Source organism: Nelumbo lutea, chromosome 3 (assembly GCF_056320005.1).
Source record: "Nelumbo lutea isolate HS-2025 chromosome 3, American lotus-T2T, whole genome shotgun sequence".
Taxonomy (NCBI): domain Eukaryota; kingdom Viridiplantae; phylum Streptophyta; class Magnoliopsida; order Proteales; family Nelumbonaceae; genus Nelumbo; species Nelumbo lutea.
In genome coordinates this window covers 110,391,379-110,463,467 of record NC_142686.1, presented here as the reverse complement: position 1 = coordinate 110,463,467, position 72,089 = coordinate 110,391,379, and the positions used below count along the sequence as shown (strand labels likewise).

Below are 72,089 nucleotides of genomic sequence, written 5' to 3'. Positions count from 1 at the left end.
AAAAATATTTTAAAAATATTTAACATTTATATTGGCCTCTATCTTCAATCGGGTATCCAAATTGAATCATGTTTTAAAAATGGCCTATAAAATGAACACTATAGGTTTGGATTAGAGACGAACTTGTCAAATCATTTGACAATTTGATTTAATGGTACTTCTAATAACTTAGCTTCTTTACTATTACTACTTAACTATTATTATTATTATTGTTCTTGTTGTTGTTGTTATTATTATTATTTGCTTCATGGGGCTACCTCCATCCGCAAAACCCATAACCCCCAACACTAGTAGCAATGGTAGTTGGTCCTAGATCTCCACTACTAGAAAAATTATCAACTAAGCCACATAATTGATTCTAGAAGCTTCTTAGCGGACTCCAAACTACCCAGAATCACGTCGTGTAACCGTAGGCCTCATCTTCTCCCCGCCCAAATTAGAGGGAAACAATAAACCTCATTAATTGATGCTTTACTCTCCTACCAAAGAAAAACGGATCCCAACATCATGGCCGAAGGTTTCGGGAACGTTTCAAGAGACCTACGACATCCCAGTTATATAAGGACATCAATCCTCAAGACTCAGGTACGCATGATTATTTGCTCACTACCTTACTAGCAGATAAACTATTAGCTCGGACAACCCAATACTAACTTAAGCATTGGAGTGACCTCGCTGGGCTAGCTACCCCAGGTTCTCTGATCCTCTGTCTTGCAGCTTGGTCCAGCTCGCTACACGACTAAGGTCAAGGTAATCTTCCAGTTAAGAGCTTACAAATCGTGCACAATCAATTGGTATCGTCTATGGGAAACGATCAAAAGGTCAATACTACATTTCATCAACAACCGCATTCTTTCTTAATGGCATCTTCCAGCGACACCGGTAAGGGCAATGACATGAACATCACTAGGGGCAAGATCACCAAGCGTCACTCCCTCAAGGCCTCTTAGTGACTATCAGGCAGTTCACTATCCCCTTGACTGCTTCGAGGATCCCCTCTCCGTCAGTGCCACATACAACTCAGCAGATAAATGTCTCATTGCCCCAAGAGAACACCATCTTTTCAAAGCCTTCAGTGATCCCTCCTGGGGTTGGGCATTCTCAGTTCGATGATCCCGTTCAAAGTGTTAGGACCATGCAGATCCAGATGCAACAGATTCATCAACTCCAACAATTCCAACAATACTATTTCTACCAGCAGCAGTTTCCACCACTGTAGCCAACCTAGTAGCAATTTGCACCGCAGCGAACAGGTTAGTATCAAGCACAAAACTAGAACCAAAATCAGCATAGGGCCGACCAAAATGTCCGTCGATCTCCCCATCACAGTGAGGGAACCTCATAGGTACCAGTTTCTCCCAAGGGTCTGACCCCACCTTGGGGCAAGATAGACAGGCAGCACACTCACCGAGTTTCTCAAAGGGGGAACTTGAAGGATAGGCCCGAAGTCAGCCAGCCCGAGAGTAACAGTCAACAACAACTTTCGCAGCTCGAGAACAATGGATCTTGATGCGATGATCGCAATCGTGGTGCCCGAGGTGCGGGCTCAAGACAAGAAGAAGCAACAAGAAGAAGCAGCTAGTGCTGGTCTCAAGACTAAGAAGAAGCAGTAGGAAGGAACCCTGATGCACCTCGCGATAGTGTTCGGGAGCGAGAACGGACCAGAATTGAAGTACCTGACCATACAGAACTCAGCAGCACAAACGTCGAACTAGTAAATAAGCAGTAGTGGTGGCGTCACAAGACTCATCGTTCCTCAGCCAGGAACAGCCCGCTAGTGAATAACAGTCAGCCATTGGAGTGGAACAAAGAAAAAGAAAAGGTAAGCTCGGTGGCTACGAGAGCGGCCCCAGCTCTGCTGAGCCAGCCATCCCCTATCACCTGAGCTACTGTGGTCCCAATGCCTAAGGGTATCAAGGTACCTCCATTGGATAAGTACGATGGATCTTACTAACTCAGCGATCATGTAGACGCGTTCCAGTCTCAAATGCATCTCGCTAGGACAGACGAAGTGTGTATGTGCGTGGCTTTCACCACCACTTTTAAAGGATTAGCCTAGACTTGGTACAAGAACCTCGCACCAAGCTCCATTAGAAGTTGGGCACTGTTCATGGATATGTTCACAGCCCACTTCATCACTAGTAAGAAGTGCCCGAAGTCATAAGAGAGCCTTCTAAGTGTGGTGTAGAGGGAAGGTGAATCGATCCGAAGTTACATAAAGTGTTTCAATGTAACGTGCTTATAGATACCGAAGCTCGACCCAGCAGTTTGCCTCACCGTAGCTCGGAAAGGAGTTACACACAAGGAGTTCAGGTGGCATGGCGGAGTGAATCGGCCGAAGACTATTACAAAGTTTCTCGCGTTAGCTGAGAGATTCATAAGCATCGAAGAAAGCTCAGCCAGAAATCGGAAGGCCAACAAGGCGAAAAGAGGAAGAGAGAACAAGAAAGTGCGAGCAGCGGCAAACACAAAAGGAAGAAGAGCAAGTCACTAAGGAGAAGAAGTAAGTCACCTCGCTCAAGGAGTAAGTCCCCCTCCCGAGGCTACAGGTCGGGTCGGCGATCCAAGACCCCTCCTATAGAAAGAACCAACAATACTCCCCTCAACGCAAAGCGAGGAGAGATCCTTATGGCAATTAAAGACTCCTCCTTCGTCAAAAGGCCACCCAAGCTATGGGGAGACCCAACAACCAGGAACCCAAATGTCAACTATCACTTTCATCGAGACCATGGTCACAGCACAGAGAACTACCGAAACCTCCGCGATGAAATCAAAGACCTCATTCACCGTGGGTATCTGAAGAACTACATCTTCCATGAAGAGAAAGAACAAGGAGACCGGTAGGGGGACCGGCAGTACTCTCTTGATGGAGCATAAAACCTACCAAAATGACCTTAGATAGAAGAGCCTATCTATTTCGTTAAGGATGACGCACATGGGATATAGTACCCTCATGACGACGCTCTTGTAGTGAAGCTCGCCATTAATGACTTTGAAGTGAAGCGGATTCTGGTGGACTCAGGCAGTTTGGCCAACATCCTATTTAAAGGGACTTTCGACAGGCTACAGCTGAAGCAAAGCGACTCGGAGCTAGCAGACACACCCTTGGTGGGATTCAGCAGTGAAGAAGTCAGACCCCTTTGATCGGATCATGGTACCAATAGAGGCAGGAACGTGGCTGAACATAGTGCAGTTGGAGCATACCTTTCTGGTGGGTCAGCCCATCTAGCATGTCTTGCGAGCAATAGTATCAACATACTACTTGGCGATGAAGTTTCCAATGGATTAGAGAGTAGGGGTTGTACAAGGCTATCAGCTCGAGTCCCGCAAGTGCTACATGGCTACACTAAAAGGAAAGGCAAAACTGGCGAAAGATGTCGAGCTAGAACAACCAATGGACTACACCGAGGAGGGAGCAGCCCTAATAGAGGAGACAGTTCACATACCGCTTTCCAAGACTAAGCCGACTAAGACTCTCTAGATCGGTGCCCTGATAAGAGAATCGCTCCGAACACAATAGTAAGTTTCTTACTTAATAATTTAGATGTTTTTGCCTGGTCGGCATCGACCCTATTGTGATTACTCACAAGTTAAATGTGGACCCTTTAGTCAGGCCAGTTAGACAAGGAAAACACAACCTCACCCCATTGTGGTGGAGGGTAGTCGATGAGGAGGTCGGGAAGCTCCTCGCCATAGACTTTGTCAGGGAGGTCCATTACCCGAGCTGGGTGGCCAACCTCGTGCTAGTGAAGAAAGCCAACGGAAAGTGGTGCATGTGCGTTGACTACACCGACCTGAACAGAGCCTGCCCAAAGGACTACTTCCCCCTTCCCAGAATAGACTGACTGGTAGACGCAACCCCGAGACACGAGTTGTTGAGCTTCATAGACGCCTACTCCGGCTACAACCAAATTAGGATGGACTTAGCCGATCAGGACAAGACTGCCTTAGTAACTGAGATAGGGTTGTACTATTATAAAGTCATGCCCTTCAGTTGATTGGCAATAAGACTCAGAGTTATGTTGATGACATGGTCGTAAAGACCCAATTCTCAAGCTCATTAATTGATGATTAAATTTGGTTTTTCAAATTCTAAAGTATTTAACATGAAACTTAATCCGAACAAGTGTCTTCAAGGTCACGTCGGTCAAATTCCATGATTACATAGTGAACGAATGTGGCATCGAAACTAACCCTGATAAGATTAAGGCCATTTTAGATATGAGACCGCCCCAAAAAATAAAGGAGGTCCAAAGACACATAGGCGGGGTAGCTGGCCTTAACGAAGACTTTGCATGGACCAAAGAGTGTCAGCTCGTGTTTGATGAGCTAAAAAGATATCTAACTACCACCCCGGTTTTGACCCGACCTGAGGAAGGAGACGAACTAAAGTTATACCTCTCTACGAGTGACGAGGTGGTCAGCTCGGTACTAATCAGAGAAGTAGACCGGGTCCAACAACCAGTCTACTATGTTAAGCAAAGTTTTGTAGGAAGCAAAAACAAGATATCCCGACATCAAGAAGCTAGCTTATGCGCTAGTAGTAGTAGTAGCAAGAAACTACGTCCATACTTCCAAGTCCACACCATTGTCGTCCTCACCAACAGACCTCTCAAGCACATTTTACTTAAGCCCGAGGTGTCACGGAGTCTAGCGAAGTGGTCCATCGAGCTAAGCGAATACAACATCCGCTTCGAGCCACATCCAGTGATCAAAGCCCAAGTTTTGGCGGATTTTGTAGCAGAATATACATTCAGCATGCCAGCCCCTAAACTAATTGAGCCTACTAACGCATCGGTGGTGTCGACTAGCGCGACACCGGTCCCGGCTAGGGAAGGACCGACCTAGGACGAGGAGCCCTGGATCATCCACATAGATGGCTCATCTAACCAGCAAGGAAATAGTTCTGGACTGATACTGTACAGACCGAGTGAGTGAAGCTAGAGTATGCTCTCTAATTCGGATTCGAGGCGTCAAACAATGAGATGGAGTACGAGGCACTAATTTCCAGGTTAAACCTAGCGAAGGAGATGGGTGTAAAACACCTCATCGTGTGCAACAACTCTCAACTAGTAGTAAACCAAGTAAACGATGACTATGAAGCTCGCAATTCAACTATGGCAGCCTACCTGGCCAAGGTTAGAGAAATCCTACCAGGCTTTCATTCTTGCTTCATCAGGCAGATACCGAGGTCCGAGAATGCTGAGGCTGAAGCCTTGTCACGATTGGCAAGTACCAGCGACAACACAATGCGAGCTATATATATGGAAGACCTTCCTCGGCCTAGCATTCTCGAGGAGCAGAAGAGGTCGCTCTCGTATTGTAAGCAGAACCAAGCTGGGTTGACCCACTCGTTGATTATCTCCTCCATTGGACTCTACCAACAGAACGTAATGCAGCTCAGAGGGTAGAGCATCAATCAACTCGGTATGTTCATGTTGACGGACGGTTGTACAAGAGGTCCTTCACACTCCCCTACCTACGTTGCTTGCAACCTTCAAAAGCCGAACTAGTACTTGGGGGGTAGAGCGCTTGCCTAAAAAGCACTAAGGCAAGGCTACTACTGGCCTACCATGAAGGCAGACGCGCTCGAGCTCATCAAGAAATGCGACACATGTTAGAGGCACGCCAACATCCTCCATCAACCTGCTGCCGATCTGAAGTACTTGACTAGACCATGGCCCTTCCCGTAATGAGGGATTGACATCCTCGATCCATTTCCACCAGCAACAGGGCAAAAATGGCCGTAGCAATGGACTACTTTACAAATGAGTGGAGGTTGAGCCATTGCTAAGCATTACAGCTCGAACGTGTAGAACTTCTTCTGGAAGAAAATTGTGTGCCATTTCGGATTACCCAAGGTGCTGATCTCAGACAACAAGAAACAGTTCAAAGACATCAAGTTCCAGAATCGGTGTGCCAAGATGGGGATTCAGCAAAACTTCACTTCGGTGGCACACCCACAAGCGAACGGACAGGCCAAAGTGACGAACATGGCTATTCTCCATAGACTGAAAGCTCGCTTAGCACGAGCTAAAGGGTTGTGGGTGGACGAGTTGCCTATTGTCCTTTGGGCCTATAGGACGACCATCAAGATTGCAGTCGGTTAAACGCCCTTCAACCTCACGTATGGAACGGAGGCTGTGATTCCAGCGAAGATCGAAGTACCAACTTTGCGGCTCGAGGCATACAACTAAGAGACGAACGACGACGAGCTCCAGACTAACTTGGATCTAATCAAAGAAGTACGCGACCTAACCTATATCTGGACTGCAGCTTACCAACAACAAGTAGCTTGGTACTACAATGCCCGGGTCAGGAAACTACAGTTTCGAGTTGGTGACTTGGTGCTCCGCAAGGTAATGGTACCTGAGCCCGACATGGGTAAGCTCAGACTGAATTGGGAGGGTTCATACCGAGTGAGACGAGTGTTCGGAAAAGGCACATATGAGCTCAAGAACATGGAAGGGAAACAAGTACCTTGAGCATGGACGTTGACAACTTGAGGAGATACTATATATGAGCTTGCGACTCCAATACGACTAAAAAATTTTTCTAAGTTCACAAGACCATCAAGCTGGTCAAAAGGACATCAAAATGGAGAGGGGACTATAAATCACTCCCAGAGCCTAAGGGCTATGGTGCGGAGCTGGAAAAAGACCTCAGTACGATATAAGTCCCAATCGCCTCCTCGGCATAGGCAGATAAGTCTTAGTCGCCTCCTCGGCATAGACGTGTTAAGACACGGCCGCCTCTTCAGCGTGGGCAACATAAGACCTAGTCGCTAAGGCATAGGCAACCGAGAACCTAGTCGCTTCGACATGGACAAATAAGTAGCTCGTGCGCTGATCTATGGCGATGTCCAAAAATTTAACAACCTCGATTATGAAAGGGTGAAGTGGGAATCGCAACCCAGCTATATGTTGCTCCTCGAACACCACAATCTCATCATGACCATGATCCCAAGGAAAACTACCTAAGGGAATGTTGTATACGAGATTATCAGGTAGCTTCTACCGAGCTATTAGGGACAGAAGCCTGTCAGCCGTCATCGTAGAAAGACCGAAGCTGTCCGGTCCCCGAGCCCAACACGAAGTGGAGGCCCCCTTGCTGGAGGTGAGTCTGCTTCGGGCGGGTTGGAGTCTGCATCCACACTGAGGTATCCACCTCGATAGGGTGAGACTTTGTGGCCTGCGCCGAGGTGCCCACCTCGGCCTCAACGGACTCTCCACTCTCATCAAAAAGGCTATCCAAACTAACACTAGACATACTAAACTAAAGGAAGAGGACAACATGAAACGGAAATAAGAAGAGATGAACTCACCAAGAAGACCGAAGGAAGCGAAAAGACCTCAGATGCAAAGGCAACTGACACCGACCTGGAAGATTGAAGCGCGACCTCAACAAACTCGAGCATGCAGTTTACGGCAAGAAAAAAGGGCCCCTTCGGCCTCTATTTATAGCCACCGCGACCGGGGTTCAATGGTCGAGATTTGCTCGATCCAATAGTTCTCATGAAAATCGGATGCACGCCACCCGAGGTCGAAACCAATTGAGTGCATGTTCACGCATACCTGATACACAATCTATGTCATTTCTTGATCGAACCAAAAGGCGGTACAGGTCCAACCAAAGAGCCACCCTCCATACCATCTGAAAATCGTGACAGGAATAGTATGAAACAACAAAAATTGGAATATAATATTATAAAGCAAAATTTGGAATATTGAGAAGCACTCCAGCATCTTGATACATTTTGGCCGGCCCCATATGCACATTCATACTAAAAATATAATGTAACATAATCACAAGGTTTACTCTTTTCCTTCACTTCACCACTAATAAGAAACTTTTGCCTCTATTAGCAGACTCTTAGTTATCTATTTAGATTTAAATCTTTGCATGCATTAAGCTACTTTTTAATTAATAATGTTAGAATCTTCTTTATGTAGAAGTCCGTATGGTTTGAAGTATTTTTTTTTTTCTTTTTTATATCCCTCACTTCTCACTTCAGTACTCATGTTATGAATACAGTCAATTAATTGAGGAATACTGATCTCCAACCGGCCCCATCCTTCTAAGAAGGCCTTACTGATAAGCTCAAGCTTAAGATTTCAGTTTGCATGTAAATTATGGACTTCCAAGATGCCAAAAAGCGATATATGTGTCATTGTGTACAGAAAGTGATTCGGATGCTAAGCATAAAATAATGAAAAGCTTACCGGTGTGAAACTTCTTTCGGTTAAGCACAGGATTACAAGTTTGGCATTACTTAACTACAACACTATGAATCATGGGCATGCATGGATTAAAAGGGATTCCTTTTGTCCTTTTATTCTCTTTTTTCCCGCAACGGGCTTCTAAGATTGGATCAAGTCACATGGAGAGAAAAATGCATACTTCATGATTTGTCGTCATTACGCTTTCATCATCAGGAATTAATAGTGAAGGGTGACTTGGGATTTCTAATACCCTAAAACATAAAACAAAGGATAAAGAAAAAGAAACTGTCATCGTCATCATCCCTATCTCCTAAGGCTCCTTCCTGCTGATAAAATCGATGTAAAAATTCCATCTGATTACCATAACTTAAACTTTCATTTTATGCATAATTTAAATTATTTTTTTCTTTTTTTGCACATAGTAACTGTACAAATTTTGTGTCTCAAAAACTAAGTGCAACTTTATTCTTCCTTGTATCTTTGATTCTTTTGTCAATTTACGCTATGCACCCAAACAAACAACTTTCTTAGCTTGTACATTTATTTTAATTTCTCTCATACAAATCGAGTATCATCTTTTCATTCGACCTATTTGCACTCCCATATGTTTACACAAATACCCAAAAAATAAATAAATAAATATTACTCCACAAATAAACAGAGCATAAAGAAAAACTGAAACAACAAGTAAAAAGAGAAATCAGCTTCAGTCAGTGCAAGGCCTGTTCGAACAAACTTTGCAGCCTTGCATCAGGAACATCTCCATACTTCTGTATTCTACATGGGAGATATTCCCAATGCAAGGCTATAATGGCTGTTGGAACGGGTTCTGCACTGACTGAATCCGGTTTCATAAAAGGAATAATCTGTCTCAAAAGTTGAAAGGAATTATTCTCTGCATAACCAGGTTAGTCGAATCAATGCACAGAATATTTTGGAGACCAAAATCTGCCCCCCACAACGTCACACAGCACATCCCCACCCTGTATGGAAAGGGGCTGAATTGAACTCGATATTTTGTTTTATTCTATAAGACATTTTTACGACAAAAAGCTTCTTTATACAGGGACTCTGCATCAGCTGGTCAAGGATTTGGTTGCATTTTTAAGTTCGTTACGAGATCAGGGATCAATAAGGCGCACATGGCTGCAAGTTTAACTGGAATCAAATGGTGATTCTTGGGCAGTAGTCGAAGTCCAGACAATTCATTAATTTCTTGAGTTGCTGATTATTATGTATTATTTTTTGGTTTTTTCTGCTATCATCTACTTTTTAATTAGCTGTTTTTTGTAGCATTTTATCTATCTGTTTAACTAGCAATTCCATACAATGCGCCGGGGTGGAATAAAAATTTGGCTAAGTTTGAGTGTACAGATTTGGGTTTCGACATTGTTTTGGATTCAAGCCGAGGCTTATGTTCAGGATTCGCCCTTAACTTTGACCCAATCTATCTAATTTACACCTTTACTTGATCACCAAAGAGGTTTAAAAGGTGTTCATCAAGGAGATTTAAGAGAAAATGAAAGATTATGATTGGTTTTGTTTTTGAAAATAAAAACAAATGCCACATCAGCAAAATTATGTTGTTTTTGTTAACATAGCACTTGTTTTTATTTTGAAAACAAAACCAATCATGTTGTCCAATATCCTTAATGTAACGAATTCTAGTCACGTATCATTTTTCATTTGGCTAAGTACCTCGTCATCTCGTCTGCTCCCAAGTGACCAATGACTCGGGGGCTGAAGTGGAGCTCCCTATTGTAGTGCAACCCGGCTGCTCCCTGCAAGAGGTGATATGGCTACCAGCAACGACGGGAACTAAACTGGCTACTTCCTGATGGAGATGATTTGTTCATCTTTGTAGACAGCGGGAACTGAGGGACCTGAATGAATTGAATCAGAGAACTCGGAGGTGTTTACCCGGCGAAGTCACTCCGATGGTTAAGTCAGCACTCAATAGTGAGCTGAGAATGATATTAGAGAATTAGAGAGCTAGAGAGCATGTGCTACCATCTCCTTCTCGCCTCTGAGGGGTGAGGCCTTTATATACTAGAGTCCTCATGGGTTTGGTGGAGCAGTTCCTGGATTCCTGCTGTGATGGGACCTGCTTTCGTGTTAGGTAGGGGTAAAGCCACCAACCGGTAAGGTGGCCCATTTCTGCCTAAATCGATGAGTGGATGAGCTAATATAGCCGTTACAAATAGTGAGCTGAGAATGATATTAAAGAATGAGAGAGCTAGAGAGAAGGGGCTATCATCTCCTCCTCGCCCCTAAGGGGTGAGGCCTTTATATACTAGAGTCATCGTGGGTTTGGTGGAACAGTTCCTGGATTCCCATTGTGATGGGACCTGCTTTCGTGTTAGGTAGGGATAAAGCCACCAACCGGTAAGGTTGCCCATTTCCGCCTATATCGGGGAGTGGGTGAGCTAATATAGCCGTTACAAATCACAATCTCGTAAAAAGCGGGGTACAGTGGTGAGCTCCTAGGAATTATCACACGGTGGTCGAGTTGCCTGTGAGGTGTTGCACAATGGTGAGCTGTCTGTAAGTGCTGCATGGTGGTGAACTGCCTATGAAGTGTTGCATGATGGCAAACTGCCTGCTGCATTGGTGGCAAACTACCTATAAGTGGCGAATTGCCTGTAAGTGACGAACTGCCTAGTTGTCATGAGGTTACACCTAGTTGTCACGAGGTACCAGGTGTCACAGTTTCACTGGAGGGCCAAATCCGCCCTCATCAATCCTCTTAATAGAATAGAGTAGGAGAGAGAGATTTAAAAATACTTTATAAAGTGAATTAAGTCCGATCATATCTACTATTGAGCTTTGGTTGTGGAAACAAAATTGAACAAAAACAGTATTGAGAGTTTGACTTTAAGTTGCGTTTAAAGCATTACAATCTAAAGACCAAAAAAAAAGGTAAAAATAAAAAAAAATAAAAATAAATAAAAACTTTCATGCCCCAAAGCACAAAGCCTAAGTTTGGGCGGCCATGCCCATGAATTAATCAAATCACGGCCTTTCTTTTTATCTTTTAAAGCATCTAACTTTTCGCCAACGATTAGAGGTGTTGTAGGGCTGCAAATTGATCCTACTAAATCAGATATACCTAGATCCAATTTTAACGCATTGTTTTGTTTTGTAGACCAAATTGTTCCGAACCTAGGACTGGCAAGGGTCCGGGTCTGGGTCAGGGTAGGGCAAATCCGTTCCAAACTGATTGTTAAAATCGTTAGTATTGCAAGTGAATGAGACCCAGTCGGTTCTATTATTTAGTAATTGGGACAATCGGGGTCTAACCCAATTGGACCCGATTAAACAAAAAACCCTATTAATTGTTAAGACCTATAATTTTTTATAAAAATAAGATATTTTATTGAATAACCTATTCTCAATAAATGTTACTAACTGGAAAATGGAAAGTTTTTTAGGTTTTAAACCTGCCTAAAATTACAATGTTAGATATGAAAAATATTGATATTTCATGTAAAATATGATAAATTTGGGACAGCTAAAACTGGTCCTGAACTGATAATAATTAGGACAGAAAAAATAAAATCGGAACCAATCCATCCGAATAATTCATAGAATCAGAATCATTATAATTAAACAGTTTGAACGGTTCGGGTCCACCCGGTAGACCTGACCCATTGGAAGACCTATCTGATCCACTCTTGCAAGCCAAGACATCTATCATGTCAGTTAAAGTCCCTCTAACTCATAAGTTAAATGTATATTGGATAAATTTCTTAAACTATTCTTATGGTTTAGCTAATTGATTAAATATACAATTTTAACAATTAATTAATACTTACTTTACCATTAATGTTTTATTATAAACCATTCAAATATGTATTACTGACTATTTTAATTTTCAAAAATACCCAATTTACCCTTATTATAACTTCTAACACCGGCTCCAATGCATTATCCCCTCTGACAATGGCTCTGACGCATCAGAACTGGCATCACCGGCTCCAAAGCTAGATATGGACGTTTAGGCAACGAATTGTCGTAATTTCTATACTCTCAGCTATTATTTTCTCTCAATGAAAAATCAGAATGCCCTGAGAGTTCTGCCTCCGAGCAATAAATGGCATCGACAACATTCTCTCAATGGCCACCACCGGCGTAGCTGTTCTGTTCATCTTTCAAGAATTAAAGCTCTCTAAGAGCTCAAGGAAAATCCCAGAGAAAGAGAAAGAGTCAAAGAGAGCTTGCTAGAACTGGGAAAGCTAGCACAAGCACCGACTTGACGACTGAGAACCTTCAGAAGATGATGGCTGGAAGATTGGTTTCGTCAACATATACAGGGCCACAAGGTGTCAACAGTGAGAGATGAACTGTGGATCGGCTACACAGATTTCTTTTGATCTATGAATTTTACACTTCTGTTTTTCTATTTTTTATTTTTCTTGTTGAACTTTGTTGTTCTTTTTCCCTGTTTTTTATTTGCAATAACCTGTTCATCTATTGCACTGTGGTGTCAACAATGAGAGAACTGTGGATCCCACTACACAGATTTCTCTTGCTCATCCATTGCATTGTTAGTCAACATATACAGGGATCCCGCTACACAGATTTCTGTATAAAGTTCAACAAGATATTGGCGAGAAATCTGTGTTCTCCTGTATAGACAGATTTCTGTATACAGGGGACCCCACACTGTTCATCAGAACTCTCTCCTTCTCTGTATAGAGCGAAACAATTGTTGTCCATAAGGAATCCCGATTGATAAATTCAGTAACTACACCAGAAAATTAAAAAGAGGAAAAGATATTAGCAACAAACAACTAGAATTATTCAGTCTGTTTTCCACAGAATTATTGCTGTGTTGATCTTAAGAAATATACTCAAATTGATGGATTCCTTTTTCCCATTTTTATTTTCATTTTGAGCTATTGAGTTGTAGGTCGAAAGGAGCACCGACTTGGTTTATGGGGGAGGCAGCATTAGTTTAATGGGTCTTGTCTCTCAAGTTGTTTATAATGGCGGAAGATAACTAATTTAATGGAGCGCTTCTGGGTTTGAAAGGTTAGGGTTTTGATGAGCCAGTGTCTCTAAAGGGTAAAATAGTTTTTTTTCGTCTTTCTATTAATTGACACTATCCATGGGGAAAGTATTAGCCAATTGTCAAATACAATAAAAATAGTGTTAGTAAATTTTCAAACAATAATGATACACTTAATCAATTAGCTAAACCACGTAATTTAAGAAATTTACTCTTATACATATTCCTTTAGACTCCGCTTGAAAAAAGTATAAATACAAATATGTAAAATACAAATGCATACAAAATAAAACAAAATGCAAGCTCTTGCATTCTACATATTTACATTTGTACTTCTTCCAGTCTTAAGAAAAAAAATATTTTAGAGGTTAACTTTTGAAAACTATTAAAAAGAAGTCGAATTATAGGCTTTACCAATTCCGTTTCTAAATTTTAATCAAAACACAGAAGGCTTAGTCTCTCCATTTGATTTGCATTTATTAGAGTATGGTTCCTCTGGACCATGACCTGCGGTAATTGCTCTGATTAACGGTGTGGATCTTATGCCTACCTCCACAAGCAGATGGTTTGACCCAAGGAGTCCATGATCTAATGGGTGGTCAGGATTGGCCACGTGATCACTGCACTGGGTGGGCCACTTAAATCTCGCTCTCAAATGGCAGATTGGGCCACTTAGTTGGGAAAATGTCAATACAAGTATGAGAGAGAGATTGCACAAAGCTCACTATGCATGATTATATGCATTCTAAATTTCTAATAATCACAATATTATTTTATTGCAACTTGTAACTTGCATAACTGAAGTGCAGCACACTGCTTACAAAAAAGAAAAAAAAAAAAAGTACAGCACATGTAGAGGCAACCGGCAGGATTAGCAAGGAGATATTGTTATGGGCCCACGCATAGCATCTCGTTATAGGTCGGTCCACCGGGAGAGACTCCTGTCTTCCCTTGCCTTTGCCCTTGCATACAGACCCTATGGTGGCAATCGCGTGGGTGATTTGTCCAAGAGATCACCCAAACTCTCCTAATGGGTGATTTGTCCAAGAGATCACCCGAACTACTCACTCTCTTTCTTGATTGTGAAAATTGAATGCTTTATTTCAATTCGTAACTCCTTAAATAGGAGATTACAAATGGAATTCCTAATTAAACTCAAACTCCAACTTGAACTCAAACTCCTAATTACCTACTCCTAATGGTAACACAACTCTTACTTAAGAAGATTAAAATAAGGGATAAGGATAAGGGATGAGGATAAGGGATAAGGTAGGCTGGCACCGAGTTCTCTTGACGTGTCCAGATAACGGTGGGCCCACCCCTATGAGCTATCGTGTGGGCCCCACTCTGCTGCTGCTGCCAGGTGCGTGCGCGCGGCTCATGGTGCCACCGCCGTGCGGTGCGTGCGTGCGGTGCCGCTGCCGTGCGATGTCAGGCGTGTGCGCGCTGCATGCTGCCGAGCGATGTGTGCAGTGCACTGCCGGTTTGTTGTGCAGCGCTGTCGGGTGGTGCGTGCTATTGCCTATGACTGCACCGCAATGCGCTACCTGGTGGTGTGTCCATAACATCACACCCCTCCCAGACTACAAGCTTGTCATCAAGCTCGAATTGGGTGTCGAAGACACCCTCAAAGGAATCCTGGATGGCTTTGCCCTCCTGGATCGGGTTCCCATGGAGGGGGGTCATCCTCATCTTCCTCTTGTTTCACCAGGAGGCAGAAAAGTCTCTTGCACCTGTGCCCTGCTGAGTAGAGTTTATCGCAATTAAAACATTGCCCCCTCGCCCTACGTTCTGTCATCTCAGCCCTGGACAAGTGCTTAATAGGGGGTGTACCACCGCTGCTCCCCACATTGGATGCTGATCTGGAATTAGTGCTCGTCTATGGCTTCCGTTTTGGGCTGGTTGCTGGATATGGAGTCATTCCGAGTGGTTCCCTGTTGGCTGCCAGCGAAGACCCTCCTTCAGTAGGCTTCAAGTTTGTCCAAGCCGCTACTGGGCACCCCATGCTGAACGGCCCTTGGCTAATCTGTAGTTTGCGCTTGAAGGCCCAAGCCAAATTCATTGTCGTGACCAGGTTAGGCGGGCTCTGCATCTTTACATCAACTCTCAGGGGTTCAGCTAGACCAGCTGTTAACATATCCACCTGCTGGTCTGGGCGTACTGACGATGCCCTGACAAGAAGGGTCTGGAACTGCTATTGATACTCTGCTACGGTACCGGTCTGCTTGAGATTGATGAGTTCCCCCAAAGGGTTGTTTGTTAGTGGGGGTCCGAACCGAAGGAGGCAGTACAACTTGAATTGCCCCCAGCTAAGGCCTGGTTCCTCCTGCTCCACTCGGTAGAACCAGAGCTGTGCTTCTTCGATTAGGTGGAACGCGGCCAGGCTGACCTTGTCTCTATCATCGGTGCGTTGGTTGTGGAAGAACTATTCGTAGCGCTGTAACCATCCTAGTGGGTCTCCTGGGCCGTTGTAGGATGGAAATTCTAGCCGACTGTATTTGGGGATAACAACAGCAGTCGGGGTGACCGTCTGATGTTCGCCAAGCATTTCTGCCCAGTTCGGTCTACAGCTGTTGTTAGTGGCGGTTCCTTCTGAGTTTCTTTCCCTATTGGCTAAGAATGTCTCCAGTAAGCGTCGAAGCTCCTGAACATCATCCTTGACCTCACGTACCTCCATGCTGGTCTCTGCAAGTTGGTGTTCTAGTTTGTGGACCTTGGAAGACAACTGCTCCATACCGCCCATGACGTTTGGCTCTAATACCAAAATGTTATGGGCCCGCGCGTAGGATCTCATCACGGGTCAGTCCACCGGGAGAGACTCCTATCTTCCCTTGCCTTTGCCCTTGCATACAGACCCTATGGTGGCAATCGCGTGGGTGATTTGTCCAAGAGATCACCCGAACTCTCCTAATGGGTGATTTGTCCAAGAGATCACCCAAACTCTCCTCACTCTCTTTCTTGACTGCAAAAACTGAATGCTTTATTTCAATTTGTAGCTCCTTAAATAGGAGATTACAGATGGAAATTCCTAATTAAACTCAAACTCCTAATTACCTACTCCCAATGGTAACACGACTCTTACTTAAGAAGATAAAATAAGGGATAAGGGATGAGGATAAGGGATAAGGTAGGCTGGCGGCGAGTTCTCTTGACGTGTCCAAATAAAGGTGGGCCCACCCCTATGAGTTGTCGTGTGGGCCCCACTCTGCTGCTGTTTTCGGGTGCGTGCACGCGGCTCATGGTGTCGCCGCCGCGCGGTGTGTGCACGCGGTGCTGCTGTCGCGCAGTGCGTGCGCGCGGCTCATGGTGCCGCTGCCTTGCGGTGCCGGGTGTGTGCGGGCCACATGCTGTCGTGCAGTGCGTGTGGTGCGTGCTGTTGTGTGCACTGTCGAGCAGTGCATGCAACGCGCTGCCAGGCGGTGCATGTGGCGCACTATCAAGTTGCTGTGCGATGCTGCCGAGCGGTGCGTGCTGCTGCCTATGACTGCACCGCAGTGTGCTGCCCAATGGTGTATCCATAACAAATATCAGAAACCCCGGATCAGATAGGCACAATATTGTAGGTACATTCAATTAGTACTTAAAAATTTTTTTGACACCTGTCCCCTAAAAGTATCTCAGTCTATCTTAAAAAAGATTAAAAGCACTTTTTACCGTTGTTAAAACATTTATCAACTACGCATTGAACATGCTTAGTATAATGTGCCTATCAGATCTGGTCTCTCAGAAACCCTTGTGAGCTCCATTTCTCTGACTGAAGTCTAGAATTAACACTCCTCCGAACTCTTTTGCTAACTGCCTACAATCCATGATGACCTTTTTTCGTGGTTGGACCGGCGGAGCAGAGGAAACACCATAAGTAGGAGCAGTGCCAGCAGCCGGCTGATTCGTCTTTCTTTTTCCGGCAAGAATTTTTTCCAGGATATCAAATTCTTTCACAAGATCAATTTGGGGCGCCATTCTAACAGAACTATACAGAAGGTAGCTACTTAGCTAATTAAACTGTGTTCTCTTGAAAGTGCAAGTAGCATATGTTGCCTATTGCTCTATATAGAGAGTGAGAGTGAGAAGGCGGTGTATTTATTCTTTCAACTTTCCTTGGGTTCTCCCAAACTTTCAAGGATTCTGTTTCTCAAACTTTCAAAGGTTCTCTTTAATTAATTAGTGGGTTTTATTTGAATCCACCTAACCTGACCATGCCATAGCTTTCCTTCTAAGCTTGGATGAGACTTGTCCACTACAATTTTCATACATCAAGTTAGGACTTCAAAGATGCCAACAAGCGATAAAATAATGAAAAGTTTATCGGTGAAACTTCTTTCGGTTAAACACATGATTAAAAAGTTTGGCATTAACTAACTATAACACCCTAAAATCATGTCTCAAACAAAAAGCTTTCATGGCTAGTGCTTTTGAAGGCAGAGGGATTTTTTTTGTTATATAAACCTTATTCTTAAATGTTATTTGGTAAAATATTTATTAAATAAACATTTGTCTCGATTTGTATAAGAGTTACTTATTGGGAAAAGCTTCATTTTAATGTTTTTTCTAATGTTTAAGAAGAATATGAAGAATTGATTTAAATGTTATTTAATATTTAAAACCAATCATATTGAGAAAGACATTGAAGATGGCATATGCCCTACCTACCGATCTGATACATCTAATGCGGGGCATATTATGTCAAAATCTTGAAACTTATATTCAAAACGTTACAAAATCTTCTCCATGCATTTTTCTTTATCCCACATGCACTTCTCACTCATGAAGTGGGTCAATTAATTGAGGAATCCTCTCCAACCGGCCCCATTTCCTTCTATGAATGCCTTAAATATACAGAAAAATTAAGCTTTGAACGACGGGACGAGACTCATGTCCACAATTTTCATTCATGTACATCAAGTTGTGGACTTCCAAGATATGCCAAAAAGCGATATATGTATCATTGAGTGTACAACAAGTGATTCATATCATATGCTAAGCATAAAATAAAATAATGAAAAGTTTATCGATGAAACTTCTCCTTCAGTTAAACACATGATTGAAAAGGTTTGGCATTAATTATCTACAACACCCTGAATCATTGCTTCTTTTTTTTTTTTTTTGAAAATTGTTTAAAATTCATCATGAGTTTTTAACATTTCTATTAAATTAACCACAACTTTTTAAATTGTCTAAAACTCATCATGTCACTAACATGACATTAAACAGATTAATGGGTGTTAATATATTACCATTTTAACCTTTATAGAAAAATATAAAATATATACAAATAAATAACAAAAAATACAGGAAAATTTATAGATTATAGAAAATAGAAAATGTAAAAAAATAAAAATGATAAAAAAAAAAACATTGGAAATTCTAACAAAACACTAAAAATGCAAAAAAAAACAAGAAAATTGAAAACTAAAAAAGATTTTTCCTCTAACTCGCCATTCAAGGATAATTTGGTATGAAAAGTGTTATTTATGCTTGCATGGACACTTCTGTTAAGAAGCATTAAAGGTACACTAACATAAGGTGAGTTTTGGAAAATAAAAACTTACTGACATAGTGAGTTTTGGACATTTTGAAAAGTTATAGTGAGTTTAAGAAAAATGTTGAAAACTCATTGTGAGTTTCAGACAATTCCCCTTTTTTTAACAAGTTGGGCTTTTAAGACGGTGATTAATTGATTATGCTGCCCTTAATTGAAAAACCACACTAGTTCATTGCTACACACGTGTTGATTCTAAAAAGCAATTTGTAAAATGTTTATTAAATAAACATCTGTAGATTTCAGTTTGTATGAGAGCCAACTTTTATGCAGAAGTTTTATTTTAATGTTTCCCCAATGCCAAGGGCATTTGTTTACTATTCAGCTTAAGACTTTAATTTACTAAATAAATAGTCACAGTACCAAACAGCCTCTAAACGGGTGGGTGTTGTTTTACCAAAGCACACCCAAGTTGATTTTTGCAGTTTGTTACTTCTGGGCCCCAAGTGGAAGGTGCAAAGCAAGGGTGATTATCAAGAAAAAGAAAAAAGAAAAGTTCTAGGGTTACTCATCTGATATGTATAAAAAGGATAGATCATTGATTTATTGTCAGTAGGCTTTGATCAGGACGGATGACAATGGGATTATTAATTAACACCCTAAAACATAAAAGAGAAAAATAAACTGTCATCATCATCATCATCCTTATTTCCTTCATTATTTGCATTCTTAAATCTGGCTCCCTCCCAAATGGCATTATAACAATGTTGATTGGGCCACTTAGTTATTGGGGAAATGTCAATACAAAGTATGCAAGAAAGAGAGAGAGATCGATTGGACAAAGCTTACTATGATGAATTATATGCACTCTAATAATTACATAATATTATTTTGTTGTAATTTGCATAACTGAAGTACAGCATACTTTTTAGAAAAAAAAAAAAAAAGAGATAGATATCAGAAATCCTTGCGAGCTCCGTTTCTCCGACTGAAATCTAGAATTAGCACTCCTCCGAGCTCCTTTGCTAACTGCCTGCAATCCATGGTCTCTTTTCGTGGTTGGAAGGACGGAGACGAGTAAGTAGGAGCAGCACCGGCAGCCGGGCGATTTGTCTTTCTTTCCCCAGCTACAGCTAGAATTTTTTCCAGGGTATCAAATTCTTTCACAAGATCAACTTGGGGTGTCATTGTTGGATTTTAATCTCATAAGAGATTAAATCCAATGGGTTTGATTGGTCAATTACATGAGAAATTGCACTTGTACACTTGTTTGAAAAAATCAGTTTTTTTCTTACAAAAACCCAGTTTTTAATTTGTCCCACATTGGAAAATTATAAGTTTTGTTTTCAATATTTCAATAGGAACTGATTTACACTCCTTAGAATTAGTAGAGAAGAGTATGGGGATTCGATACTGTGCAATGCGCGTGCGCACGTGTGTGTGGCGCAATGAGGCGCTTTAGAGGTGCACTTTGCTCGCACCCGCGTGGCTTGCGATGGGCAGTTCTGTTCAAGGTGCCTTCTCTAAACCAGCACCTACATTTTCCTCATACCTCTTCACAAGTTATTTAATGAGCATGAATCAGACTCCAAAAACACAATTTTGAAATTCACTATCTCTCTCTCTCTCTGCTACAGTCTCACAGAAGGTTGGAGACTCTTCAACTTTGCTGGTTGCAGATTCTCACCCAAGGCTCTGTTTCCTCTGTATATATATAGAGTGAGAGTGGGATCAAGGTGGTGTGTTTCTTCTTTCAACTTTCTTTGGGTTCTCATCTCAACCTTTCAAAAGCTTATGGGAAACGAAAGGTAACGGTGGTGGAGGACGAATCCATGAGTCTTTTTTAATTCAAAATTCATGATCATCTACTTCAGGTCTGGCCTTATATCAATTATATGAGTTGGTTGGCCTCTTCTCGCTACGAAATCCTGTTTTTGCCATTCCATTTGGCTACTTTTAGGCTCTGTTTGGGAAGAATGCAAATACAAATATGTTTGGTGCAAAACTTTATCCATGGTTCATATTTATATTTCTAAGTCTTATATTTGCAATAAACATATTTGTATCTGTATTCTTCCCAAACTGAGCATACAGTGCAAAACCTTGTATTTCATATTATCTTGTATTTTTAAACCTTCTATTTATACTGTACATAATTTTATTTGTACTCTTCCTAGAGCCTCACTGTGTTTGGTTGCTGTGCATTTTTATTTGTACTAGTACAAATGCATGGGAGTGCAAATGAAAAAAAAATGCAAATTCTTGTTTAATTTTGTTTTGGGTTTTACTTTATTCTGCTTCATGTCTTAATTTACTTCATTTGTATTGCAATTAAACAAAAATAAGCTTAAATTTAAAACAAAAATAAGTCAGAGTGTACACTCAAATCATTTTTATTGTCATAATTTTGCATCAGTATAAATTCATTTGCATTGCAACCAAACACGGCCTTAATTTCAAAATTCCAGGGTGGTTAATTCAATTTAATAGTGAAAGGGACGAATTGAAGGCAAACATCAGCCATAACCCACCAAGCTAAACTTCAGTTAGAACATGTTTATACTTAATTAAAAATTAAGTAGGGAAAATATGAGGGCAACAAAAAGACAATGAATAACCTTGAATAGGGGTAGGGGTGGATTCGAAACGAGTTGAATATTTGGCTATTCGAGCTCGGCTTGCTAGAAAGCCATGAGGCTCAAGTTCGACTTGACTCAAAAGCTTGTCAGCTCGTGTTAGACTCGGCTCGAGCTCAATTGTGGGCCAAACTTCTTACAAAATTAAAATATTATAAATATAAAAAATTATTTTATTTTACATATAAAATTTAAGAATTATAAAAACTAGTTATTATTGTACATATAAAAATTAAAAATATTATATATATATAATATTTTTATTTATTATTTATATATATTTGTGCATATATTATATCTATATGTATAATATTTTTATTTGATATATTTTATTTGTGTATATATTATTTTTATATAGCCTAATCGAGCCTATATAAATATATATAGGCTCGATTAGGCTCGCAAGCCTTATGAGCCAAGTTATTTTAGGCTCAAGCTTGGCTCAATTAGAAAATGAGCCTATATATTGGGTTCGAGTTCGGCTCAGAGCTTGGTTTAGAGTCTTTAGACTAGGGGTGTGAGCGAGTCAAACCTACTCGCGAGCTATTCGGGCTCGGCTTACTAAATACTCGAACTTGGCTTGAAGTAATTGAGTTCAAGTCTAGTACTTGGTCGAGTCGAGTTCGAGCTTCACAATATCCGACTCAAGTGGTGCGCAAGCCTAATCGAGCTCATAATAAAATAATTTTTTAATATATTTGTATTATATATAATATAAATATACATTAATTTTTTATATTAACTTATTTAGAAAATAAATAAATATATTTTTATTTTTAATATACTTAATATTGATTTATTTATAATTTTTAATGTTAAATTATTTATAATAATCTCAAGTTGGGTTGAGCTCGAGTAGCTCACAAGTATCAACTCTAGTCAAGTTTGAGCTAAATATATGAAACTCAACCAAGCTCAAATCGAGTTCTAAGCTCTGTGTTTTTTAGTTGAGCTCGATCTTGAGTAGCTTGATATTTGGCTTTACTCGACTCGATTACACCCCTAGTTTAGATCGAGCTGAATCAAGCTTTTCACGAGGCAAGCTCGAATAGCTCGTGAAAGGCTCAATTCATTTCCACCCCTAACCTTGAATATAGTAGCTATGATGAACATATCATGGGCAGAGATGCTTGCCAAAGCCAAACTACACAACTTTTTAACATATATGATCCATAATTGAAGACCAACCCTAGTAGCAATGGGGCTTTGATCGAGCTCGGATCTCCTACCCACAAGAATCCTTATTTTAATGAAGCTAATTTCATCCCATCCCCTAAACCCTCCCCAACCCTGTTTTAATGAAGCTAAATGGTGGAATTTGGGTTGACTTGGATTGGGATTTTTTTTGTTAGAAATAGGAGGAGCTACACAAGACGAGGGATAGCTCGGTCCCAAGCATCACAAAAACAAATAGAACTTAAGACTCTAGGGATAGAGGAAGGGCAAAAACTGAGAGTGCTAAGAGGAAAAGAAAGAGCTTGGGTTGCCATCCAGTCCGCAACTTGATTGGCCTCTCTATAGACATGGTTGTAGGTGACACCACAATCCAAATCTCCAGCTAGCTTCAAACACTCCTCAATGATGGTCTCCAATCTCCACGGGCAGTCCACTTTATTATTTAAACACAAAATCACAAGAAGAGAGTCTCCCTCAATGAAGATGGGGAGACCCCTATAATTAAAAGCAATATTGTGGGCCTCCCACACAGCCCAAGCCTCCGCTACATTAATTCAGGAATTCGTAATAAAATAAGCTTTGGTCTCAAGAACAATCCCCCATTGATTTCTTGCAACGCAACCAATTGTGCAATCACCTTTATCATTTCTCGATGCGTCAAAATTAATTTTGATAGAACTCCCTTTTGGAGCTTTGCATTTGATTGGCTTCTAAACTTTATTTTGTATAGTACTGAGATTAGAACAATTTTCAACATTGTGATTAAAATATAGAGACAAAGCTCTATCAATGATGACCGAAGGGTGGTTACAATGGTTTTGGAAGGTATTTTCGTTTCTATTCTTCCAAATCTGCCACAAGATAAAGCAGGATTTCACAAGAATCGTAGAATCAATCTGATTGGAAAATAAGCCATTCCACCACTCCCAAAGTGAGGAGTTGTTTTCACTGGGCCCCTTAATATATGGGTCTAAGATATTCTAGATTTGTTTAGCAATAGTACAATTTTTAAAAATATGATCGGTGTCTTCAATTCCATCACAAAAGTTGCAATCAACATCAATGGAGAAACCTAAAAACCTTAAGAAGGTTTTAGAAAGTAGCCTAGAATTAAGCAACAGGTATAAAAAGGTTTTGATTTTAGGAGGAATTTTAAGCCCCCAAATCTTGTTGACCTGAAAGTTAAAACAACTCTTACCGCTGTGCATGATGATAGCTTCTTTGTATGCCAATTTAACAATAAAGTGCCCTTTGGGATTCAACCTCCAAATTAACATATCCTCATTTGAGTTAGAGGGGATAAAGATGGTTCTAATGCCATTCCAAATATTAAGGGGAACTAAGTTATGGATCTTATTCTCCTCCCAAATATGTCTTTCATGATTAATAACATCACTTACTAGCAACTCCTCATGCTCAATTAGACCCGAGTCCAACCAGATATTCAATAAACCTTCAATTAGACCCAAGTCCAACCAGATATCTTTGCAAAACTTAATATTCCTTCCATTGCCAACAACCCAATCCAGACCCCTTTTGTGTAAATCTCTACAATTCAGAACTCCCCTCCAAACCCAAGAAATTCCATTTTTAGGCTTAGCATTCCAAAAATATTCATTTCGAAGGTATTTGTGGGAAACCACTCGGACCCATAAATTATGTTTATCTTGCCTAGCCTCATTAACCCAGTGAAGATTTTTAAGGCCTAAACCACCCCAATTCCTGGGGAGGCAAATTTTCTCCCAACTCATTAGATGAATGGGCTTTTTACCATTGCCTTTGGACCAAAGAAATTTCCCCCAATTCATAAAATGACACAAAGAACTAATAGTAGAGTTGAGTAGAGTGGCTCTAACGGGCAAAGAGAGAGTCTTCCTCTTCAATCCAGTCAATTTCCTATTACCTTTATCTCGAAAATTGTTGAATACTTCCTTTGACACTCTTCCATTGATGAGTGGAGCACCTAAATAGGTGGAGTCTTTTCTCTCAAGAGGGATTTTAAGCATTCTTGAAAGAATCTTCTTCAATCTATACGGGTTGTTAGAGATTCTAAGAGTTGATTTCATAAAGTTTGGACTTTGACCAGAAACTTCAACAAACTTATCAAGAATCTCCCTAATCTTCACACAAGTCAGAATGGTACCTTTAGCAAAAATAAGACAATCATCAGCAAATTGAAGAATAGGGATACAAGGACCATCCCTTGAGGCTTTAAAGCCAATTGCACTCTTATGCTTGTTTGATTCATCAATTAGGTTCCTAGTTAAGGCTTCAACACATAATACAAAAATGTACAGGGATAGAGGATCTCCCTACCAAATGCCCTTAGATGGCTCAAAACTTCTAAAAGGGGAGTCATTAATCAAAATTTTATAGGAGACTGATTTTATGCATGACATGACCCAATCAATCCATTTCCTATAGAAGCCAAACTTTGTAAGAATAAATATAAGCCCGAAGTAGTGTAAAAGTAATGTAACTCCTCCACATATTGGTATAGCAACAGTACCATTATCAAGGTTACCTCCTCCCACTGCTGTTGCAGATTGAGTGACCCTTCTCCCACCTTCGCCACAATTAACCGATTGAGGGAATGATTCCAATGTGGCTTCACCTTCATTCAACCCTAAGCTCCAACCATCAATTGGGAGGTGAATTTTAGTCAAAAATCAAAATATTGGACTCTCCGACTGCTCAAATCCTTCTCTATATCTTCACTTTTCCCTTTCATACTAATAAAAGAGAATTTAGATTTAAATTTATAGGTGCAAAAGAAGCTATATATAGACAAAGAATTCATGGGTTCTAACCATGGGCCATGTCTTTAGAGAGAAGAAAACCATTAGTTTCATGCATGAACAAGTTATATACTTTTAACCAAAGAAAAAGGTTATATAGTGGCATTCCTCGCAAAAAAAGTTACCCCCCCCCCCAAAAAAAAAAAAACAATAGTTTCATGAGGTTTATTGTTGCCTTTGTATGAATATGAAATATCAAAATAATGAACCATGGGCTGAAGATAACCATTCTTAGGATCTCTGATTCATTAGAGTAGAGACTTGGGATCAAATCTTGCTACCACAGGGTTGGGGGGTTAAGGGAGGGGATGGGCTAACCCCCGTTGTGTAGCACCATGAAACCATGAAGCGAAAAAGAAAAAGAAAGATGAATTGATTCATCAACTGAGATGTGACTCAGTATGTTATTTATTAGTTTGTTCCAACAGAGACACGGATTTGAATCATAGCTACAATCGCCAACTTTTCGGGCATATCACCAAAATATCAAAAAAATGAATTAATTCATCTAATAGTCAATGGAGAAATGAACTGATTCATTTTGATGAATCCAAAAAAAAAAAAAAAACTGATTCATCTAATAATCAAAGAACTGAGGAATTCGGGAATATCACCAAAATGCCAAATAAAAAATGAACTGATAATCAATGAAAAAATCTATAGAGAAGTAGGGATTTGTCCAATGCAAAATTCTGATTTACGCTGCAAAGATATAAACATTCAAAAGGATTACAATCCACACTCTATGCACCAATACCCACCTGTGAATTGGCATCAATTCCGAAATGACATCTACCCGGACAGTATTTTGAGCCTACAAATACTGGTCTTGGGCTGATCGGTCATTCTCTCAAAAATCTATGATGCTAGAAAAGTATGATACCAAAGAACTTTGACCAATCAAATATCCCATGAATTTTGATGAATACACCTGATTGGTAACAACTTGTATGATTTGCGTTGAGAGGTGTTCTCATCACATAATCGGCTAATGGGGAATCCCTATTCAACCGCTTGACTAGTGCTTGCTCTCCACGTCCCTACCTTTTGAATGGCAGTTGAACGGAAATTTGCTTATTTCAATTAGAGAGCTATTGACTTTCCAAGATGCCAAAAAGTAGTAGGTGGGTAAAACCGCAACAACCTGATCATCCGTTACCTTCTAATACCGCAAAAGAAAGATGTATGGTTAGAAATAAAGTTGCAGAAGCTTGCTTTGTTTTTTTTTTTTTTTTTTTTTATCGAATTTATGGAAATGGATTTAGGGAGATGGTCACCGGTCAACATCAATATGGTCATTAACTAGAAAATTACAAATAGTACAAGCTAGTTTGAAAGGAACTCTTTTAGGCTGGCATTCCTAAGAATTCATTTTCCTTTTCATTAAAAATTCAGTATTCATAGGAGCATTTTAATTGCAAATTACAAAGAGATAAATCCTTAAAATAAGAATGCCAAATGCAGCCTTAGTCTTGTTCGCTTTTGCCCTTTGGTACAATCTTTTTTTTTTTTTTTTGGTATTATTAGTACAATCATGAATATTGATGAATTTGCCACACATATATGGCACTATGACTGCCGTTTTACTTCCAACCACTGAGGTTGTGTTTGATATCATTGCTATTCTTTTACTAGAAACATTTAGGGTTTATTAATACAATTTTTTTTTATAAAATAATCTATTGTTTACATAAAAAAAAATCATTTTTGGTATTAAATGCAGGTACCATTGCCACTTCAATACAAATTTTTGATAAATTTGGCCACTGTTTAAAATAAAAAATTACTAAATTAGTAAGAAAAGGCCTTATCTTGTTATGAGGGACTGCATTCATGCTATAGTTTAATTAAATATATTGGTAATTTTCTTGAATGTAAGGGTGTCAACGGACCGATTTTGGATCCAAAATTAATTTAGACGGATTGGGTGGACCAACAAGATATATTGGATTGGACCAATCTGGTCCAAATTAATATTTATTAGATAGGATTGGACCTGGTCCGTCCATAGTAAATTAGGTTGGATTAAGCCAATATCTGGTCCATTGATATAAGATAAGAATATAGGTGCTAATGGACCAGGTTTGGGTTGAAACCAATCTAAATCGAAATGAATTTGAACAGATTGAATGGACCCAGACATTAAATTGGACTGGTCCAAAATGGTCCAAAAGATTCACTAAATTGAATTGAATCTGGTCCATTTATAATGGATTCATATTGGACTGGATTACATTGGGCCAAATCCAGTCCATTTGACACCCCTACTTGAATGTTGGTCACGCTCTATTAGTAGAAGTTCTTCTAACCCTCTTTGACATATCTGAACCGAGATAGAGTATTGCAAATCACCGGTTTACCACTTATCTTAAATTAGACTAAAGTCACTAAGCCGTCGATCATACTTGGTTTTACGACTTCCCTGCTGTTTCCAATCAAAATCGTAGTGAATTTTGATAAAAGGATTCGATTATCATGTGGGAAAGATATGATATTTGAAAATATTTTGACCAGTCAATTGGAATCATAAACATGGTAAGTGATAACCAATCAGGTGTTATTTATCAAAATTCATGGATGGATTTTGAATGATCAAAATTCTTCCCATATCATGTCTTTGGAGCATCATAGATTTTTCCCTTGATATAAACGCACTTAACACTCTTATAATGCCGATTGATTGGTTATCAGTTTTACTGGTATCATGTCTTCCGGACATCATAGTCATTATTCAAACCCAAATTAATTATAAAATCGTTCATGGGCCTTAACACTTAAACACATTTGATAAATACCACCTTAACTTAAATGAGTTGGGATGATATCATCGGGCTGGTCAGCAAAGGCTTCAGAGAGCCATCTCAGTCCAGTACATGGTTTTCAAAACCGGGAATCGGTCAGGTGACTGGTTTTGTTTTTCCCCAAAATCAGATTTTTCCCAAAAACTGTTGATTTTGGTCAGTAAACCGCTGACCCAGGTGATTACCATTCGAATCGTTTGAACAGTTTTGATTTTTTCTTTTTATTTTTTTTTCTCAGAATGGGTTGACCGTTCAACCCGGAAACCAGACCCCTGACTGATTCGCTCTCCAGGTCGGTTTTAAAAACCTTGGCCCAGTAGGTGGGTGGGTGATTCAACCATCTACTTGAGGCTGGAATTTCTCTGTTCATTTTTTGTAGATGGTTGAATCCATCCATCAACCCTTGAACCTGAATTATTTTTTATTGGGGGCCAGCCTGCAAGGAGGGGTGGTTACCTTCTCCAAATGTTTGAGAGATGCAATGCAAGTAGGGGTGCAGTTTTTGTGGGTTAGGGTTGGAATTTTGTTCAAACTTCAATGGATTTAACCGAAAGTGTGAGCCCTAAATAGTGTAAATTGTTGATTCGGATCAACCCGATTTATACTCCTAATATGCAAGGTGCCAATCAACTGATTGATAAGGTCTTCTACTGGTCGTAGTGAAGACTTGGGATCAAATTCCACCTGCACTTGGGTTGGGGGATGGGCTACCCCCGTTGTGTAGTCCTTCAAAAGATATCAAAAAGTAAAAAATGTTGAGAGATGCAATCCATTCATCAACCCTTGAAAGACTAGAAAGGTCCAACCAACTTAGGGGACTAAACCACATAAAAGACTCGTCCCCATCTAAAAAGTTAGCCTTTTAAGCAATAATATAGGCTGGGAATAAAGAAATTGGGTTGGGTATTGATGAGGGCGGATTTGGCCCTCCAATGACATTGTGACACTTGGCACCTTACAGACAGCTCGACTCTTCGCCAGGCAGCTCGCCACCATACATCCTGGCACCTTAAAGACAGCTCGCTTCCTAATCAGACTGACCACCGCATGACAACCCTGAGGAGCTCACCACCGTACCCCGCATTTTATGGGATTATGACTTGTAACGGCTATATTAGCTCACCCACTCCCTGATTTAGGCAGAAATGGGCAATCTTACCAGTTGGTGGCTTTATCCCCACCTAACACGAAAATAGGTTCCATCACAACGGGAATTCAGGAACTGCGCCACCAAACCCACGAGGACTCTAGTATATAAAGGCCTCACCCCCCAGGGGTGAAGGTATGATGAGAAAAAATGATGAAAGAGGAAAGTAGTCTCTGCCCTCTAGCTCTCTCACTCTCTAATATCATCTTCAGCTCACAACTAAGTGTTAACTTAGCCATCGGAGTGACCTCGTCGGGTTAACACCCACAGGTTCTCTGATTCAGTTCTTGCAGATCAACCAGGTCCATCGTCAACAAAGATGAGCAGACCATCTTCTGCAGGGAGCAACCAGGTTGCGCTACACCAGGGAGCTCCACTTCAGCCTCTAAGTCATCAACCACATGGGAGCAGACCAAATGACGAGGTACTTAGCACAAAAAAATGATACGTGACCAAAATCCGTTACATCATTTGACGCCATCTATGGGAATTACACTACAAAAAGCCAAGTTCTCATCCTATGAAAAGCTAAGCTTTCATCCTACAAAAGGCTAAGTCCTCTTCTCCCAAAAAGCTAAGTCCTCACTTTTTAAAAACTGAAGCTCTCGCTTTATAGTTCCCATTTTTTATGAACTCAAAGACTATGCGGGGAGCTAATAGACTAAGCAGTTCTACCAACTTTACTTTCAATTCAGATAAAACCTCATCAGTCCTCTTCGCGAGGTCCCCTCTACAAAGATAAGCTCTTCATGGCTTCCGCAGGAGTTAGCGGCCAACAGACTACATGGGTGCCCTTGCTGGTCGAGCCTTCCAAGGCTCCCGTGTGAGCTAGCGACCTAAAGTTAGTAGTGCTGCCCCCGAAGGTCAAGCTCCTAATAGCTTCTTGTAGGAGTGGGTGACCGGCATTACGAAGCTGAGGCAATGCAATCATAGCTCTAAGGTGTCCACTCGGTGGCCTAGCGCGGCCTGATGACCTGCGCACGGCCTGGCGGCCTGGCAACCTGGCACAACCTGGCGACCTGGCACAGGCACGAACCGACGAACTGATAAAAGACTTCCTCATCACCTAAGACCCAGTCACCTCTTCGACATGGGCAACCTAAGTCCCAGTCGCCTCTTCGGCATGGGCACCTAAGACCCAGTCGCCTCTTTGGCATGAGCGAGCTAAGTCCCAGTCGCCTCTTCGACATAGACACCTAAAACCCAGTCGCCTCTTTGGCATGGGTGAGCTAGTCCCAGTCGCCTCCTCAACATGGGCACTTAAGATCCAGTCGCCTCTTCGGCATGGGTGAGCTAGTCTCAGTCGCCTCCTCTACATGGGCGCTTAAGATCCAGTTACCTCTTTGGCATGGATGAGCTAGTCCTAGTCACCTCCTCGGCATGGGCACTTAAGACCCAGTCGCCTCTTCAGCATGGGGGAGCTAATTCCAATCGCCTCCTTGGCATGGGCACTTAAGACACAATCACCTCTTCGGCATGGACAAAATCAACATGAGTGGATTGTAAGTTGCCCCCAGAGCCTAAGGGCTACAGTGCCGAATAGGCAGAGACCTCAGCACCTTACGGGCAGCTCGCTTCCAAGCAGCACCCAGAGCCTAAGAAACTGAATCATCGCTTACGAGCTCGTCGAATTATGGGCCAAAAGGAAAAATTTACTCCCTTCACCGAGTTACTTTCAGCACGGGAGTGGGGGCAAATGATGATGGTGGATTTGGCCCTCCAATGACATTGTGACACTTGGCACCTTACAGATAGCTCGGCTCTACACCAGGCAGCTCGCCACCATACAGTCTGGCACCTTACAGACAGCTCGCTTCTTAGTTAGACTGGCCACCACATGACAACCCCGAGGAGCTCACCACCGTACCCCGCATTTTACGGGATTATGACTTGTAACGGCTATATTAGCTCACCCACTCCCCGATTTAGGTAGAAATGGGCAACCTTACCGGTTGGTGGCTTTATCCCCACCTAACACAAAAATATGTCCCATCACAGTGGGAATCCAAGAACTACTCCACCAAACCCATGAGGACTCTAGTATATAAAGGCCTCACCCCCCAGGGGCGAAGGTATGATGAGAAAAAATGATGAAAGAGGAAAGTAGTCTCTGCCCTCTAGCTCTCCCACTCTCTAATATCATCTTCATCTCACAACTAAGTGTTGACTTAGCCATCGGAGTGACCTCATCGGGTAAACACCCCCAGGTTCTCTGATTCAGTTCTTGCAAATCAACCAGGTCCGCCGTCTACAAAGATTAGCAGATCATCTCCTTCAGGGAGCAGCCGGGTTGTGCTATACCAGGGAGCTCCACTTTAGCCTCTGAGTCATTGGCCACCTGGAAGCAGACCAAATGACGAGATACTTAGCACAAAAGAAATGATATGTGACCAGAATCCATTACATCAGGTATAAATCAGTTTGATCACTTAATCAACTGAGTGACCCATCTATTCTATATACTTAATTAGAGGGTGTTTGGTATTATGGCATTATACAAGTGTTCTGTGTGTATAAGATCCATGCATGGGAACATGAGAAAAAACTATTTTTAGCACAAAGTACAATGTTAAATTATTTATTGTTGTTTATTTCTTTATTATATATAAGCACTCGGACCATCCAATATTCCTCTGAAGGGGTGTTCTTTTTTTGGATTTTGAGAGGGGGAAGTTGGTCAATGGGATTTTGGTTCCCATTTACTAAGAACCCTATGTTCTTTTTTCAGATTAATATAGGGGACAGGGAAAGTTTATTTTCTTGGGTATCACTTACCTAGGTAAATAATTTCCCCACCTGGAGGCAAAGTTACCAACACTTGAATGAAATAAACAATGCCCCTTTTAATAATTGATTTTTATGGATAAAATGATCATTGTTTTTTTCTTTTTAATTGTGAAATAAAAAAAATGAATAAATACACTTACCCAAGTAAGCATTTTCCAGGAAAAGCTTACCCAAGTAATTGCTAAATTTAAAACATCCAAATGTTATTTTCTTAAAAAAAACCACTCTCACATAATAAATGAAAATGAAAAATATAAAATGTTGAACAACCAATCAAATAGAATTTTGATGAAAAATGAATATATGACACATGGCAATGAAACAGCTTTGTAATGATGCCTGTGCAATACAATGCGGAGATGCCGGTTGTTGTCACCATATTCTCTACGTTATATATGACTATTTTAAACACAGCCGCAATCAATTCAGTTTCATTTTTATTAGGAAACTGAATTTTATTAATTTAATAACTCGCCTATGACCTATACAACATAGGCATCCTTTGAACACCAGTTCATTCATAGCGCAGGTCTCTTCTAGTTAATTAATATTTTTTTAATAAATACAAAATTATAACATCAACAAATATAAAACACCTTCAGTTTTTACCCTTTTTTTATACATATAGATCGCTGTTAATATAGTATTTTAAGTATTAATGAGGCCTTATTTTGGATTTTGAGAGGAAGAAAGTTGGTCAATGAGATTTTGATTTCTATTGACCGAGAAATTAATGTTCTTTTTTCATATTTATGTGGGGATCAGGGAAAGTTTATTTTCTTGGATAATTGATACCCATCTCCTACGTGGGTAATTGTCAACACTTGAACAGGACAAAAATGTCCCTTTTAATAATAGATTTTTATAGCTAAAATGATCATTGCCTTATTTACATGGAAAATAAAAGAACATGGGTAAATACATTTACTCGGATAAGTCTTTCTCAGGAGACACTTACTAGGTTAAGTGCATCTACGCAGACAAATAACTTACTGAAAAGCAAATAGGGGCTAAATATGATTGTATCAAAAAAAGAAAAGTATAAAATATGACATTGTCTCGACAAAAACAATAACCAATCCATCCAAGTTTAAATAAGTAAACAGTTTGCAGGGTGCCAACGGGCTATGGTAAGGTCTCCTAGTGACAGGGTTATGGGTTTGGTGGATGGGCTATCCCCTCCCCCTCACAGGTTGTGTCCAAAGGTGGGTATGTTAATTCAGAATGACTTAAAGACAAATTCAAATTAAACCAAGTTAACTCAGTCAATGTTCAAAGTATCAACACGATAGGCTTGATATGAGGCGTATCACATTATATCTTTCGATGTTATACGCCTATTTACAAGATTAAAACTGAAATTTGAAAAAAAAAAAAAAGTAAAAAATCAAAGTCCTATCAATTAATGTATTGATACACCTATCAATACTTTGAGTCGGGGGAGAATAGTCATTGGTGGTGTGCTTTGCTTCAATGGAGATTTGGAGTGGTTGCAAAGAAACATGACAGCATTAAGGAAGCTTGCTTTAAGCCTTCAATGGTAGTAGAGCTATCAAATGGGCCGTGCCAAGCACAACAAAATGTGGACCGTGCTGGGCTAGGGATTTCATGTCCATGGGTCAGTAGCACGGCCCGGCCCGGCCTGTCCCATGGGCCCGAAGCGGGCCAAGCATGGCCCGCCTAAGAAACTAGTCGTTGGGTACCCCCTAACCCCTCCCAACAGCTAGTTTCAGCTTTTTTGGTTTTTTTTACAAAAATACCCATCAATAGTTAATAACAACTAGTTTGGGGGGCATTTAGGTAAAGTGATAAATAACTTTATAATGACCAAAATACCATTCTCAACAACTAAAAAAACAACTAGTTTTTAAGGTATTTTGGACAACTGAATTATTTTCAATTCTTATAAATAACCCTATCCTTCACACCAATCCACTATTCCCATCACACCAATTCAGCAATTCTCTTCTCAATTCTCGTATAGTCGTACTCTCTCAATCTCTCGTCTCAATTCTCATATAGTCTCATACTGTACACACTATACACTCATATTGTCATACACTTAGGCAGTTAGCACTTAACAATTTAGCCATTTAGGAGGCTTTAAAAGGCTTCAACCATCGAAATCAAGTTGAGATTCTGAATCGATAATCTGACCATTTGGGTAAGTGCAATTAAATTAATTTTTTGTTTTAGAATTAAAAAAAAAATGGTCAGCTCCTCCTCCAAAACCAATTCCCCAACAACAAGTTCCTTAGCCTGATTTGGAAAATATTTAAAATAGAGGAGGTTGAGGGGAAGGGGAAAAAGTTGTTTACCAAAAATGTAGGTTTGACTTTAACTTCAGTAAAAAAAGGTGGTACTGGCCACTTAGCCAGACATTTGCTCTTCCATGAGAAACAAGAAAAAGACATCTACTTTAAAGATTTGTTGGATGCTGAGGATAAATTACAAGATAAAGAAGGGCATGACACTACTACACCTGATGAAGTAGATGATTAAGTCAAGGAGATTGAGAATTTTTTTCAATTTTATTTAAATTATTTGTTATTTCTAAAAAATGTAACTTTTTTTATTTTCATTTTGTATTTTTTATATTTTAAATGAAATAAAATTCCTATTTTTTTCCAATTTGTTGTCCATTTTGTATTTTGGTAAGTATTTCTTTCATTTCTTTGTTAGATTTTTTATGTTTCAATTTGTTCCCAAAGCGAGCAAAGTCGCAAAGCCCAAAGGAAAGTTAGCCAAAAAAAAACAATCTAGGCCTTTCTAGCTCGGTTCGGCCCAAGCCCAAGGCCTGGCCTGTGGCCCAACCCGACACAACCTAGGTCCACGGCACGGTCTGCAGCCCACCTAGCCTAGGCTCGCAGCATGGCATAGGATCAGGTCGTGGACCATTCGGGTCGACCCCCCAAATTATCCCAAGGGAGTGAGGCATGACCCATACTTTGCATGGGCCACACACGGGCTATGTCGTGTCGGCCTAGCATGGCCCGTTTGACAGCTCTGAATGGTAGTGGTGAAGTTCAGATAAAAAGATAGAAATGAAGAAGAAAATTTTGAACCATAAATGCCTCACCAGTCACCCCTACCTCTATGACTCAATGATACCCTCGACCCAACCCACCCTAACCCAGCTTGTGGTTTATTCAATCTATTGACCTATCACTCAAATAGATGGGTATGGATGGGTCAAAAACTGCCACCCCTAAGGGAGTAAGGAAGGGTCGCCACTAAGGATGGCATAAGTCAATATAGACGAACTCAGAGGCATCTCTTAATAAATAAATCAAAGTTACACAAAATAGATCCAGACATCCTATAAGAACATCTAATCTAATAATATATACATTAAGGCTATGTTTGGTTTGAAGGAAAAAGTAGGGAAAGGTAGGGAAACCTTTACAAGCCTTGTATAGGTTTCCCTGTCTTGCCTTCCTTTCCCTACCTTTTCCTTCAAACCAAACATAGCCTAAAGGAAGGTCGTTAGGCAATAGTTCCCCATCCTTCAGACATGTGGCATTGTAAAATTTCAATAGATAGAATTTTAGAAGAGGTTAAACTCTCACTCTTAAAAAAGGTCTATCCACTCACAAAAAAAGTGATAACTCCACTCTTTTAAAATTCACACATGTAGCATCCTAATCCCTAAAAAGTGATTACTTCAAATGTTATAGTAGTAACTGAATTTTATTCAAATACAACCATTTCAAAAGTAATGATTAAACAATTAATTTAAATTTAAAATATTCAAAATATTAAATGGATAAAAAATAAATAAAAATAAATGAAATTCATAAAAAATGATTAAACAATTAATACAAATGGTATGAGTTTCATTCTTTTAGATGAAATAGTTTATTAATTGAAAACTAAATTAACTTTTTTTGGAAGGGTAATCTAATTTATCTTTTAAAAATAAATTTATCAAATAAATAATAAATACCAATTAAAGTGGGTTACTGTTTACAAACAAAACCTCATTTAATCTCTTAAATCATATTAAAAACAACATAAATTAATAGTGATTTTCAAACAAAGTAGGTCATAATAGATTGTCAATTACAAAGATGTAAGACCCACATTAATTTTTTAATTTAATTTTTTATAAGTAAATAGTAAATTTCAAATTAAATGATACTGTAGTTGTCCCTTACTTAGTATGGGGCCATTCTCTAGATAAGTCTCTTAAATCAAATAAAAATCCTAACCTAAATGTCTAATATAAATAATTTAAAAAATTGAAATAATTCATATTAATGGTCTTGTACTTAGTACAGGGGTCATTCCTAGTTTTAGAAATAAAAATAAAAAAGTTCGGGTTTAACCCTATAGAAGAGTTTCTTCAAGTGTCGAACCATCGGTCTACTCCCTCCCTAACAATTCTTGCTATCATTGTGGCTGATGTGGTGGCATTTCATTTCATGACCTGCCACCTCAGCCATTTAAATTTCAAATTTAGCTCAATCCTCAATTTCAACTATAGGTGCTTTTTCCAGTTGGCCCTTTCTTTATTCCAATTGGGACCACATCAATGGATTAAGGCTTTGATTTTGTTGTTTCATCTCAGCGCTACGATATAATGCTGTAGAAAAAAATGGTTTAAATGTCTGGTTTGGATCTCCTGCCCATAGAAGCCTATCCACACCTATCCACAACTGTACATGGGACCATCTCCCCACGAATGGTAAGATGCAAATATGGGAGATGATCTTAATGTGCAACTGTAGTGACGTGTAGATAGGTGTAAATAAGGTTTTTGTGGGTAGGAGATCCAACCTGATGAATGTTTATGTAGGGTTGCAAGTTGGGCCAGGTTAGGTCAGGTTGAGGGCAACCTTAGCCCAACCCTAAGTTCTAAACACCCAACCCTAACCCTAACCAACCCGATCTTCAATCCAACCTACCCAACCCTAACCCTAACACTAACTAAATTCCTTCAATCCTAACCCAACCCGAAGTCAACTTTGGGTTGGATTGGGCGGGTTGGGCCCAACCCAACCTTCTTCCCATCCCTTAAAATCACATAGAACTTCTCAACCTCAGATCTTAATTCAAATTTCACTATATATATTAATTCTATGTTTTATTACTATTTGTTTGTTGATGTTTTTATTAGTTCTTTTAGTACAAAATTCAGAAAAATAAGTGTTATTTGAAATAACTATAGTTTTAACAAAAAAATGACTATAGTTTTTTATGAGTTATGATTTATGATAATCTTTTATGGGCTAGCTACAAGCTATGGGCAGAGAAGAACATTGAGAAAATGAAAAATAAAATATTCAAAAAATATATAATATGTTATTTAGGTTTTAGTCTTTCCAATTAGAATCAAGTGAAGTGATTATCTTAAAAAAAAAAAAAAAAAGACTGGATAGTATGTGGTGGGGGATATACACTACCATGCATCCAAACAGATCAATGTATGATATATCATATATAGCATATATTTATATATGACGTGTACTATATAGTCGGGTTTGGGTTGGGTTGGGTTGCCCAAGGGATCAACCCTAACCCAACCCGAAGTAGCGTTGGGTTCATGAATTTCAACCCTAATCCAAGTATCAACCTAACCCAACCCAACCCAACTCTTTTTGGGTTGGGTTAGGGCCAACCTAGCCTAAGTTGCAGCCTTAGTTTATGGCCTTAGTATCTTTAGTATCCTCAGTGTTTTAAACCCAAGTCCAAGTTGGTTGAGCTCAACCTCATTGTATGAGATATGATTTAATTAGTTGAATGCTTTAGGTGTTTAGCAAACTATGGAACCAATGATAAGACTCCACAGGGGTATAAATGGATCGGATCATGATCCAGTCCAATATATTTTATTGTTTTATTTTATTTTTCTTTTAGTAATTTATTAATTCGTTTAAAAATCAAATCGGATCGGATTAGATCCGAATATCTGACTTCCTCATTGAATTTGAATTCAAATCAATGTTTATAAGATCCGATCAGGTCTTTGGATTATATCAGATCTACTGTTCATATTATTGTATTGGATTCGGATATACCTTGGTTCGAATCCGATCCAATCTGTTTGCATCCCTAAAGACTCCACACCAATCTTAAAATGCATGGGACCCATAATCATTCAACCTCTAAGTGAGCCCCATGTATTTTATCACTAGTGTGGAGTGTTATCATTGATTGTAGATCGTGCTGAACAACGAAAGTGTACAACTAATCTGGATTTTCATTGTATGGGGAGATGTTCCCAATACTCTATGGTGGTGTCTTGTGTGTATTGGGTAGAGATGTGAGAAAAACTTGTGCATAGGAGATGGAGTGAGGTTGGTAACCTCTGTCATATAGCTCTTCATGGAACTTTGCACCACGAGACTCTAACCCAATGTTTTAAAAACCGACCCAAAGGTCGAACCGTTTTTGCCTCCGGGTCGTGGGTCACCAATTCGATTAGTCGGGTCGAACGGTTTAGACCATGCCACATTATCATATATGTATTAGGTATATATATATATATATATATATATATATATATATATATATATATTAGTCGGGTCGAACGATTTAGACCATGCCACATTATCATATATGTATTGGGTATATATATATATATATAGATAGATAGATAGATACACGTATGTATATATGTGTATAAATATGTTTTATATATGTTATATGTATTTTTATATTTAATTTATATTTTTTAACTCAGTTTATACTTTTTTGTTATTTATAAAAATATTAAAAATTATAATTTGAGGCCAAAAGTGTTTTTTTTTTTGTGATAATAGTGGGGCAAGGCGCCTATGGCTCCTTGGGATGTATAGATCTCAAAAAGTTACCAAAAAAAAATCACCCCAATCAGACATTAGAGTGCAAAGTTATGGCCTTCGAAAGTTTGCATACATTGAATATGCAACTCGTGACTCAATGACCAAGTCAAACAAGTCAATGATTGAACTGGCCGGGTCGAACGATTCTTAACCAAGTCAACGATTTTGACCAAGTCTACGGTTTTTAACTGTTTATCAAGTTTTGACTGAACCAAACACAAAATCTTAACCGACCAGGTGACAATTTAAACGATTTGACCGACTAAGTCAACAACGACGGGTTAAAAACATTGCTCTAACCTGTCCGGTTTGCACCCACACTATCTTCATCTGTCCTGCTGGCATATGAAGAAAAACAAAAGATGATGGATTCTAATTGCATAACTTCACTGAAAAAGAATGCACAACTACGTCCATATCAACGGTGCCAACCGACTGATTGAAGGCATAAAGCGCCACATGACTCTTTATATATATATATATATAAACCAGAGATAAAAAAAAAAGGAGTTATACATAATAAGGGTAGCCCATCCCCAAATATCAATACAACAAAAGACACTTCAGAAATAAAGGCAAATAAGAAAAATAATTAAAATTTGAATGAACACAATTAACAAGTTAATCATCAACTTAATTCCCTTTCCGGGACAACTAGTGGCTATTTCTTACAAATATAGAGCGTGCCTCACACGGATCTCACGGTTACATCCTATCCAGTATTAGGAACATCTCTATGAATAACAAATACTATTATAGGAGATATTCTCGACGTGCGGCCAAGACATGCGTAAGTCCTGTGTGGTTAGTGTGAGGGGCCAACGAATCCGGAAACTATGAAAGCAGAAAGCAGAAAGCGTACATCCAACTGAGGGGCCAACGAATTGGGATCTGCGTCTCACACCAACCTAATATGCACCTGTGGGGTCAGTGTGAGGCGCCCTGTGGGAGGAGCATATCCGGTCTCGGGGCCAATGGGCTTAGAACACTATCACTATCCCTCTAACTCTAACATTTCTAACTCAAAAGAAGATGATGGGCCCAATTCGTTTCTGATTTCGTTAATGTAGGCAGGGATAATTGCCGATCAAATGGTTCACAAAATTGCACAACGTGATCTGCTAAGAGATGTAGTTAGAATTTTGTTTGTTCCGAGTTCCGCCCCAAAAAAAGGCAAAAACCACCCTTGGATTAAGACAAAAACATCACTTCGTCCAATCCTCTTGTGTGAGGAATGTCCTTCCATAAGGATTCTTTTGGAGTGCAGTTTCTTTTGTTTTTTTTTTTTTGTCAGTTGGTTCTTGAGCAGGTTATAGTATAGGGCATAGGAATTGCATTCAAAATTAGGGTTCGTTTGGTTGCAATTGAAATTAGAATCAGAATCAAAATGATTTATTTTTATAGTCTCAGTCTATTTCGCTCTGACAAGAATCAGAATCAGAATTAGAATAAATTAGAATGGAATTTCATTCTAAAAGAAGAGGAGGGAATGACCAAATGGGGGAATGTTATTCCACCAAATGAAAGTGGGATTCTAATTCAGTAATTCTCTCTAATAAGACAGTTGGATTTTAGATTCATTCCCGCGAACCAAACGGGCCCTAAGGTGCCACTCAGGTTAAGCTGCCAACCGTTCAATTTGATTTGGGGCAGGAAATACACGTGTTGATTTGCAGTGTGCAAAGTTCATTATTGCAACGGTGCCCAGTGCCCACCGTTCAATTTGATTCAATGACAAAAACCAAACGAACGTGGAGATAGTTGAATGCGTTTCCTGCGCTAAACTTCAAACAAAACTACCAATCACGTTAGGTTCCCACCGTTTCTCTTTTAGCTGCTGCTGCTGCGTAATCCGTAGACACAAAAATGGCGGTTTTGTTTGGTTGGATCATTGACATATTCATCACGCTTTCTCTGATCGTGCCACTTGCTTGCAGCTTCAAAGCACAGTTTGCGATCCCAACTCTTCTCAGTGCGACACATCACCATCTCACCCCTCCTCTCCATCTCTTTCTTAAACAAAAAAAAAAAAAAAAAAAACAGAACGAAAGAACGAACGTATTTGTATTTGGTTTGTATGACCAGCTTCTTTATTACTAGCTCATGGCGACCCCTAAATTTGGCAGGGTTCCCAGCATTCGAGAAAGGATCGAGGACACGCTCTCTGCTCACCGGAATGAACTCGTTTCTCTACTCTCCAGGTTGATGTTCTTTTTATCTGTTCTTTCTTCCTGTCTAGGCTAGATTTAGTCTTCTGAATCTAGGCTAGATAACAATGTTGTTTTGCCTAGGTACATGGATCAGGGCAAAGGAATTCTGCAACCACATCACCTATCAGACGAGTTAGCCAATGACGTGGGAGAAGATAAAGGAAGAAAGAAGCTCACTGATAGCCCTTTTAGCGAAATTCTCAAATCCGCTCAGGTCCTTTTTTATTCTCTCTCTCTCTCTCTCTCTCTCTCTCTAAATATCTCTTTCTGTCGGTTTCTGTAAGGCCTCTGCATTTCTGATTCATCTATTTATTTATTTGATTTGGTTAAAGGAAGCTATAGTCCTTCCTCCTTTTGTGGCAATGGCTGTCCGTCCGAGGCCCGGTATTTGGGAATTTGTTCGTGTTAATGTCCATGAGCTGAGTGTGGAGCAGTTGGGCGTCGCCGAATATCTTCGCTTCAAGGAGGAACTCGTCAATGGCGAGTAAACAGAGCAACCTTTCTCTGCTGATGCAACTGTTGCCATATTTTTCTGTTCTGTCCGTCGCTTTTTAATAAATTTCCTCTTTGAAGAGAGCCTTGATAGTTGGACTTATTAATTATTTAACTAATTAACTTTCTTTTACCTTTTGCAATTAATGTAGTCTTGGCTTTTAATACCCCTTTCAGCTTCAATAATCATTTCGTGCTTGAGCTTGATTTCGAACCCTTCAACGCGACATTTCCTCGCCCCAGCCAGTCCTCGTTCATTGGCAATGGGGTTCAATTCCTCAATCGTCACCTTTCATCGGTTATGTTCCGGAACAGAGACTGCTTGGAGCCTTTGCTTGATTTTCTTCGAGCACACAAATACAAGGGCCATGTAAGTATGCATTTGCTTTGCTTTTTCTTTTGGAAGAGCTCATATTTCCTCAGTTTGGCTCATGCGCGTTAGATTGAAAATTAATTATTTCCTCTTTATTTGAAAGGCGTTATTCATTTCCCTAATGTTGATTAAAGAAGCAAAGATACCCTGAGTTTTCAGAAATTGACTTAAACGTTCCTTTAAGTTTTTGACTGGACTTAAACATACCTCCAAATGTTAAATTTGACGGAAGACTCTTCTACCCTTTATTATTCTTCAAAATTTCAAAACGAACCAGAGAGTGTAAGGGAGGTATTGGAACGAGGGAAAAACTTGTATCTTCTTATTCTGATATGGCAGTACTTATAATTACATCAGAGGAGGTCGGTTGTGGTGTAACAATCCAGTAACCGACTAACTACATGTGGACCACGTGGCTAAACTGGACGTGGGCCCAAAGACTATTCCTAATACCCCCCCCTCATGTTGGAGCGTCAAAAGGCATCAGGACGCCCAACTTGGAGCGGAGATGCTGAAGTTTTTCTGTGGAAAGAGCCTTTGTGAGGAGATCAGCTGGCTAAGAAGAGCTCGATAAGTGATGAGTCTGTAAGGAGCCATTTTGCACTTGTTCACTAACCAAATGACAGTCAATGTGGATGTGTTTCGTTCTTTCACGAAAAACGGGATTGGCTACTATGTGAAGTGCTGCCTTGCTGTCACAGTCCAGTTGCATAGGTGATGAAAGCTGAATGGTGAAATCAGCTAAGAGTCGTCGAAGCCAAACTAATTCGGCTGTGACAAAGGCCATTGCTTGGTATTCCGCTTTTGCCAAGGAGCGAGACACAGTCGGCTGCTATAGAGGAGATGAGCCGAGTAAAGTGATGTAGCCAGTAGTTGATCGTTGGGTGACAGGGCAACTAGCCCAGTCAGAATCAGAGTATCCATTGAGAACAATATTGCTATTGCTCGAAAGAGATATGCCATGCAATGGAGTGCCTTTGAGATATTGAACAATGCGCAAGGCAGCATCAAGGTGTTCTTGACGAGGTTCATGTATATGTTGATTGAGATAGTTCACAGCAAATGAGATATCAGGCCTGGTTACTGTGAGGTAAACCAAACGGCCCACGAGTCTGCGATAAGGCGAAGGATTAGCCAAGATGGGGCTGGAAGGATCATCAAAATGGTGTTGGGCCTCCATTGGTGTTGGTGATGGTTTACAATCTTGCATCCTGGTGTCAATGATATCAGCGATGTATTTATGTTGACTGAGAAATATGTCATCAACCAAACGATGGACTTCAAGTCCCCAAAAAAAATTTGGGGTGCCAAGGTCTTTGATTTTGAACCTGTCGTCCATGAACTTCTTGAGAAATGTGATTCGTGTAGAATCATTTCCAGCCAGGAGAACATCATCAACATATACTAGTGCGGCTATGAAGGAGTCACCTGAAGTTAGTGTAAAGAGAGAATAATCGGCATGTGATTGCTTGAAGCCCAAACAGAGAAGTGCTTGAGTAAACTTTTCAAACCACATGTGGTATGCTTGTTTGAGGCCATAGAGGGAATTTGGAATTTGCATACTCTGTGATCTCCTCCTTGAGCAAAACCTTGAGGAAGGGTCATATATACTTCCTCATGAATGTCACCATGTAGAAAAGCATTATTGACATCGATTTGGTGAATTTCCCAGTTTCTTATTGCAATCGTGGCCACTAGACACTGCATTGTGACTAATTTTGCTATTGGTGCAAGGTGTCATGGTAATCCAATCCTTCAACTTGAGTATAGCCTTTAGCCACAAGGCAAGCTTTAAACCTCTTGATAGAGCCATCCGCTATGTATTTAATTTTATACATCCATTTTGATCCAATTGGGCGCTTTCATGGGAGTAAGTCCACTAGAATCCAAGTATTGTTGTGTTCTAGGGCTGAGATTTCATCTGCCATGGCTTGGCGCCATCGGGGATTCCTGTTGGCTTGAGTGAAAGTGGTTGGTTCAGATTCTATCTGAGGAATGACAGCCTGGGTCTGATGTGCCAGAGATGGTGGTAGGTTGACAACATAATCTTGGAGGTGAGTGGGGTTTCTGGTTGTGCGCCTGGGCCGGGCATTGTGTTGAATGTTATCAGCATTAGACGATTGGTTGCTGATTATGGGTTGGGGATCAACGGATGTTGGACTGGGTAGTATGATGGGCTGTGTTTGATCAACTGTGGGTTGGGCTTCAATTAGTGAAGGTGGTGGGATAGGTGTGTCATCAAATGTGGGATTGGGGGATGGAAAAAGGCATAGTTCAAGAATGGTGATGGGAGATTGTTGGTTCTTGAAAGGGAATTGAGTCTCATAGAATATGACGTCTCATGCAGTGAACAGTTGGTGTGACTCAAGGTTGTATAGTTTGTATCCCTTTTGGCCATAAGGGTATCCAACAAAGGCACATCGGATGGCTCTACTAGCAAATTTATCATGAGGTTTGGGGCAAACCTGTGCATAGCATAGACACCCAAAAGACTTCATGTGATCATAACAGGGTGGTTTTTGGAATAGGACTTCTTATGGTGACTTGTTTGAGAGCAAAGGGGTTGGTAAGCGGTTGATGATGTAGATGGCGGTTTGTAAGCACTCACCCCAAAATGATATAGGCATGTGGGCATGGAAGCAAAGGGCTCTGGCAACTTCTAGTGAATGGTGATGTTTCCGTTCAGCAACGCCATTCTGTTGTGGCGTGTCGACGCAGCTGCGTTGAAGTTCAATCTCCTGTGCAGTAAGGAATTCTTGCAAGGGGCATGAATGAAATTCATACCCATTATCTGAACGGAGAACTTGGAGTGTGTATCCAAACTGCCGAGGTACCATTGCACAAAATAAAAGAAGAAAAGATACAGCATTTGATTTATTTCGAAGTAGATAAACCCTAGTACATTTGCTAAAATCATCAACCAATGTAAGAAAGCATCTGGCTCCACTATGAGATGGTGTCTTATAACCTTCGCAAATGTCGCAATGGATCAATTGAAATGGCCAAGAGGACATGGACTGGCTGACATGGAATGGAAGCCGAGTTTGTTTGGCTCTGTGGCATGCATCATAGCAGTGCTCCAAAGATACAATGGGTACTCCAAGAATGAGTGGCAGGTGCTTGCGAGAGGCATGTCCTAAACGGTGGTGCCATGTTGCTGAATTTGTAGTGGAAGTGGTGTGAGCAGATGCGTGTTGAGGTGTTGTAAATGAGAATCGGCAAAGTCCCCACTCCAATCACTGTCTTGGAGGCTAAGTCCTGGATGATGCAAGACGAGGAAGAGAAAATCACAGCACAATTTAATTGTTGTGTTAGCCGACTAATAGATAAAAGATTGCAGGAAAATTCTGGTATGTAGAGCACATCAGGAATAACCAGAGATCCTAAGGATATTGATCCTTGCATGGTGGCTGGAACCAATAGTCCATTTGGTAGCCAAACTGGCTTATCAATATCTGTGGAGGTGTGATCTATGAAATGACATGGTGATGGGATCATGTGATCTGAAGCACCACTGTCAAGTATCCACTCGACAGTAGAAGTGGTCTTACCGGCGACATTGGCAAATATAGTATTGGCTGACTCTTTGCTCAGTAAGGAGAGAAGCTGAGTATATTGCTAAGGAGAAAGGCCAAAAAATGAAGAGTTGCTTGAAGGATTCTTGCCAAGAATCTGATCTGTGGTTTCTGAAGTGGCACAGGAGCTTGGTCGTTGGTTTCCTTTCTCATTCTGCCGATTTGAATGGGATTTATCCCAGCCAGGTGGATATCCTACTAGTTCGTAGCAGTGGTCCTTAGTGTGGCCATTGCGTTTGCAGTGCTCACAGTAATACTTTGATCTTGACTGCTGGTTAGGTCCCATGGTATTTGAACGAGACCCTTGTCTAGAGGAAACAGACATGGCTGCTGCTTCTGGCGCAGGCTGCAGAGTATACATTGCGAGGTGGCATTCTTCTTGAAGGACCAGAGCATATTGTTCAAGGATGGTAAAGGTTCTGATCCAAGAATACTGGAGCGGATGGTATTGTACGACTCATTGAGTCCCATCAAGAATTGATGGAGTCATTCTTTTTCTTGCTCAACAATGAAGGTCTTGGCTGCGCCCCCACAAGAACACTCAGGTAAGGTATTGAGTGTGGCTAATTCATCCCAAATTATCTTTAATTTGGAGAAGAACGATGTTACGGTAAGATTCGTTTGTTTGAGCATCACCAAATCATGCTTGAGTTGGTGTATTCTTGAGATAGTTTTCTGAGAAAATCTCTCCTGTAGTTCTGACCTGATCTCTGATGCAGATTCAATGAAGGCAACACGTACAGCACCTTTGAGACAGAGTTGAAGATCCAAGAAGTGACCATCGCATTGCATTTGGACCAAGCGCTTTTTTCTGGCAACAATCTTGCTGGTTGAGGCAGCGATCCGTCAACAAAACATAGTTTGTTCTTCGCTTGGAGTGCTGTTCTCATTGCCTGCTGCCATACTGGGTAATTTTCTCCTGTGAGCAGACAGGATACTAAAACCATTCCTGGATTGTTGGAGGCATGCAAGAAATACGGGGAGCTGGGATCTAAGAACAGGGACGCCATGGCAAGACGATGATCCGTTGGGTTTCAAGAAATCAAGAATGAGTTTCTTGAAAGAAAAAACTTTGGGAAAACAGAAAAAAAAGGAGAAGGAATATGGGTGATGAGATTAATCACACCCTGTGTGTGTGCGATGAAGTGGGAAGGGTTAATCGCACCTTGTGAGCGTGCGATGAAGTAAGGGATTTTAGATGAGCCGAGGCTCTGATACCATGTAAGGAGGTATCAGAATGAGGGAAAAATATGCATCTTCTTATTCTGATATGGCAGTATTTATAATTACATCGAGGAGGTCGGTTGTGGTGTAACAACCCACTAACCGACTAACTACAAGTGGGCCACGTGGCTAAACTGCACATGGGCCCAAAGACTCTATTCCTAACAGAGTAAAAAACAAATTTCCAAACTGAAAAAAGACTGATTATTTCTATCCATCAAATATGCATAATCCTGGAGGGAGCTTCTTGTTTATTGAATCCTTTCCGCTAACCGTTCGAACATAGAATGGGGCCTGTTCTGCAAAGTCCGAATGCAACTCCATTTTCTCTCTGTATCCTCCTTTAAATATAAGAGTCCAGTCAGTGTTATTATTTTTACAAGAAGATGAAATAAGAACGAATAAGAAAGAGTTGTTAGATGGTGTTACAGAGCTCCCAAGCGAAATCATTCATGAAATCCTTTCAAGACTAACTGTAAAAGAGATTGCATGGCTCTGGTGCATTTAAAAAACATGGTTTAATCTACTCATAGATCATCATTTCATTAGAGAGCATATGAATCGAGTAACTGAAATAATTTGTTGTTCTCTTTAGATGATCACAATTGCTTCAACGTTCTACCTCATTGAAATGAAGCACTGATCAAGTCAAACGACTCAGCACATTGCCTCAGAACCTCCTTGGTGGCATTATACTAGTGGGTTTGTAATGGTTTAGTAATCAGTACACCAAGAGCATCTATGAAATCTCATAACCAGAGTTTCTGGGTTTTAAATACAACAACAAAAACTGAGATGTGAAATGGTTATCTCATCGGACTGCATTACTTCACAATGTTGTACAAAAACTTGGCGAGATGTGAATGATTTATTTTATGAGACTGGATTACTGGTGAGAGATGCTTCTAGGTCCAAAATGCTTCAAAGGGTAAAATGGGGTTTTTAAATATTAAACAGATCACCTAAATTCTCAACCGAACGTTTCACCAAAAGAGGGTATGTTTAAGTCCAGTGGGGTCAGCCCACAAGATATATATAAGTCCATTTTAAAACCCCAGGGTATGTTTAAGTCTTTTACCTTTTTATTATTTATCATTATGTTCTTGGTTCAACATTCTAGTCTGGTCATGTTCTGATTGAAACTTGGTCATTATGTTGATATGTTCTTTAATGCTACATGTAGTAATACAGCAGAGCTCATCATCATCTAAGCCTTGTCCTAACTATATGGGGTCTGCTACATGAATCCTGTTTTGCAATCTGTTGTGTTCATTGCCATATCCACTGTATCATCTGTGTATCTTGTTTCAGCTTTTAATGAAATACTTTATGTTACAGTTAAAAAATTCATCATCTTATGGGTGCTTAATTCTTTTCCCACTACTTCCATCCAATTCCCTTTCAGTCTGTCCCTAGTACTTTCATTCCCTTCAACTTGTAACCGATAACTTCTTCTAATGGGCTCTGTAGATGGTCTTCATGCACACGACCGAACTATCTCACTCTACTTCCTCTCATTTCATTACCTATTGGAGCTACTCCTAGTTTCCTTCATATATCTTCATTTCTGACCCTATCTTTCTGGTTTTACCACTCATCCATCTAAGCATATGCATTTCTTCAACATTCATTTTTTGGACATGTTTTCTAACAGACCAACACTCTGCTCCATACAACATAACTGGCCTTACAACAGTTCCATAGAATTTTTCTTTTGTCTGAAGTGGTATTTGCCTATCACACACCCCCCTCTTTTTGCTCATCCTGCTCTAATTCTATGAGTGGCTTTGTCTTCAATCTTCCCATTGTTATGAATTATTAAACCAAGGTAATGGAGTAATGCAGAGAGCTAAATGAATTAATTTATCAAGTAAAATGTGCAGGTCATGATGCTGAATGACCGGATACAAAGTTTATCAAGACTTCAAACTAATTTGGCCAAGGCAGAGGAATATCTCTCAAAGCTACTACCAGATGCACCATATTCTGATTTTGAATATGTGTAAGCTTCATGGTTCCCAAATTGTTTGCACAGTTTAAGTATTTACCATTTAGGCTGTAGTGACTAATTTATGGCTTGGCCACTCTTCCAGATTCCAGGAATGGGGCTTTGAGAAAGGTTGGGGTAATAATGCAAAACGTGTTTCTGAGATGGTACATCTTCTCTTGGACATAATTCAGGCTCCTGATCCCTCTAACTTGGAGACTTTCCTTGGGAGGATTCCAATGGTGTTCAATGTTGTCGTTGTATCCCCACATGGCTACTTTGGCCAAGCAAATGTCTTGGGTTTGCCAGACACTGGAGGGCAGGTAACATACTTTTTGTCATCTATTCTATGGTGTTCTGTTGTGTTCAATACCATGTATGAAGTGAAAATTACTCATAAAAAAAAAAGTATGAAGTGCAAACTTTGAATGTCGTTGTGATATCATTTGTACTTCAAACTCCAGTCTACCTCTCCCTGCAACACTTTCTGTTGAATATGATTACATATGATGATTTTGGTTCATTGTAATTGTCATCATATGTCCATATGCATCTGCAGGGCTATATGAACGTTATTAATGTTTACTTATTTTCTGTAATTTCTGTGCAGATTGTTTATATATTGGACCAAGTACGTTCCTTGGAGAATGAGATGCTTTTGAGAATTCAGGAGCAAGGATTGAATATTACTCCTAGAATTCTTATTGTGAGTATAACTCATTTTATCCTGCCTAACCATGATTTAGATAATAGTTTGTTGTTGCTTTTCATTCACCTCCTCAGTCACAAACTATTGTCATTCATCTAAAACTTCTGTGATTACTGGTCAAAGGTTACCCGGCTAATACCTGATGCAAAAGGGACAACATGCAACCAACGTTTGGAAAGAATCAGTGGAACACAACATACACATATTTTGCGGGTGCCTTTTAGGACTGAAAAAGGAATTCTTCAGAAGTGGATCTCAAGGTTTGATGTTTGGCCATACCTGGAGGCATTCACAGAGGTATTCTATTACTTGGCAAGTATGTTATGAGCTAATTGGCATTACATTGCCTGTAGATGCTTTAATAATACAACTCCTTGATGGGTTTGTGTATTTCTCCCTAACCTTTTGTAAATTATAAGCTGTGATTTGTGGCCTTTAACTTGACTGATGTGATGTGGTGTACTGGAAGCTTCAGAACTTTTGTGGCACAGGCAGTTTACATTAAACTTAAAGAGTCAATGCAAGTCAAGTCGCCTTTTGCACACCAATTCAAGTCACATCTATGGCATGGTATTTAATGCTTTTTATGTATGTCTACATGTATGGGTGCTAATTGCTAAATGGCAAAGTAATATTGTCTAAAAATTACCTAACCCTGTAGTAACAAAGAAAGATTGTGGATGTTGGCAAATCTCTCTTTGAGAATGAGATCTCCCCAAAACCTACAACTCCTCCCATTAGAAACATCATACAGAATCAGGGCTATAAAAGAATGGTGGAGGCTGGTAATGGATCTCCATGAGGAAGTAAGCAGTATATGTATTGCTTCCTTGGCATCCTACCCATTTGGTGCCAAGCCATAGACGCTTTTGATGACCAGGTGCCATAGCCTATCCCTTTCAATGGGGAATCTCAGCAATCACTTATCCAGCAAAGAGAAGTTCCACTTTAGAATCTTCTCCACTCCCAGGCCTCTTTTCTTCCTTTTGTACACAACCTCCCACAGTCTCACTTAATAAAATGATGTTACTTAATCTCATCCAGTTTGATGCAGGACTGGAATAAAATATCACAAGAGAGAGAGAGAGAGAGAGAGAGAAGAGAGAAAAATCCTTAGAATCACTCTGGGGTTTGTAGGAATCACTCCATACAGCAAACTTAAAAGATAACTCCAAAGAAATCTTCATTAGCTTCAAAAGGAAGAGAATACATCTATTTATAGAGTGGCTTGTGTGGCTCGGAATACTGTTCATCATAAAATGCCACTCCTTGTCTTGTGCATTAAGAAACACAACAACTTTCTACCTACTAATGCAAATAAACTGAAAATTAAAAGAGAAGCACTACTAAGCTAGAGGAACACGATGCTATAGCCTAGACCTACATGGAACTGATCAAAATGACGAAAAAGAACTACTGCTAAAAAAATACAAAAATGCATAAAATTTCAGAAAATTCCAAATTTCATTCTTCAGCTCCTGCGTTACAGTTCCCACAAGAAGTCCATCATTTTTCTTTTTTTCCTTTTTTTTTTTCTTCATGGAGCTAGAAACTGGGGAGTTAGCCCATCCCCCAAACCCATAACCCCCTCAACCCTAGTGACAACATGATTTGATCCCAAATCTCCACTAAAGCTAGTCAGAGACCTTACCAACTGAGCCAGTTGGAGCTGTCAAGATCTAGAAGTCCCTCATTTACTTTTCTAGCCTTTTTCCACCAAGATAGGGATTTTGAAAGACAGATAATATACTAGGAGTTAGAAATGGTGGATTTGATGAGAGTGATTCTCCCAATGAAATGTAATTCTTCTTTGAAGATGCACTACTTTCATATTAAAATCTAGCTTTCTGTTTCTCATATAGACTCAAAGAAGGTATTTTCACTTATATAAAATTGTTTATTGCTTACTCTTCAAAGGAGAGACCTAGTGGCATGTTGCTAATGGTCATATACATGGTTTTTAGCGTTAGGAAGAGACATATCCCATGCCACTAGAAGCTATTGAAAGAAATAATTAATAGTTAGGGGTTACACCCATAGATCTTATTGAAGGCAGGAAGTATAACCAGCTGAATGTGAAAATACATAAAATGAAGGTTTTTTGACCAAGTCTCCTTCAAGTACACATGTTCTATTATGGGATAAATATTTTGTGGATTCTTGTATTTGTTTGATTCTTTTCTATGTTTATTTGATTCTAACAAATATCAATCAATTGGAATTTGTTATGCTATGTAGTGCTAGAGGTCCTTTATTTGTTGTAATGCAATTTCACTTCAGTGGATTGCATGAATTTAAGTAAATATAGGATATTTCATTTTTTTTCTGAAACAAAATAACAGGTGCAACATGTCATCATTATGTGGATTGATAGTCGATAGGGATCGATACTGCTTTTAGAAGCCGGGAACGAAGAGATTCAGTTCGTGCCACCTGGATGCCACAAGTGTTCCAGGTCTATTAGATGGATTTGTCGGTGAATGTTCTACCACTACATGATTACAGTCTGTTTCGCCGGTGAAGGGTCTCTTTCCTGAAGTTATTGATGGAGCGCAGATTCTCTTATAATAGAGCAGGTGGGGTGAAGCGAAGATGGGAAGCCTCTGCCTGGTACCGTAGATCGGAGAATGAAGGGAGGGTAAGATGCAATCTTTCTTACAGAGAAGTGGTGGCGGCGGGGGTTTGGCCTACTTTTAGGGCGTCAGAGGTGAAATGGGTTAATGGTAATAGGGTGGTAGCTACGGATCCTCAGGGAGTGACTGCGAGAAGAGAGTTTTTGAGGAACTGTTTGGTGGGTAGGTTCCGATGGGGGGTGGAGATTAAGGAGGTAGAGAGGTGGGCAAACGGCATTTGGAGAGAGGTGGGGGGTGTGAGAGTGAAGAAAATGGCGGATGGTCTTTTCCTCTTTATTTGTCCGTCAAGAGCTGGTGTGGATTGGGTTTTAAGACAAAGTCCATAGTAGATGGGAAGAAACCCCCTTTTGCTGGACTGGTGGGGGGTGAGTGCGGGATGTCATTACCTGATCCCTTCGAAGTAGGAGAGGACCTAGAGTCATGTTGGATTAGGGTTTACGGCCTGCCACTCTTGCTTTGGTGCCCAAGTGTCATAAGGGCTATTGGGGATGCTTGTGGGGGTTTTTTAGAGATAGACGATTCCCCGCTGGAGATTGCGACCTGCGAGTGGGTAAGAATGAAAATCGCAGGCAAAACCAAATTCGGAGCAAGGTTGAAGTGGTAGCAGGGGAAGTGGTCTTCATTGTTCAGATCTGGCAAGAAGTTTTGCTGTCTGTTCGAAGTTGGAGAGGTGGAGAAGGGCTGTCTTGCGATGTCCATAAAGAAGACAAGGAGAGTTTGAACTACTCCAAAACGTTAATCCTGGAAGATTTTGGCGAAAGTGAGCTTCCCGGTTTTTCAGTAGCAGAGAGGTATCAGAAGACGACGTGAGTTGCTTCTCCGGTGTCTAGAGATAGAGAAGAAGAAGATGCAAGTTTGGGGATTCTTTTGAGCCGTCCGATGTTGGTGACTTCGAACGGTACAGATGGGTTCACCCAGGATCCAGTTGTGAAGGAAATTCGAAATTCAAATCTGAGGGGCAGCGGGCAGGCTTGGGGTACTGAAGCCATTAAAGCCTGAATTAGAGAATGCCTTGCAGAGCTCCAACTGGCCCCTAGGGAAGATAGTGCACTAGAGAATTGTCAGAAGGGCTGCCAGCCTCCCCCACTCGAGTCTCAGTGGGCCCATGGGACTTCGGATGAAGTTAATGGGTCTGGAATGCTTTATTTAGCCCAACTAACTCTTCAACCTTTTATTCTGGAAGCTGGGCCTGGGCTCAATGGTTATATTGAGTCTAGTCCCTCCTCTGTTCGAAAGGCGAACCTGACGCTAGATTTCAGTCCTCAGGTTGGCAGTGGTCATCAGGGTATGGGTTCTGGGGAGGCTCGGGATTCTCAAGAATGAAGGGGGACTACTACTTGTAGGGAAAAGAAGGGTGGAGAGGGAGTTTCAGATCCTGGCACTAAGGTTGTGAAATCTTTGCCTTCCCAATTGTCTGCTCTGGAAGGCAAGACTCAGCTAAAGTCCAACCAACTAGCGGTGCTGAGAGAGGAAGAGGAGTTGATGGTGGTGGATCCGATAGTGATGGTGGCTGCAGATTCTCAAATTGCAGGTGGTGAAGGTATTCTTGAGGGTGCTGGGCCACAAGTGGGAGGTAGCAAACTCTGTGTTACAAATAGGTTTGCTGTCTCGGTTGGGCAGTCTCAGAAGAATAACAATCTGTTGGTGGATCAGTCGAACCAGGTAAGGGAGCAGTTTGAAAGTGCTTTTGATTCGTCTTGGGTTTCTTCTAAGTTGATGGGATTGGAAAAGTTTCTGGGGATCTCCCTAGAAGGCTTGGAAGAGGAAACAATTAAGCACTTGGAGGGGATAGAGAAAAGAATGAGTATGGCCAGGGGGAAAGCTGTAGTAAAGAAGGGGGGCAACAAATCTAAAAGAAGTAGAGAATTGCTACGCTTGACTTGGAATCTTAATGATAAAGTTGGTAGGAGTGAGGGGAGGGGGGGGGGGGGGAGAAAGGCTTAAGTGCCAAGTGTTCTGTTGTTTCTAGTTTGTTATGGAGCTTAAGATATTATCTTGGAATGTTAGGGGGTTGGGGTCGGGGAGAAGGAGGCTGGTAGTTTGTGACTCTGAAAAATTCAGGTTCAAAAGTGGTATTGATTCAAGAAACTAAATTGGAATCTGTGGAGGTCGGAGTGGTTAGAAGTATCTGGGGGGGAGGAGGAGGTTAGGTGGAGGTCAAAGTCGACAGCTGGTAGTGTAAGGGAGTTACTGAGTATGTGGGACCCGACTGTTTGCAGCTTGATCTCATCAGATTGGACTTTTTTCAATTTCTCTTGTCTCAAAACTTGCAGATGGAAATGTGTGTTAGGTTACTAATGTGTATGGTCCTAATGACCGAAGTCGGAGGGAGGAGTTTTGGGAGGAGTTGGTAGTGGCTAGGGGAAGTCTGGATTGCCTATGGGTTATTGGTGGGGACTTTAATGTCACTCTTTCTGGGGATGAGAAAAGCTCGGGGGGAAGAAGATCTAGGGATATGGTGCAATTTGCTGATTTTATCAACAAATTTGAGCTTCAAGATTTACCCCTTCATGGAAATAGGTATACTTGGACCAACAATCAAGACCTTCCTACCCTAGTGAGGCTAGATAGGTTTCTGGTTACTTCTAACTGGGAGGATGTTTTTCTGGAGTTTAAGCAGATTGCCCTTCCAAGACCAGTGTCAGACCATATTCCTATTCAACTAGTTTGTGGTGATAGAGTGAGAACAAAAGTTCTGTTCAAATTAGAGAATGCTTGGTTTGAGGATGGCTCTCTAGTTCCGTTGTTGAAGCCTATTTGGGAGGATATGCAGGTGGGAGGTACCAGTTCATTCATCTTAGCAAAGAAATTGGGAGCCATTGAAGCAAGGCTAAAGATTTGGAAATTGGAGAAAAGTTTGAATCTAGATACTGAGAAGAAGGCTCTACTGAGAGTACCATTAAAGAAGACTGACACAACTTAAGAATTAGGTCCTATTGCTGAGGAGCTCAGATTAAAAAGATTTCAGGCTAAGTTGAAGTTTGACAAATTGGTAGTGGCAGAAGAAATTGAATGGAGGCAAAGAGCCAAAGTGGCATGGCTGAAAGAGGGGGATAGGAATACACATTATTTTCACAAAATGGCAAATGCCAAAGCTAGAGCTTCTGTAATTACTAGGCTGGAGGGAGAGGGCAGGGTAGGTATCACTGAGTCTGATATGAAGCTAGTGGCAACTAGCTTTTACAAGAAGCTGTATAAGGAATCTTGGGCATTCAGACCTTTTCCATGATCCCTTTCTTTTAACCAGCTGAGTGATGAGCAGTCTTCTTTCATTGAGAGACCTTTTTCTGAGGAGGAAATTAAAGAAGCTATCAAGTTGTTGGCTGATGAAAAGTCTCCAGAGCCTGATGGTCTTACAAATCTCTTCTACATTAAATGTTGGGACGTGGTGAGACAGGATATATTGAGAGTGGTTCATTGCAGAGAAGTCTGAACATTACCTTTATAACTCTCATTCCAAAGATTGAAGGTACTGTGAATATTAAGGATTTTAGGCCAATTAGTCTGTTGCATAGCTTCTATAAAATACTAGCTAAAGTCCTTGCTGAAAGATTGAAAGCAGTTCTTGGTAGGGTTATCTCAAATAACCAAAGTGCTTTTATTTCAGGTAGACAGATGCTAGATTCAGTTCTTATTGCCAATGAGCTCATTCATTCCAGGAAAAAAGAAGATTCTCCGGGTTTGATTTGTAAGCTTGATATTGAGAAGGCCTACAATCATGTTAACTGGAGATGTGTAGACCTTGTGCTTCTTCAAATGAATTTTGGGCAGAAATGGAGGGATTGGATAAAAGTATGTATCACTTCCCCAAAGTTCTCAGTCTTGGTAAACGGACAGTCTGCAGGTTTCTTTGATAGTTCCAGGGGTCTTAGGCAGGGAGGCCCTTTATCTCCCCTTTTATTTATATGTGTAATGGAGATCCTCACTCTTTTCTGTAAGAAGACTGCTGAGTCAAGGGATTGGGAAGGTTTTGCAATGGTGCTGGGGGGAGAGAAGGTGAATATTCTTCAATTTGCAGATGATACAATATGTTTTGTGGATGCTTCCCCCTCAGGTGGAGCTAATTCTTGGGATTCTCTCTTGGTTTGAAGTGATTACAGGTTTGAAAGTCAATTGGAATAAGAGCCAAATTATCCCAGTTGGACATGTTTCCAACTTAGCTGAGTGTGCTGGTATTCTGGTTTGTCAGATTGAATCTCTCCCGGTTAAATATTTGGGACTCCCAGTCGGGGTGAGTGGTGGTTCCTCTGCTATTTGGGTCCCAGTTATTGAGAGATTGGAAAGGAAGCTTGCTTCTTGGAAGGCAAAATGCCTTTCTTTTGAGGGGATGATTAAAAGTACTCTCTCCAATTTGCCTACCTACTTCCTATCTCTTTTCTCTATTCCTAAGAAGGTGGCAAATCAGATTGAAAAGCTTCAACGGAACTTCCTTTGGAGAGTCTGGGAGGAGGAGAAAAAAGTGCACTTGGTGAGTTGGGAACAGGTCTGTCTCCCCAAATCTGAAGGGGGGTTAGGTATAAGGAAGCTGAAATATTTCAACTCTGCCCTCCTATGTAAATGGATTTGGAGATTTGCTGTAGAATCTAATGCTTGGTGGAGATCTCTCATAGCTAGCAAATATGGTTTGATCTGGGGAAATTGGAGATTTAGGGACCCCCCTCCTAACTGGGGTAACTCTTTGTGGAAGGGGATAATGAAGCACTTTCCAGAGTTGGCCAGGGGGATCTCAGTCAGGGCTGGTAATGGTCATAGGATCAAATTCTGGAAGGACCCTTGGTGCTCAGATGTTCCTCTTGCTGAGTCCTTCCCTTTCATCTTCCAGTGTGCTTCAGACCAAGAGGCCTCAGTTGCTGAGTGCTATAGTATTTCTGGTGGTTCTGTTCTTTGGACTCCCTCTTTCCGAAGAAATCTCTTTGATTGGGAGGTGGATGAGGCAGTGAATCTTTTGACCTGTTTCCAGGATCAAGAGATGGACTTTAGTATGGAGGATAAGTGGCATTGGAAGTGGAATCTTGATGGGATATTCTCTGTTAAATCTTTGGCGGCCAGGCTTGGTAGGAGGGGTGTTCCTGATTTCCCAGTTCAGCAAGTGTGGAATCCTATCAGTCCGACTAAATCCAGTTTCCTTGTTTGGACTATTGCTCTTAACAAATGCCTTTCCAAGGAGAACCTTGTAAGCAGGGGAATTCGGATTTTGGACCAGTCTTGCAGCTTATGTGGGTGCAGTGCTGAATCTACTGATCATCTGCATTTACACTGCCCGTTCTCGGCTCAGTTGTGGAACCACCTCCTCAAGTCCTTGAAGGTTTGTTGGGTGATGCTGAGGTCGGTAAAAGAGCTGTTATGCTGCTGGCTATTGTGGGCTGGAGCAAGAAAAAGAAGACTTTATGGAAAATGATTCCAAGTGCTGTAATGTGGTGTATCTGGACCGAGAGGAATAGAAGGGTGTTCAGCAACAAGTTTCTAAGTCTGGAGGACCTAACCCAGAAGTTAGTGGGCAAACTGATTTCTTGGTTGTCTGTGGCGGCAGATTTTAGAAACTGTAATGTATCAGATGTATTTTTTTCCTTGTCTTGATGACTTCTGTAATCGCTGTTTAGATCAGTCAGCCTGTTTTGGGACTGATCTCAGCCTCCAGTGTGTATTTCATTCTCAATAAATATTACTTTACCTTTTCCAAAAATAAAAAATAAAAATCAGTTGGTTTCTTATTTTATATGTTTATGGGATGTTCCTCAACAGTTGCATGTTGTATTAGGACGCATCAAGTGAAATTGCTGCTGAGCTGCAGGGTATTCCAGATCTGATCATTGGCAACTATAGTGATGGGAATCTTGTTGCAACTTTGTTATCTTATAAGCTAGGAATAACACAGGTTTGTTACATTTTTGTTTTTCAGTTATGCATTATAAATGTAGTCATCAGTTTATCTTGTGAAAACTGTACTCTTAAATTTTAAAATTTTACACTCCAAAATGCAGTGTACAATTGCTCATGCATTGGAAAAAACAAAGTATCCGGATTCTGATATCTATTGGAAGAAATTTGAGGAAAAGTACCATTTTTCTTGCCAATTTACTGCTGATCTAATTGCCATGAACAATGCAGATTTTATCATCACAAGTACATATCAAGAGATTGCAGGAAGGCAAGTCCCTAAGCTGTCACTTTGTATTTGAAATGGTCTGTACCTTTAAGTTGTCTTCAAATGTTTAAGGATTTTGTTAATCCAATTTTTTCTGACTCTCGTAAGAGCCATAATTTTTGCAGATTTGGCTGATGGATATTGTGGTTTTCAATCTCAATCTATAGTTGCCCCCATGCAATATGAGGCTTTTTGTCCTCACCACTCCTTTTATAAAAAATTCTTATTTACTTGTCAAAATAAATATTCAAGGACTTTGTTCACTGATCACTGGGGTAATTTGTTAATCTTGGTATATTCTCTAGGAGCAGGTTTTAAAGACCTTCTAACCGTAAGCTAGATTCCTATTTTATTTTGATCTTTCTTTAACAATGCCATAATTGCAAAACCAAGTAAACATATGAGTTCTCAACTAAAGTCAATTCAACTCTACAAAGCCTTATTTCTACTACATGGGATTGACTACATAAATCCTGTTCCACCATTCCACTCTGAAACATATGGCCAGTGCTTCTGTTTTCCCAATTTGCTCATAACACTTTCCGCTTGTTAATGTGATAGAACAATGGTATCAAGCTGATATACTATGACCCTTAAGCTTATCAATTGTTATACCTGACCTTAAGTCAATCCCTCTGAAGTGGATTTTGTCTACCTGTAATTGTTACATGTCCAGTTCTACAACCCTGAATCCACACCAAAATATGAATTATTTCAGTTTATAAGAGAAAAATAAATTCTTATAAGAAAGCCATACTTCATAAAACAACAATATAGACATTTTGTAAAGCTCAACATAACTTACTTTACAGGGAGACTCTGCAAAACAATGAACTACTAATTGGGTCCTTAGGTGCCTTTTGTTGTAAAAAATGTTGGCATGTAGATGCTATGTTTTTTTAAAAATGGGAATGGATGTAAAACTAAAATTTTGACCTGCTCAGGTCAACCTGCTTCAAACTGGTTTTCTTGTTTCAACCCATCTAGTTAGTTTGTTTGAAATGTATGTTTGCACGTGTAATACACTATAGAATATGATGGATATGTAATCTCTCTTTAAATACATAACCCTAGAAATAATTTGAGGTCCATAAAGAGAAGCAGAGCCAACAACCTTACAGATCGGAAAGTTCTACTACCCGATTTCTTTGTACTTTATGGTTAGTAGTTGCATTGCCTTTTACTTCCCATTTTCCAATAAAAACAAGTGCTATTCTTATGACTTCCAGGATGAAGGGTAAGAAGGACATTCCCATATTCGGAATTCACATCGGCGCCCCAAGAGTGTGCCCAACAGCCCATCCCAGCCGTGTATTGGGAACATCTCCCCATGACAAGCTACAAGTATGGGAGATGTTCCCAATGCACACTAAGGTGCGCATGTGGGGCGCCTGTGGGGAGTGGGGTGCGCTCTATGGGGTGCCAATCTGAACTCCCATATTCTCCCCCTCCCCCGACCCATGACACTCTATTATTGTCAACTCTTTTCTTCTCTCTAGTAATCAGCATCTTTCTTTCTGTCATCTTGACGGTAAGAAAATATTTTAAAAAAATATGCATTTTATGTTGGTCCTGAGTGACTGTACAGCATTCGCATAAGATGAAGTATATACTAGTTGCAAAAAAATGTATCAGCCATAATGGTGGGAGTGTTTGACCAAGAAATAATATCTGCAGAAATATTATTGGCAAATTTCATCTAATTAAGAGGATTTGTTCTCAAAAGCTCTATTACTTGTCTCCATTCAGATAGACTACAAAACAGCAGCAGGAAGAATGTGCCAAATGAATTTCCCATTGCTGCCCAGTCCACCAATGCACCGGCTTTCCAGAAAAAATGTGAATGGTCTTACAAAAAACCCAACACAACTGCAAGGAACTTAGGAAATGAGCCCAGATTTTCCTGTTCCAATTGTGATGCAAGAATAGATGATCTACCTTCTCTGTGCCCAGATTGCAGAAAGGGAAAGAGGCTGAAAAGATGTTGATGCCCCTTCTTTTGGTGTGTTTTTATACAATTTGATATTCAACTTTTGAACACAACGTTCTATATTTTTAGTTTATCCTTGATGTTGATATGGATAATCAGGCCATCTTCTTTTTGACTGTCATAATTTCTCATCTCATTATCTAATATGTATGCCATGCATAATATCCACTCACACTAAATATCTTTCTAAATGGACTATCTGGACGCATGTCCATTATTGATAGTAGAAAAAAAAAAAAAAGCTATTTGTAGAATTTTATGTAAATCAGATGGTTACCTTGGGTATACATTTTGCTTGCTTTCTGGCTACTAATAGTTATTTTTGAGCCATTGATCAAATAGTTTACAAACACGAGGTTGGGTGATTAAGTCCAGCTTACCCACAGGTTTATAATATATAACATATCATTTACAAACCATGGGATTTTTTTTCGAACTGAACCGGTACCACTGGTTTTTTGAAAACTGGAAACCAAAACCGAACTGAAACTAATTGATTAACTGATTGATTGGTTCTGTTTTTGTTCAGTTTGGTTCTTCAGTTTTTCGGTTTTTTTTGAATTTATAATATAAGCTATAAATAAATATATAATCATATAATATAAATACTAGAAATATATGTAATATATTATATATTAAATAATAAACAATATGTTATATATTATAAATATATTTATATATAATGCATATATTTATATATAATGCATATATATTTATATTTAATACATAATATATATGAAAAACATATATAATATGCATGAAAAATATATATAATATTTATAAATATATACACCAGCCGGTTCGGTTAACTGCTGGTTTTGCATATTGGTTAACCAAAACCAAACTGGTACCTTTGGTTTTCCTAAAACACCGAACTGATCAGTTTGGTTAACCGGATTTTCCAGTTTGGTTAAGTTTTTGGTTTTTTTTTGGTTTTTGGTGATCACCCCTACCCACGGGGACAAAATGTTTTGCAAATTAGACAATGGGATTTTTCTACCGTTGTCATAAATTCTCGTGCATGACATGGTTATCCTCATTCCTCACATATCTATTTTTATTTGCATGAAGATGAAGAGTAGACAGATGTTCTTGTTTGGATTGTCCATCCTATATAATAGGAAAATTGTGAGATATCAATGCAAGGTGAAGTATTATTATCATAATCTAGTTTCAATCATATGCTACTATATTGAAACAAATATTATTACCATAAGTGTGAGATATTTCTGCTGTTCAATCCAAAACGCATCTATAACTTAGAACTTATTACTTATTGGGCAATTTTTTTGTAATAACTTTTTGGGGCAATTTAGCAACAGCAAATGCTAGATTCAATGCTTGTGTGGCAACTGAAAAAGTACAGTACTTTAAGTTCAATGCTCTTTGTTTCAGCAAGAATACTGTTGGACAGTATGAGAGTCACATGGCTTTCACTCTTCCGGGGCTGTACCGCGTTGTTCATGGTATTGATGTTTTTGATCCAAAGTTCAATATTGTCTCTCCTGGAGCAGACATGAGCATTTATTTTCCATACTTAGAGAAGGAAAAGAGACTTACTGCCCTACATGATTCAATTGAAAAACTCATATATGATCCAGAACAGAATGATGAACACATGTGAGTTCTTTATTCCACTTCTCTTCCAACTTGTTTCAATGTTATCTTCTCACCTTTCATTTGTTTATGATTCTTCTAGTGTGGACATGAATCTCCTATGCACAGAATGTAACACACAGAATGATATGTGCGTACTGAAAATGTGTGAATTTCTAGAATATGTCAAAGGATAGGTGGCTATTGAACCATCATGTAAGGTTAACTACAGAAAATTATGAATGCATTTCTTTACTTACATACATTTGTATTTATAACTAATGATCTTGTTGAGAAGATCGTAAGTTACAATGTTGTGGTATCTTTTTAAAGGAAAGATGAAAAAAGAATTTCCTAAATTAAGTTCTCATAGGAGTTCCTTGTAAGACTTGACACAAGTGCAGTATCTTTTTTGGTTTCAGCAGTTCTTAAATTTGCTCCTTTCTGCAACTGCAGTGGTACTTTGACCGATCACTCAAAGCCCATCCTCTTTTCCATGGCAAGGCTCGATAAGGTGAAAAACATAACAGGGCTTGTTGAGTGCTATGGTAGGAGCTCCAAGCTAAGGGAATTGGTAAACCTTGTTGTTGTCGCTGGTTACAATGATACGAAGAAATCCAAAGACAGGGAAGAAATTGCAGAGATAGAGAAAATGCATGGCCTGGTGAAGCAGTACAATCTAGATGGGCAGCTCCGTTGGATTTCAGCCCAAATGAACCAGGCACGCAATGGTGAACTCTATCGTTACATTGCTGACACAAAAGGTGCTTTCGTGCAGGTATGTATTGATGGTTGACTCTGTTTTCCATACTTTGAACTCCCCATGTTATAGTTAACTCTTTCTTTTCTTTTAACTGCTTTTCTGCAGCCTGCTTTTTATGAAGCTTTTGGGCTTACAGTTGTAGAGGCCATGACTTGTGGTCTACCAACATTTGCCACATGTCATGGAGGACCTGCTGAAATTATTAAACATAGTGTATCAGGTTTCCATATTGATCCTTATCATCCTGATGAAGCTGCTATAGTTATGGTTGATTTCTTCGAACAGTGCAAAAATGATCCTGGCTACTGGAATAAGATTTCTAATGCGGGGCTTCAACGAATCCATGAAAGGTTTGTCATTTCTTGGACCTGGTACCTTTTTACTTGATTTTGACCTTTGTATCAACAACCTCTATTTCCTTCCATATCACAATTTTTGTGGTGATTTTGAAGGTATACATGGAAGATATATTCTGAAAGGCTAATGACCCTGGCTGGGGTTTACGGGTTTTGGAAGTATGTATCAAAGCTTGAAAGGCGGGAAACCCGGAGATACTTGGAGATGTTCTATCTTTTAAAGTTTCGAGATTTGGTGAGTGCCTCAACAGTCTCCTTTGCCTATGCAGACTGGATGATCAGAAACCCCTTCAAAAGGGCTTCAAGTGCATGAGAAGCAAATTGAGCATGTAGTTGATGTCCACTTGAACTGGTTTAACCAATGCATGTAAAACCTAAACTAGAATGCTATTTATGTGGATTGGTTAAACCGTTTTGTGTATTATGCATGGGGAGGGAGAGGGAAGAGGGTGTTTTGTCTATTTTGGTTTGGCACTGGGTCCCACAGAATGCACCAGGTATGTAGTATTCAAGGCTACCATGTACACATTTAGGGATGTCAATGGGTGAAGTCAAGGATCAAAATATCCATATGCATCAATGCTTATCAATATGACCAATACCATATTTTTTTTATTCCTTTTTTTATGAGCTTATAGGGATGTAATCTATCACCCCAAAGTTTTAGAGTTTCAAAAACTTCTATGTATCAATGTATCCATGTGTCTCCATGGATACAGACCAGAATGAGATAGCAAGGGCCCTTGTGGATCATTTCATATCTATCTTTAGAAGGCCCTTGTGGATCACTTCATATCTATCTTTAGAAGGCCACCGAGTGATAAGAGTGTGGCTAGAAGGTTTGGAGTGGCCAACCTTAGGAGAAGAGACTTGTAAGTGGTTAGAAAGAGAATTTGATCTGGCTAAAGTTCAAGAGGTTGTGTTTTCGATAGATAGATCAAAAGCTCTGGGCCTTGATGGTTTCACAAGGGCTTTCTACCAAGACTATTGGGACATTGAAAAAGGACATTATGCTAGTGTTTGATGAATTTTACAGGAGAGGGGTAACTAATCCAGGCTTAAACTCTACTTTCATTGCTTTGGTGCTCAAAAAATCTGATGCCACCCACTCGAGAAACTTTCAACCACTCAGCTTGGTGAATAGTTTATACAAAATCATTACTAAGGTGTTATCTCTCAAGATTAGGCTTGTCCTTCCTACCATCATTTCCCCCAGTCAAGGGGCTTTTGTGTAGGGGAGGCAAATTGTGGATCAAATTCTGATAGCCAATAAATGTATGGAGGATATGAGGAGGTCTAGGAGGAAAGGAGTGGTGTGTAAGCTTGACTTAGAAAAAGCCTACAATATGGTGGATTGGTCCTTATTGAGATGCTTTGGATTTGGAGGTAGATGGTGTAAATTAAGGCTGCAACTTGGGCCAGGTTGGCCCAAACCCAACCCTAACTCAACCTGAAAATGTTGGGTTGGGCTGGGTCGGGTTGATGCTCGGATTAGGGTTGAAATTTATGAACCTGACTTTACTTAGGGTTGGGTTAGGGTTGACCCCTCGAGCAACCCGACTCTATGGTACATATCGTATATAAATATATGTTATATCATATATATATATATATATAATATCATACATTGATTTGTTTATATTCATGATAGTTGTATAGCCCCTACTACATATTATCATTTATTTCTTTAAAGATAATCACTTCACTTAATCCTAATTTGAAATGCCAAAACCTTAATAACATTTTTTATGTTTTTTGCATATTTTATTCTTTATCTCCTCTTTGTTGTTTGCCACTCATAGCTTACTATCCATAAAAGATCTATTATAAGTTATAACTCATAATAAACTATAATCATTTCAAACTTTTTTTTTTTATTTTGTACTTAAAGAACCAATAAAAACATCAACAAACAAATACTAATAAAACATAGGATTAAAGGAATTTAGTTAAGATCTGAGATTAAGAAGTTCTACGAGATTTTAAGGGATGGGAAGAAGGTTGGGTGTTAGGGTTAAAGGAATTTAGTTAGGGTTAGGGTTAGGGTTGGGGGTTTAGAACTTAGGGTTGGGCTAGGATTGGCCTCAACCCAACCTAACCCGGCCCGACTTGCAACCCTAGTGTAAATGGGAGATGGGGTGTTTGAGGACTTGCCATTATTTTATTATGGTGAACGGAACAGTAGTAGATTTCTTTCCGACCTTAAGGGGTGTAAGACAGAGACCTCTCTCCTTTCCTAATCGCCCTAATAGCAAATGTGTTAGGAAGATTAATTTCAAAAGCAAACTCTAGAAGTCTAATAAGAGGATGGAGAATTGGTGGGGAAGAGGTATCTATTACTCATCTATAGTTTGCTGATGATACAATTCTATTTTTTTGATGGTGAAGATTTGGGGTGATTAGGAATCTCAAAGTTTTGGTGCAACTTTTTGAGCAAATGTGAAACTCAAAGGTAAATTTTGAGACTGGATGACTGGATGAGTGTGTTGATATATTAGGGTGTGCGGTTTCTAGTTGGCCTATGAAATACCTAGGTCTCCCTCTCGGTGATAATCCTAGGAAAGTGAGTTTTTGGTCCTCGGTGGTGGAGAGATTTGAAAAGAGACTTTCCTCTTGGAAACAAAATTACTTATCTATGGGTAGAAGGGTTACTTTAATTAGGTTCACTCTAGCTAACTTGCCCGTTTATTTTTTGTCAATATTTAAAATTCCCAATGAAATAGCTAGGAAGTTGGAAAACCTAATGAGGGACTTTCTTTGGAAATCGGGGGAGGAAATAAAGGATCATAGGGTTAGGTGGGATGTGGCTGTAGGAGCAAAAAGTTAGGAGGTTTGGGAGTTGGGAATGTACGGAAATGAAACTCAGCTCTTTTAGGCAAGTGGTTGTGGAGATTTCTTGATGAGAATGAAAAGTTGTGGGCAAAGGTAGTGGTGAGCATGCATGGGACTGCGGCAAATGGTTGGGACACTGGAATCATAGCAAGGAGTACAAGAGCATCCTCGTTGAAAGCCATCCAAGCTATCCTTCCTTGTTCTTGCCTTGGATAGGTATGATTTGCACTCTGGGAATGGTATTAAATTTTGGGAACATATGTGGGTGGGGAATTCTCCTTTAAGGGACCAGTACCCTTTCATGTTTGTTTTGTTGCTTTATAAAAATGAGCCTATCTCTACCTTCTTGGTTCCTTACAATTCCAGTTCTGGTTTTGGTTGGGATTTGGGTTTAAGAAGGGCTATTAGGGATACTGAGTTAAGTAGTACTTTGTCTCTCTTGAGTGTACTTGGTTGACCCCCAGTCCTCATGGTCTATTTATTTGCTCTTCCTTTTTCAACACCCTAATCCAACCAGAAACTATTGGGGGTTTACCTTTTCCTATTAAAGAGGTGTGGAGCAAATCGATCCCTCCTAGGATTGGTTATTTTTGCTGGGAAGCTTACCCGAAAAAAAAAAGACCAAAGAGCTATTTGTCTCCTTATCGGTGTTGTCTTTGTAAGGTTGTTGGTGAGAATTGCTACCATTTATTGATCCCTTGCTCGTTTGTTAAAGGTTTATGGGAATAAGTTTCTTCTTTGTTTAGATGCAGGTGGGCCCCTCCACTAGATGTGAAAACTTTGTTTGCTCCTTCCTTTTCTAGATTGCCAAAGAAAGGGGAAGAATAATGTCACATTGTGAGGTGGTGCATGTGGATTAAGGGCTATATCTCTTCATGTCACTACTCCATTCTAGTAAATGGGGTAGCCAAGGATTTCTTCCCGGCAAAGAGAGGATTAAGACAAGGGGACCCTCTTTCTCCTTTCCCTTTCACCTTGATAGTTGATGTGTTCAGTGTCCAGATTACTAGAGTCAATGCTAGAAATTTGATTAGAGGGTGGAGAGTAGGGAGGGAAGAAATAGTTGTAACCCACCTTCAATTTTTCGATCACTTGATTCTCTTTTGTGAAGGAGATCCGGAGGAGTTGGAAAATTTAAAGGTCTTGGTAGAGAATTTTGAAAAGGCCTCCAACTTGAGAGTAAATTGGAATAAAAGTTGTGTAGCTGGAATTAATAGGCAAGAAGGTCAGGTGGCATCGTTGGCTAGATCTCTAGGTTGTGAGGTAAGTAAATGGCCCCTTAAGTATTTAGGCTTACCTTTGGGAGGAAGTCCGAGGTTTGTTAGCTTTTGGTACCTAGTCTTGGAAAGATTCTCAGAAAGACTAGTGGGTTGGAAAAGGAACTACATTTCTTTGGGGGCAGAATCACTCTAATTAAGTCAATACTAGCAAATTTGCCAGCGTACTTTTTGTCTACCTTCAAATTGTCTATTAAGATTGCAAACCAAATTGAAAAAATAATGAGAGATTTTCTGTGGGAGCCTGGAGATGCCAAAAAGGATCATAGGGTAAAATGGGAAGTGGTGTCTAGAAAGAAAGACAAAGGGGGTTTAGGGATTGGAAATATTAGAATAAGAAATGCAACTTTGTTAGGCAAATGGTTATGGTGGTTTCCTAAGGAGCAAGAGAGTCTATGGCATAAGGTGATAAGAAGTATTCATGGAATGACAGCAAATGGATGGGATCCTAGACTTGACCCAAGGGCTTCGTGTTTTTCCCCATGGAAAGATATTGTTGGTATCTTGGCTTTCTTCTATCCTTTCATCAAGTATGATGCTTGTGTGGGTAATAAAATTCTTTTTTGGGAGGACTTGTGGATTGGGGAATCTCCTCTTAAGGATAGATTCTCGAACCTTTATTCCCTTTCTTTGAAAGAATCTCAATTTATCTCTTCTTTTCGTACTTCTAGGGATTCTTGGGATTTGGGACTAAAGAGAGGTTTGAGGGACTCAGAAGTGGAGTCAGCAATTGACATTTTTTCTCTTCTAAGTTCAGTTTTTCTAGACCACTCCTCTCCGGACGGTAGAGTTAGGGCAGAAACTTCTATAGGTAGTTTTTCTTGTGCTCCGGTCCCCCCAAAAGTAAGGGCTTTTTGTTGGGAAGTGATTCTCCAAAAAATCAATACCTTGGAGGTGCTTCAAAGAAAAAGACCAAATTGGTGCTTGTCACCTCATGTCTGTAGCCTTTGTTTGAGGAATGGTGAGACGGTGAACCACCCATTAATTTCTTGTCCTTTTAGTGCTCTAATTTGGGATTGGTTCTCCTCTCTCTTTGATTATAGGTGGAATCCTCCCACAAGTGTAGAGGATTTATTTGACCCTAGCCTTTTCCGACAACCAAAGAAGAAAGGAAGGGTGATGTGGAGAACAACGAGGGCAGCTATCTTGTGGGCAGTATGGGAAGAGAGAAACAATAGGATTTTCCAAGGGAATGAAAAATCAGCTCCTGAAGTTATTGAAGGGATCACCATCAAGGCAGTACATTGGCTGAAAACTCTTGACTTGTTCAAGGATGTCTCTACAGATGATTTGATTAGAGGCTGGAATATTTTAGCAAGATCTTCTACTTCATCACCTACCATACAAGCAGTTTGGTCCCCTCCTTTGCAGTGTCATGTCAAACTGAACTTTGATGGCAGCTCTATTGGGAACCCCGGACCTTCTGGAAAGGGGGTGTGTTTAGAGATGCGGAAAGAAAATTCCTAGCTCTGTATTCTTGCCCAATAGGTGTGGGGGACTCGCTTAGAGCTGAAGTTTTGGCGCTCCTCTAGGGGCTCAGATTTGCCAAGCAATTGGGTTTCCAACAGTTGGAAGTGGAGGGGCATTCAAAATTAGTAGTAGGATGGCTGCAATCAAACAGTTTGGGAACGTGGTCCCTTAGACAACAGGTAAGGGAATTACTGAGTCTCACAAGGGAACTGGATGCAAAAGTGTATTGGTCTAGGAGGTCAGCAAATGCTTTAGCTGACTACCTAGCAAAACAGGGGGTGAATCGGGAGTTTTTGTTTTGTGCAGTGTTGTAAGATTTTTATTATTCAGGGGTCACCTTTTTACTTTGGAAGGTGACAGTTGTTTCTTATGGTTTTATCTAATGAAAGTTACCGTTTCCTATAAAAAAAATAATGTCGCATTGTGAGAGCTACTGTTGTTTGGACTGTATGGGAAGAAAAGAATTCCAGAATTTTTTCAGGGAAAGAGAGGAATAAGGAAACCATTCAGGAGGTGATTTGCTCCAAGGTATTCCATTGGCTTAAATCAATGGATCTCTTCAACAATGTCTCAATAGATGATTTGTCAAGAAAATGGAAAGAAATTGCCTTTTCAGCCCCGGTTCAAGAGGTTTCAGTTCCAACTTGGTCCCCCCCCCCCCCCCCCTCTCCAAGTGGATTCTATAAATTGAACTTTGATGGAAGCAGCATTGGCAACCTAGGGACTTTGGGTATTGGGGGTGTTTTAAGGGATGAGAAAGGGAAAATTACTGCTTTGTTCTCATGCCCAATTGAAGAGGGTGACTCTCTTAGAGCTAAGATTTTGGCAGCTTTAGAAGGTGTTCAGAGAGCTAAGGACTTAAACTTGAGGAAGCTGATCAACGAAGGAGATTCTAAGCTAGTGATAGATTGGCCAAAGGGAGATAAAACTCGACTGGATGTACGGCAATGAGAAGAAACAAATCAAGTGGTTGACAAAAGAAATGGAAGTTGAAGTAGCTTGGGCTAAGACATGTGCAAACTCCTTTGCTGATGGGTTAGCAAAGCAAGGGGTGAATAGGGAGAACTTGTTTTGGGCTCAACTGTTATTTTCTGCCATGTTTCTTGTGTGGGGGAGATAAGAGAGGTTATCTCCCCTTTGAATTCCTTTTTCTCTAATTAATCAAATCCTTTGTTATTGATCAATAAAAATAGTATTGATATTTTGATCCTGGGGTAGGGTTTGGTACAGGTTTTGCTCAAGTTGAACCTGACCTGAAGTTACTCTAACCTGTACCCAACCCCAACTCAACTAAGTGAAATAGGATATCAAACGCACCCCACCCCGTCAAACACATATTTTACCTATGGTCAATTAAATCTATATTTACAAATGTTTCAAAGCTACAATATCAACAGAGTTGCATTCGGCACTGGTCAGCCTCAACCCAAACCCAACCTGAGACCTAATTATAGAATAAGGAATACACATTTGATTAGTGTAAGGCAATAAGGAATACAGGTGTTGATAAAAAAATAAGGAATACAGATTTGTAAGTGTAATGGAATAAGGGATACAAATCCATCTTACATAATACATCTGGAGTCCTGCCCCAGTCAAGGTGGTACCTTCATACCTTGTCTCAACTCACAATACATTTTGTAATCGATCATACATATGCATCTGTAACACGATAGCACCTTTACTATCGTGTAAGGAATTCAACTAAAACAGAGAAGTAAATTGAAAGGAAATGACACTTGGGCACCTAAATATTACATTGTTGTAAGGAATTCAACTAAAACAGAGAAGTAAATTGAAAGGAAATGACACTTGGGCACCTAAATATTACATTAGCATTAATGCACGTTCAACATATGACTTGTCACACTATTAATATCCAGTTTTGCGTTTGTGACACGATAGCACCTTTACTGTGTGGATTTGCATATAGTATTTTCCTAATAAACTTTTTTTTTCCTTTAGCATATGAACGTATGGAAGAGACAATAAAGCCATTTTCCCTCTGTTGTCTGTCAGGTGAAATCTGTTCCATTGGCAATTGACGATGAACACTAAATGTGGGTCTGTAGAATTAAAAGAAAGAAGCTTTCCACTTGGGAACAAACGCTCTGCTAGATTACAATGGAGTTTGAGTAAGTTGCTTTGTCGAACATCTCTGACTGTGAGTTGATCGATGGAATAGTTGACCTGATCCTAGATATTATGTTAGATGGTATAAGTCTCAAGACTAATAACAATTTAGAACCTCGTGTTCGAGGTTGAAATATCGAAATCATCTCTTTATCAGTCCATTTAAGGCAGAGACTTGTATGACATTGAAGAATGTAAAACGATACACCTGTGTATCAGCAGAGGTGTATTGGTACTTTAAGTGATGCACCTTTTATTTTTTATTTTTTTTTTCAAATTTCAATTTTAAGTATAATTTATATATATATATATATATATATATATATATATATATATATATATATAATAAACAAGGGGTTCCCGAAAACCTGTGAACTAGTGTATCTGGCACCCAAAGATACAATACAATATGCCTTGTGATACAGGGCGTATCGTATTGATACTTTGAACCTTGCCTAAAACCTAAAATATACAAAAGGAAAAAGGAGAGGGTAAATTATGAGAACCCCCGTACTTTTGGGGGTGTGAAGCCCTAGCCTCCTTTACTATTTGATGCTTGATTTTTATCAATGGCAGAAATCATATGTTCTACCTTATGAAAACTTTGGCACACGAATAAGATGGCTTAAATTCATTGATTCAGTTAGAGATACCACTTTGACAAACCAGATCTTTTGTTTAATTTAGTACATCACTTGGATGGGTGATATTAATCCATGGAGACCACTTTGATTGCCTTCGTTGTTGGGTTGATCAGGTACATTATTTGAATGGCCTTGATTGTTGGGTTGATCTGGTACATTATTCGAATGGCCTTGATTGTTGGGTTGATCTGGTACATTAGTCGAATGGCCTTGATTGTTGGGTTGAACTGATACATTATTTGGATGGCCTAGATTAGTTGAAAACTGGAAGTCTGGTATTACTTGGTAGGGATGGTAGTCGGATTGCCCAAGATGAAGCATTTCAATTACACTGGGTTTAGGTTTGGGGGCCTATTCAAAATTTTATAAATGCTCAGGTCAACCCAACCCAAGTTGAACCCCTATCGCTTGGATTGTTGAGATTAGTCAACTGATCTTAGAATGTCACTTTAACAGTTTAGATCTTTTGGTTTGGTACCTCAACTGGACTAAATTATTTGAAATATCAGTACATAATTTGGATGAATGGATGACATCAATTCATTGATTTTAAGAGGCCATTTAGATGGCCAGATCTTTCACTTATGTTGTATTATTTGGCTTAGATTTTTAGAAATTTTTGTGGTTTAATTGAATGCATAAGATTAAGTGAAAATGTGAAATCTTGGTTGTGGATTGCTGATCTTGCTCTCAGATGATCACTTTGGTAGCCTTGACCTTTGTTTTGATTAGATTCATTGTTTGGACAGTCCAGTTTGGTTGAGGGAAAAAACCTATGATGCTAGAAAGACATGATATTTGGAAAGATGTTAACCAA

The 72,089-nt window shown here is 40.0% G+C and overlaps 1 protein-coding gene across 4 annotated transcripts; it reads left to right on the top strand.

The window, feature by feature from the left end:
* The first annotated feature begins 40,641 nt into the window (after positions 1-40,641).
* LOC148867591 (sucrose synthase 4-like) lies at positions 40,642-70,891 on the top strand. Of its 4 annotated transcripts, none has more exons than XM_088979734.1 (16): positions 40,642-40,812; positions 40,990-41,064; positions 41,155-41,287; positions 41,406-41,557; positions 41,743-41,935; positions 48,621-48,739; positions 48,831-49,047; positions 49,335-49,430; positions 49,557-49,730; positions 57,825-57,941; positions 58,048-58,214; positions 61,597-61,821; positions 62,254-62,575; positions 62,666-62,910; positions 63,013-63,151; positions 70,515-70,891. In XM_088979734.1, the coding sequence occupies exons 1-16, from the start codon at positions 40,730-40,732 to the stop codon at positions 70,551-70,553; spliced, it is 2,496 nt and encodes an 831-aa protein (XP_088835860.1). In that variant the 5' UTR covers positions 40,642-40,729; the 3' UTR covers positions 70,554-70,891. The 4 variants fall into 4 exon arrangements, with proteins under 4 accessions (XP_088835860.1, XP_088835859.1, XP_088835857.1 ...); XM_088979733.1 differs by having other exon boundaries at positions 40,685-40,835; XM_088979731.1 differs by lacking the exon at positions 40,642-40,812 and having other exon boundaries at positions 40,847-41,064.
* The last annotated feature ends 1,198 nt before the right edge of the window (positions 70,892-72,089 follow it).

Excerpts from the sequence above, each read along its gene's own strand:
- LOC148867591 (XM_088979734.1), top strand. The coding sequence starts at position 40,730 with ATGGCGGTTTTGTTTGGTTGGATCATTGACATATTCATCACGCTTTCT. Across the intron at positions 49,048-49,334 it reads TGCCAGACACTGGAGGGCAG|ATTGTTTATATATTGGACCA; the intron begins GTAACATACTTT and ends ATTTCTGTGCAG. Across the intron at positions 62,576-62,665 it reads CAAAAGGTGCTTTCGTGCAG|CCTGCTTTTTATGAAGCTTT; the intron begins GTATGTATTGAT and ends GCTTTTCTGCAG.